This window comes from Ylistrum balloti, unplaced genomic scaffold (assembly GCF_031769215.1).
Source record: "Ylistrum balloti isolate Yb309-2 unplaced genomic scaffold, AGI_CSIRO_Ybal_v1 Utg370568, whole genome shotgun sequence".
Classification (NCBI taxonomy): domain Eukaryota; kingdom Metazoa; phylum Mollusca; class Bivalvia; order Pectinida; family Pectinidae; genus Ylistrum; species Ylistrum balloti.
The window spans coordinates 1,532,589-1,588,850 of NW_026782356.1; the positions used below are offsets into that span (position 1 = coordinate 1,532,589).

At 34.3% G+C, this 56,262-nt stretch overlaps 3 protein-coding genes across 3 annotated transcripts; 1 reads left to right on the plus strand and 2 right to left on the minus strand.

The window, feature by feature from the left end:
• Positions 1-207: 207 nt before the first annotated feature.
• On the minus strand, positions 208-4,206 carry LOC132556409 (uncharacterized). The gene has a single exon (XM_060220821.1). It carries the CDS (start codon positions 4,105-4,107, stop codon positions 1,861-1,863), a length of 2,247 nt encoding a protein of 748 aa, XP_060076804.1. The 5' UTR covers positions 4,108-4,206; the 3' UTR covers positions 208-1,860.
• A 1,316-nt stretch (positions 4,207-5,522) lies between these two features.
• Positions 5,523-30,110, plus strand: LOC132556402 (DNA-directed RNA polymerase I subunit RPA2-like). The gene is made up of 31 exons (XM_060220814.1): positions 5,523-5,640; positions 6,034-6,111; positions 6,756-6,815; positions 7,429-7,503; positions 8,015-8,134; positions 9,960-10,025; positions 10,590-10,664; positions 11,257-11,355; positions 11,992-12,087; positions 12,565-12,641; positions 12,964-13,110; positions 14,805-14,858; positions 16,255-16,372; positions 16,853-16,949; positions 17,597-17,703; positions 18,789-18,924; positions 19,807-19,880; positions 20,620-20,826; positions 21,289-21,492; positions 21,693-21,800; positions 22,264-22,440; positions 23,742-23,825; positions 24,044-24,104; positions 24,314-24,410; positions 25,547-25,688; positions 26,451-26,509; positions 27,126-27,223; positions 28,050-28,175; positions 28,351-28,478; positions 28,736-28,900; positions 29,331-30,110. Exons 1-31 carry the CDS (start codon positions 5,557-5,559, stop codon positions 29,547-29,549), a joined length of 3,438 nt encoding a protein of 1,145 aa, XP_060076797.1. The 5' UTR covers positions 5,523-5,556; the 3' UTR covers positions 29,550-30,110.
• A 1,971-nt stretch (positions 30,111-32,081) lies between these two features.
• Positions 32,082-41,605, minus strand: LOC132556424 (deleted in malignant brain tumors 1 protein-like). The gene is made up of 9 exons (XM_060220836.1): positions 41,500-41,605; positions 40,204-40,380; positions 39,673-39,760; positions 37,889-38,016; positions 35,821-35,979; positions 34,414-34,482; positions 34,116-34,226; positions 32,573-32,691; positions 32,082-32,114 (listed from the first exon to the last, which is right to left on the minus strand). The coding sequence occupies exons 1-9, from the start codon at positions 41,603-41,605 to the stop codon at positions 32,082-32,084; spliced, it is 990 nt and encodes a 329-aa protein (XP_060076819.1).
• Positions 41,606-56,262: the final 14,657 nt, after the last annotated feature.

Below are 56,262 nucleotides of genomic sequence, written 5' to 3' on the forward strand. Positions count from 1 at the left end.
AATATGTCAGCATTTTAAAAGACCAAAAGAAAATTCAAAATGGGTCCAACGTTAAATGTAAATGCTTAAGAAAAACTGAAGATATCAAATTCATTAGAATGACATTTGTCATCTTTCTGTTGAAGAATTTAAAAAAATAAAACAATTTTTTTTTAAAAAATGAATAAAAAAAAAAAGGAAAAAATGAAAAAATTAAAATTTGTGACCTTTTACCCAACAGTAAGCTTTCTTTAAATGACTTATTCTGTATTAACATATAATGTAAAAAAGTTAGATATGGGAATTATCTACAAATAATATATATGATTGAATTCTGTATAATCAACAATTTTCGTGATATGGCTACTTTAAAATTCTTACCATATGACGTCGATGGTGGTCATATTGGATTTATGACCAACTTAAAAATACTACATCTACAGATATGTACCCATAAAGAACTAAAGAGGCTGTAAACCTATCTCTTACTGATCATAAATTTGGACTCCACAAATTTCAGAATGATAATAATAAAAAGAAACATAAATTTCAGAATAATATTAATAAAAAGAAACATAACAATAACAATGTCTTTTCACCAGATAGTGAAAAGCCCTGATAACAATGTAAATTTATCTTGTGAACAACTAACAAAGTGACAAGATATTGTATAAGGCAATATAAAGGCGATAGTTTACATATAATCTTCATATGTTGTGTACGTTATGTTTATACAATTGTATTGTTATAGAAGGAATGAACATTGGGAACAACAGGCAAAACTAAATCAGTCGCTTCTATGGAATGAGTATGAAACAGTGAACGCATTCAATGATAACAATCTTGAAATGACTTTGTATCAATTTAAATGACACAGGTTCTCGCAAGGATTGAGATGGAAGGGGCCAGGTACATAGAATATAGGAAGACAGACCAATGGAAGTAAAAGATTGGAAGACAAAACGAGGAACATAGGTATGACCTATACAGTGCTCCAGATAACTTTTTGACATGTGGGGTTTTCACTCCTACCTTTATAAATTGAGGGGTTTTTTCACCCCTGCCTTCATCAAGTGTATGGGTTTTTCCATATTAGGGTAACACTGAATTTGTAAACATTTTTGAGAGCGCCATATTTGCTATGCGACTGGTTTATAATCACGATCAAGTAAGCGCTTGTTACGAGTTTCGTTTACTTGATAAGTGTCTGTTTTCTAACTACGTAATATTGGAGCCGGACATTGACGCAGAGTCCGGATTTCGCACTGGTTTTCCTAGCGTGAAATTAGAAATATTGTGCGTGAAAACGCATTCACGTAGGCTATCTGGAGCACTGCTATATCTATGCAACATCCGAAGCATATATACAGCATTGATGAAGTTAATACATCATTATAAAATATGTGTTCTATTCCATTAAGTAGTAAGTGGTCTGCTATTATCAGTATTAAGAAATATAAAAAATAAATATATGTCTGGCTGTTGTTTTAATCCTCACCCATTCTCTTACTTCATTATGATCATTGGGTGCGATCGATGACAACTTCATCTACTATCTACAAGTAACTTTTGAATTTCTAATCTTGTACATTTATAATGGTGATCTTGTTGGACTTCAATGGTGATGTTTTCGACTTTCATTTATAACGAGCTTCTGAATTTGTATAAAGACGAGCCTTCCATTGTAAATTAACATTTTAGAATGTCAACAGAATTAATTACAATATTGATAACATCTACCTGTAACTTAAGTGTATTCAGAATTCATATCACAGATACCTGAAAATAATCCATTACATTCAAAATACTTTCCAAAAATTTCCAATGAACTAAATCTGGTTTAAATCTGGATCTGCAGCCTTACAAACTCTTGTAAATTTTCTAGACCTGGGTAACAGATGGGAGATAGGAATACTCTATATCATAGAGTGACACAAATCCATCAGCACTGGTTACTGCTAGAGTCGTCCCGTCCATACTCGTGCACATTTGAGTGTCTATTTCAGCCGATCCTTCCACCGAAATCTGATTAGGAAGGACCTTTACAAGTTGTCCTGAAAATGATGCTACTGTAAGATCTCCATTTCTGCTGTCTAAAATTAGAAGCAAATCCATTTCATCAACTATGGCAATGCCTTGTTGTTTTGAAAAACTCAATGCAGCATGCCCAACAAAAGTCTTCTTATTAATATGGTTTGTATCACTGGATTTGAAGAATATTACCTTTGATTTATCAAGGTCACTAAGTATTAGATCAAAAGGTTTTGTCACAACAATGTTACGTGGGCTTTGGCAATAATCTACAGGAATCTTTCTCCTAACGCGTCCTTGTAAGTCAATCACATCAATTCTTGTGGAACAAAATGGTGGACATAAGCAACCAATTAAAAGCTCTGTCTCTTTATGAAAGGCTATGTAAGCATACTGACCCGTTGTTAGAGCCTTGCGAACACTGATTTCCTCACCTTGTTTCAAAGCTGGATCACGGAGGAAAAGCAACTGTTTTTGTTTTGGAGCAGTGACAACGCATTCGACATCAGATACAGCAGCAACATCCCAAGGTTCCACATATCCAAAATCATGGACATTCAACAACCCTCCATGTTGACTGAGAACTTTCATGCAATAGTTCGACCGGTCGAGTACAACAAATGTGTCACCAACAGTTGCTATAGCTACTAGAGAAGGGATATTAATGTCCCCAGAAAGCTGGATATCAATGTAGTCCTTGTACTGTAACCTTGCGATCCCATCTTTGACATGTGGATCAACTGCGGACTCTGCATTGTTAGCCAATGATCTGTCGGATACAATATTGCTGTGGTCAATAGTAGATTCAGAAGATCCTGTAGAGTGATAATAATGGCTGCCAGGACCACTCCTTAGTTCAGATTCTGGAAGTGGTGGAGCTGATGGCTGTGTGAGAGTAGTGGAAGGGAGATTCATGTTTTGTGGTAATGTCATAGGTGGAGCTGTAGGAAGAGGGCGCTGGCCAGAAGATGGACAATTTATTTCCAGGGAGGGCTGTTGTAATACACATTCATATGTAGGTAGGCCTTCTTCATCTTCACCTAGTAAACCTGACTCTGATATGCCATCTTCTCCAGGAGAATCAGGATTTTCATTGTCTTCAAAGGTCACAATATAGGGTCCTGAGTGGCAGCTGTCAATCACTTCAATATTAACAATGTCTACGTTTGTCATTTTGTCCTCAAGTTCTGTATTAATCATAAATCTCAAGTCAAATGACTTCATCAAATCGGACTCTAAATCAGGTAAAATATCTGTAAATGATCCCATAATCTTGGACAAATCTCCTGCAAGAATCATGTTCTGTGATGGTTTTATTGACGTCTGAAGCAGCAAAGCTATGATTAGTTTCTGATGAGCATCTAAAGAAGTAAGCAGTGAAGAACATACAGAGATGTCATCATCTAGGTACATTTTCTCTTTTTCTTCTAATTCTTTTGCCTTTTTCAATATTTTATCTTCTTGTTGTTCCAGATAGTGAATAACATTTTCCTTCAAATCTGCATAATATGCCTTCACTGTTGATTCCGTATTTTCTCGGTCAGGGATGGCATGTTCTAGTTTTGATACCAATTTTCCATGAAGCAACTGAGTACGTGACTTAACCGTCTCTATGTCTGTCGAAATTTGCCGCATCCTGTTGTAGCAACTGGTTTCCATGGTTTTTGTGATGGTCTCGAGATGACATCCTCGATGCATGTTTACTCTACACCGAGGACATACGAGTACGTTGCATGCCTCACAATAATACGAGCAACGGTTCCTTGGATGAATGGAACACAATGGAGACAATACACCATTTGACGATTGGATAGCAGGTCGTTCATTTTCGTCACTGTAAAATTGGCGTAAGTTTCTTGTCAGGGAATCCTCTTCTAAGGCTGACAGCATAGTGTCACTCACTTCTGTTTCTGGTTCCTGTGGTGTATGCTTATACTTGCAAACAGGACAGTGGAATAATGTCTGACCGAAGTATTCACTGATATAGCCAATCAAACATTCATGGCAGAAGATATGCTGGCACTTTAGCTTTTTGGGATAACTTACAGACTCGTGGCATATACCACACTGGCATAAAGATTGAAGTATCACATCCATATTGGTTCTATTATATCCTTTTTTCCTTATTCTGTTGTTTTGAATCAATGAAACTTTTTATAGCTTGGTTCCGATCCATGCAGCGTGTTGTTGTCTTCATTCATTCTGAAATGCAAAAATAATTTAGTAAACATTTACAGTGGTGAATGATTGTGGTTTAATTGGTACATATTTAATTATTACAATGTAGATGTTGCGATGTATGTATATATATATTTCAATTCATTTATAGAAGGACTGAAAATGTTAGCAATTACTAGATTACGTGCTGTTGATTTTTATGTCTACACATTAAGACATGCCTAACTATACCGTAAGTGTAGAGCATGCTGTAAATGAGACTATTTCTTGTACATGTTCATGTAACCAGTTTTGAACATCCAAATACTTTAATACAAAAGAGCAATTTTGTATAAGGCTTTATACCAGAACTACAATACAACAATGCAGACTAAAATATGGTAGACCTATCACCAAACAATCATAATTTAATCTTAACATTATGCCTTTATCAACAAAACATAACTCCTACTTTTATTATTTTCTTTATTCACGATGAGAAAAAACATATTTTTTTCCATGTCATACACGTACATGCTATGTATAATTTCTCGTTGGATTTCTATTCTGTTCCTTTTCTGTTCAAAATACATCAAATGATTATTTTAGAAACAGAAATTTTCGGTCTATGTAATATGTCTATGTAATGCATATAGTTTTTAATTTAAATAATGAAATGTTAACATAATGACAACAAATGTTGATTTTTTTTCTCGCGAGTGTAGTTTACAACATTTGGAAGAAAAAAAATCAAATATTTATAAAAATGAGAACACAAAATGACCAATTCACAATAACTGATGAAGACATGTGTAAATTATAACACGTCTTCATCAGTTCTTGTGAATTGGTCATTTTGAGCTCTTAATCTTTTAAAAGCATTTAATGACTTACCTGTCAGGTACACAAGTTCTGAGGGGAAATCATTCTCGGAGAGCAGAGGCGTAGCAATAATGTATGCTTGTATGCTTAAACATATACTCGAATTCCCATTGAGATATATTTGCCCTACTTTTTTAACGTTACTGCGCCCCTAGACCCCCTTAACCGGGGCTTCGCCCTTGGATCCTCTCTTGAAAGCATACACTCTTAAAAATGTTTTGCTACGCCACTGGAGAGGACGAGATGCTGATGGCGTTCCACGTACATAATCAAAATTCAAGGATCTTCCAACCTGACAAGTAGTCTGTTTAAGTGTTTATGGAGACAGTCATTTTATTCCGTATACAAACCTGCAAATACGCCCACAGTTCATCATTAAATTTCATACCTGTTGCAAGAGCTTTTTTACATCTGCAGAAAAAGCGGTGGCTTTTCGGAACTCCTCGCCACATGAAAGCGTCTGTGCGACCGTGATCCTGTTGAAAGCACGTGGAAGATTTTCTCAAAATGTCAACAGAAGGGAGTAAGCAACCGTCTTTTAAGAATCTAACGACGGTTAATTATGCCATTCCAAAAGAATATCAGCATTTGGTATGATACTTATTTGTATTTTTACTGTTACTCTACTTGTTTCCCAAATACTGGTAATGTTACAGAGAGCAGAGTGTGTTCTTTTAAAGTGTTTGTCTACTCATCGTTTCTACCACATAACCAGGTTGGCTTATATTAGAGTCATACAATGCAGGTTCCAATTCTTAAGATCCGTTTTGTTCAGTAATAGATACCTAACTGTGGAGACGTGAAGGTCTATTAGGCAAAATCAAGGAAAAAGACCAATCTTGCATAGAACTAATACTGATACTACAAAGATGGGTGAAAAAGGAAGCTTTCTGTGATCTCGTGCATTTTTGTTTTGTTTCACAAATATCTGTTACATATATGCCATGAAGATGTTTGTATGTTTTTCATTTTGTGTCATTACAGCCTTTGCAGGAACTGACGAAACCTCATGTAGAATCATTTAACTTTTTCTTGAAGGAAGGCTTATCTACAGCAGTCAAGGTAGGTTTATAGATTAAAGATCAACCAGTAGTGTGTAATCACTTAATATTAATCCTGAGAGACGTTTATGAAGTTGTAAATATTCTCAGTAGCCAAATCAATAGTGGTAAATTTCATACCATGGAACATTAGGCCAACAAAAAATATTAATCTTTTCCTGCAGCCCTACCTACCCAATCTATTTTGCACACACACATATATATATATATACCTATACAATTGTTTTGAGACAATTTTCTAAAGTCAAGATCTTTCAGCTTAAAAAAATTCAAATATATATTACAGAAAACACATTTTTGGCTGGCCTAAAATAGATATGAATATAGCTCCATCTGAACGAAATAACACTTAAGTTCATGCTTTACTGACTACCATGCTGTCAACAATACATACAAGATTTAATTATGATCCCTTCACAGAAATTACGGAGATGATATAGCATCACAGTTATTGGTCTGTATATTGTATATGTGTCTGTTTGTCTCACCAGTGTGTAAACCTTGAATCTTTGAACAAAAATTTGGTTACTTATTGCTTAACTAAATTTTACCTAAACTAAATCAGATAATAGGTAAATTATAGTTTACTGTATATTAATATACAATTTTGTATATCTATGTACATCAAAACTGTTTTTTCTTCAGAATATTCCATCTACAGAGTTTGCTTTACCAAATGGAGACCGTGTCAGGTTTAAAGTGTTGGTAAGATTTCTACATCTTTGCTTTTTACAATTCTTCATGATTTGATGATGTCATCATAATCTCTGAAATGGATATATTTTCTTTTGTTATAAACGTATCATTCTGACTCTAACATTATACTTACTCAAAATTTCAGTATTGTTACACAATTCAAACATTGGTAATAATGAATGAAGTCTGTTTATCCTAGTCAGTGTTTTTATTGCTACAAGAGATTTAAAGAAATTTTCTGAGAATCCTGGAAGTGAATACTTCTTTGTTTTAGTTTAGATTGGAATACACTGAAGGATACTATGAGGTTATTTTTTTATGAAGGAAAGTTGGTCAGTTTTTTTTATTTATGTATACTTACCATTGTACATTCAATGTCTTACAGAACTGAATTTAACAGATGGAAAGATTACTTATTATCAATGTTATTTGCCTTGAACATAGAGTGTATTACCTCTAACATTAATTCTAGCTTTTGTTTCTTTTATATTTGTTAAGTCAAAATACTAGTGAAGAAGGAATGACAGTCTGATTATAAAATCAATGTCAATGCTAAAGTTAAAGTTGAAAGAAATATTTAAAAAAAAAAGTGAAATCTTTCTATTTGTTTGCATTTGATCAGGATGCCACCTTATATCAGCCCAGGGTTGCTCAGGGCAACAATTACGCTGTTACACAAAGAGTGTACCCAGCTGAGGTAATGTAAAGTGCATATTTTAAAAGCAGTATATACCATTTTTAAAAGGAATCAGAAATTTTCAATATATATTTTAATATATTCATATTCAGCTTTTGTCATGTCAGTTATTCTCTTCAATATTCATTTAAAATTGTTAGATGATTTAAGGTACATGTAAAGCATTCTGAAATCAATACATTTTTGTATAATTACACGCTTGCATGTATGTTTTGTGAAATACTTTTTATGATAAGGGTATTCAATTTTTTTAAAAATTCAGTTAAACACTGTTCGTGACATGCACATTCCTGTAATTAAGTAAGAAGACCTTTAGGTTTCATTGCTTGTTACAGTACATACATTGTACTAGGTCAGTTCTAAATTACTGATAGTTTATACATAATGTTTTATTTTCTCATTGCTGACAGAAAAGTGAAGAAATAAGCATACCAGGTTGCTGATATTTGAATAAGAATTACATGATGGTCAATAAAATGCTGCATATTTAATAAATGAGGTTGTGTTTTAGTGTCGGGAGAGAGGTGTTACGTACAAAGGGTCTCTGAAAATACAGCTTATGTGGTCAGTCAATGACAACATCAGTGGGACTCTAGATAAAGAAATTGGAACCATCCCTATCATGGTCAAGGTAACTCACAGAAAATGTCAAGATCATTTCATCTTGTATGGACAATAACAACCTCCTTGTCTACCAGCTGTCATTTTGGATTTTATCACACTTCTCAATAATTACTGAAACGATCTTATCAAACCTAAGTGTGTTTGGGTCTAAGTTGTGCCACACATTTCAGATTTTGACTTTTGAAGGTATTATCATTATTTACCAAAGGGATTATCTAGAATGTTTTATATGAAAAAATTAAATCAGACCAATGAAAGGGACATCATGGTAAAAATTTTGTTATGATTGGACATGCTTTATACATTTCTTGTTACATGCGTTTCTATGCTATCTCAATATTCACAGTCCATTTCCATCAGCCATCTTGACCACTTCTTTGGTTTAGGAAACCTCTCTCACATTTAGCAATGATAATATCACACCATAATTTTGAAATCAAGGCAGTTCATTTGTAAACACAAAAAAATAATGGCAGGCAGAAATGACAGTAGTAACACAGTCAATAAAATTCTGTTTGTCAGCGCCAGATTTTGTAATGGTTTTGGAAAATATTATTTGAAAACTCTTAAGTCAATTCAGAATTATGAGATAAGTAACATTAATCGCCTACATATTTGGCAGGAAAGCTATTTCTGTTTACAGGTGACAGTGTTTTGTGCGTATGTGTTATTATGTATGAGGCAAAAATGTACATATCCAGAGTGTTCGTGAACATTTAAGGATTTCATTTTTGTTATTGTTAATTAACATTTTCATGTGCATACTTCAGCAATAACCAACTATCATTCTTCATAAGGTGATACACTTGATATTCATATATATGCAATGATAAAAAAATCTGTAAAGAAAATTGCTTTACTGTGATATCGTTGTAAGAATGACTTGCTTTATAAAGGATTCATGGTTTAATGTGCTTGTCAGTCCTTTGTAATCTTAAGATGATCATTTTTACAGACCATTGTTAAGCTAGTAATGAAGATTTCTGCCATATTAATCTAAAAAAAAACCTGACAATTATACATAGTTTATATTACTTCAGATAATATATATCAAAGTTGATAATTGGTATAAAATTAATTACAGGTGATAATGTATATTTGTGAATACAATGTACATATATATTATATATTATCATTTGGAATTGCGTAGTTGATGTACTCAATCACTTGATTGTTTGCAGGGCTCTCACACCCCATTTTGGGACTGGGGCCTGGGCCCGGGGCCCTTAGAATTTGGAAAATTAATGGTGTTTTCCTTAGAATTGGGAAAATTTGGGGGCCGAATATCGGCCCCAAATCTTGCAGATCGAGAGCCCTGGTTTATATGTACAAACACTGTCATGGTGTCCATGTGTCGATGTCCTATTGATGTTCATATGGTTGGACATGTTAGGTATTGCATCAACTTTTATTTGCCTTTGTAAATGGCGTTGACTATAATTGGTCGGGCGGATGTTAGTTTACCTGCTTGTCATACTATCTATTTCATGTGAGTGAGGGAAAGCATGGAAGTAAGATTTTAAAACAACCTTGCTGGTGGTGTTCAGGGCTTTTTGGGTGATACCTCATCGCTGTCCTGGACGTATCCATTGTCGTCCTTGATGACACTGTACAGACAACCTCACAAAGCTATGTACAGCTTTGGAAGGGCTAATCTCTGTCGTATTTTGAAATAAATATACAATAAACAAGGGAAACATGAGTTGTGTTTCATCCCTATGACATGTATGTATATGTATATTTCAGTGTACATTGTAAATGAAATCTTATGTAGAGTATATATTCATGCCACATGTATGTTGTGTTGATGTTTTTACTTTTTCTCCTTTTAGTCTGATGGCTGTAACTTGAGTAAGCTGAGTCCAGCTGATCTGATAAAGAGAGGCGAGGAAGCAGAGGTACATAGTAATGTTATAATACTGTGTGATTAACTTCTACCAGATATTCTAATCAACATTATAATACTCACTGCACAGGTGAAGAGATATTCTAACCCTGTCAATGTTGATTTTCCACTGCTACTACAATGACTTTTCTAGGTCACAGCTTTATGAATAAATGTGCTAATGAGGAAGAAATCTTGTATCATCTTCACATTTTTATACAGCAGGCCATTAAGCTCAGCCATCGTGACAAGAATTGCATTTTTTTCCCCCTGAACAGCTGTTTTATTCAACTGTATTTGGAAGAGTTATTTCCACTTGTTTCATATTTATTATTGTCTGAAATCTCTTGTTATAGCACGTTTTGAAAGTTTTTGCTTTTTGCAGCATCTTAACTCTTGTCCAGAGATTTTTTATTGTTCCGTATGGTTTTCGATGTTAATTCTATCATTTTTGTGTAAATTTGAAAAATAACTGCAGCATTCAAATATGCAGATTTTTCATATAATATTATTGAGATCAGAGAGTTTTTCTTGTTTTTGTTTTCCTTGTTTTTTCATGTTTTATTTTTGATTACAGGAGATGGGAGGTTATTTTGTAGTAAATGGACTGGAAAAAGTGGTCAGAATGCTTGTAATGCCCAGACGTAATTATGTAGGTATATAGATTGTACATATATTGGTAAATTGTTACCACTTATCAATATCCATGGTTGGATTTTATTAGATTTTTCAGGAATTTACTATTAGACAACAAATGAAATTCTATTTCTAATAAACCTTTGTTTATCAATTTCACTTATGCAAATATTTGAAATAACATTCACTTCTGAAAGACCCCAGTATGACATCTCAGATAATGCACATATCCTTTCTACTCCAAAAGCTTATACATATCTACTACCTGTATATGATAATATCCTTCATTGCTATTTAAATAACCCATCTGCATGACACACAAGCACAATGTCAAGCACTAGTTACTGTAATTGATATTTTGTAGAACTTTTTTTCGGCAGGTCAGGAACACCATTTCTGAAATATCGATGAATCCATTGCAAAGAAATTTAATGGGTTAGATCTGAGTGAATTTCACAGGAAAATTGCAATGAGTCAAAGACTCAAATATTTAATTTCCAAAGATTACTGTAGTAAGCTATCTGCATTATATTTGCTGTCCACCTGTTATAACTTATGAATTAAATGTATGTAGAGCATTGTTATCTTGATACCTTTCTGTTTGACAGCCAACCTGCATGACACGCCCATCCTGGAAGAACCGGGGCAAACAATATACAGAGTATGGTGTATCAATCCGATGTGTTCTTGATGATCAAAGTGGCATTGTAAGTGATTTTGCTGACACAGTGTCACACAACAACATGACACATGGTATTTGATTTTCTCCCTCCAAGTTTAATTTACTTGGAGTTGTTACATAGTCTGTCCTTCACTCTGCTCCCTATTCACTTCCTCTGCTTATGTGCGGAACTTATCATTCTCAGACTCCAATGATCTACCATGGTAGTTTTTTTCATCCAGTTTACTTCACACATGCTGGACTGACAGAGAGTGAGTACCTGTCTGCTTTATTCAATCACACCACCGGTATATAGCCATGATGTATCACACTGGAGTACACATCCCTCCCGTTATCAGACTTGCAACAGTGCCTGTCCCTCATGGGTTTTTTTTACCTTGATCCAGTGTTACATGACTTTTGACCTAAATGCCACTCTCTATGATAACCACCATTTGAAATTTACAGTTATTTACTTATTGTCACTCATATTTGTTGACATAGATGTTTGATTCGCTGTAGAACACTATGTAGGGCAAGAAAGCATAATGTCAGAGGTTTGGTGAAAAAGAATGATTGTTAAGACTTCTCTGTCTGTGTAATGTTAAATTAGTGGGTACTGCGAGTAGTGAATTACAGTATTGGGTATGTGTATCTACCATAATAAGTGTTTTTGTTACAGACTAACATTCTACACTACCTGTCGAACGGGATGGCAACACTCAGCTTCACTTACAACAAGGAAATGTTCTTTGTACCTGTCATGTTTATTCTCAAGGTGAGCAACGCTCTCATTCATAAAGTAAAAATGTGATGCTTACGTACAGAAAATTCAAACTGGGAAGGAATAAAGAATCTTATTTGTTGATAGATTTATCATTATCAGCTTCTGATATTCATCATTTACATGTCTATATAAACACGTCCCCTTTATTAGTAACTTTTCTATGGTGCACTTTGTACTTTTATTATTGTTGTACACGTTGTAGAAGTAAGTTTATTTTTGGCACATTTCAAGTTGACAGTATTGTTAAGATATGATTACTCTTCTTACAATTTTTTTATGTCATATATATAAAAGAACAGTGGTGCTAATTTCCCAAAAAATGATATTGCGTTTAAATTTGATGGCATCAAATGAAAGTATGTTTACAGGTTCTGTACAAGATTTGAAGTTCATGTACACATCCACAGACTATGTTCTTGAAATGATTTGAGGCAGATTTGCATAGATATTTGTGTATGTGTTTGGCAGGCTCTGTTAACAGTCACGGACAAATACATCTATGATGAGCTGATCCAGGGGAAAGAAGATGACACTTATTATAAGGGGTAATTCTCTACTAAGTATCACTGTAAACAGAATAACTCATCGTTAGTATTACTGAATGATTATTATATGTGAATATTATTGAAATCTTGAAAATACTACTACTGCTTATCAAATATGTTTGATGAGAAATTGGAGACGGAACTGTTACCTATATGAGAATTGTACATGGCATCAGTAAAATGAATCTGCGGCTCCTGTATAGGGTAAGTAGGTTTAATACTAAATTTGATTTCATGTAGTCTACTGATATTTATTACAAGATATATGCATTTCTACCTCTATCACTAAACATAATTATCTTTGTTACCACTTTATCACTAGTTGTATGGTAGCAATGCTACGGCAGGCACAGGATGAAGGCCTTCTGACTCAGTCCAGCATCTTGAAGCTAATCGGGGAACGCTTCCGCATCAAACTTGATCTCCCAGTGTGGTATTCTGATACAGACGTAGCCAGATACCTGTTAAAGTAAGTGTTTGTGTATAAAGACTTGTGCTGAATGCTTTGTGTTTGAAATTACCAAGAAATGTGTCTGGCTGTTGTGGGAAGGTGTAACTTTGAACGTCAAGAACCTTGAAGTTTTATTAGGCAGATGTCAGAGAGTGGATGTGAATAGAAGGACTGTAGGTTGACAGATTGTACAGAGCATTGAGGTGGATATTAGGATTTTGGGTTGATGGATTGTCCAGAGAGTGGAAGCGGATGTCAGGATGTTTAGTGGAGGGATTGTACAGATAGTGGAAGTGGATGTCAGGTTGTTTAGTGGAGGGATTGTACAGATAGTGGAAGTGGATGTCAGGTTGTTTAGTGGAGGGATTGTACAGAGAGTAGAAGTGGATGTCAGGATGTTTAGTGGAGGGATTGTACAGAGAGTGGAATTGGATGTCAGATGTTTGGTTGAGAAATTATACCGAGAGTGGAAGTGGATGTCAGGGTGTTTGGTAGAGGGATTGTACAGAGAGAAGAAGTGGATGTCAGTATGTTTAGTTGAGAGATTGTACAGAGAGTGGAAGTGGATGTCAGGATGTTTGGTTGAGAGATTGTACAGAGAGTGGAAGTGGATGTCAGGATGTTTGGTTGAGAGATTGTACAGAGAGTGGAATTGGATGTCTGAACTTTTGGTTGAGAGATTGTACAAAAGTGGATGTGGATGTTAGGAGACTAGGGTGACAGATTGTAGAGCGAGTCGATGTAAGGACTTTGGGTGGACAGATTGTACAGAAAGTGTGTGTGGATGTCAGGACATGTGTTGACAATTGTAAAGAGAGTAGAGGTGAATGCAGGACTTTGGGTTGATGGATTGTGCAGAGAATGGCAGTGGGTGTCAAGACATTGGGTTGAAAATTGTATAGAGTGAGTGGAAGTGGGTGTCAGGACTTTGGGTTATGATATTGTTTAGAGAGTGGAGTTGGATGTCAGGACTTTAGGTTGTGATATTGTATAGAGAGTGGAGGTGGATGTCAGGACTTTGGGTTGAATTATTATGGTGAGAGTGGAGGTGGATGTCAGGATTTTGGGTTGAAATGTTATAGTGAGAGTGGAGGTGGATGTCAGGACTTTGGGTTGTGATATTGTATAGAGAGTGGATGTGGATGTCAGGACTTTGAGTTATGATATTGTATAGAGAGTGGATGTGGATGTCAGGACTTTGGGTTGTGATATTGTATAGAGAGTGGAGGTGGATGTCAGGACTTTAGGTTGTGATATTGTATAGAGAGTGGATGTGGATGTCAGGACTTTGGGTTATGATATTGTATAGAGAGTGGAGGTGGATGTCAGGACTTTGGGTTATGATATTGTATAGAGAGTGGAGGTGGATGTCAGGACTTTAGGTTGTGATATTGTATAGAGAGTGGATGTGGATGTCAGGACTTTGGGTTGTGATATTGTATAGAGAGTGGATGTGGATGTCAGGACTTTGAGTTATGATATTGTATAGAGAGTGGATGTGGATGTCAGGACTTTGGGTTGTGATATTGTATAGAGAGTGGAGGTGGATGTCGGGATTTTCGGTTGTGATATTGTATAGAGAGTGGAGGTGGATGTCAGGACTTTGGGTTGAAATATTATGGTGAGAGTAGAGGTGGATGTCAGGATTTTGGGTTGAAACCAAACTGAAAACATTTTGATTCATTAAATTCAGAAATATCTTTCTTCTTCAGGCATTGCATTGCAATTCACTTGGATTCCAATACTGATAAGTTCAACCTTTTATTGTAAGTATAAGCTGTTGAAAAATCCAATGTTTAGAGCAAGGATTATTGTGTTCTTAAAAGGTCCATACAGATATGTTAGTATGGTCACTATAGACTTTGTGCAGGTTTTGTAATACTCATGTAAACATACAATCATCTTATGATTACTTGGTAGTACTTAAACAATTGATTTCAATATATGCTGATACAGGCTTTATAATTTTCAATTATCGATTGCTGTTATTACTAATTATTTAAACAACTTTTAATGTACTGCTGATATTTAAACAACTTATCATGTACTACTGATATTTAGTCTGATATAATTATTTCAGTATGTAGTAACCACATTCAAAGGTGTACATTTTTAGCCCACCATCATCAGATGCTGGGCTATTCAAATTGCCTAAGTCTGTGGTCATTGGTCCATCCATACGTCCTGTCCATCGTGCGTCTGCTGTCCGCCCATAAACCAATATTGTTATTGCTATTTCTTGAGAAGCACTGGATGGATCTTTCATATTTCATATTTCATATGTAGGTACCCCTTGGTCCCTAGTTGTGCCCATTTGATTTTGGGTCTGATCAGAAAAACAAAATGACTGACAGGCAGCCATTCTGGATTTTGACTTTGCGAGATTCTTATCGCTATTTCTGAAGAACTACGACATAGATCTTTCTCCAATTTTGTGTGTTTGTTTCCTTTGATATCTAGGTGTGCATCTTTGATTTTGGCACTGATCAGAAAAATAATAACCAACAGGTGGCCTTCTTGGATTCAAAAGTTTGTTATTGATATTTCTCTCAAATTTCTTTTATAGGTTAATCTTGGTCCCATTTTGTGCCTGTTTGATTTTGGGACTGGTCATAAAAAAAGAAATTGCTTTCAGGTGACCAGGTTTGATCTGGCAGGTAAAGATTATCATTGCAATTTTTGCAAAGGAATGTTCAAATTTCTTATCATTAAGAGCAAAAACAGAGAAGAGAAGAGAAAAAAGTGAAAAGATCTAACTTTCAAAGAGCAAATAAAGATCAAACGACAGTGGGCGACAATATCTCTCTGGGATCTCTTGTTATGGATGATCAGGTGGTGCAGTGGTAATGCTTTTCACTTAGCTATTCAGGGATGCACTTCCCAGAATGGACATGAATAGGTATGGGGTCACCTGCTGGATTGTGTGGGTTTTCCCCGGGTACTTTGGTTTCCTCCCACAGTAAGACCTCTGTGCACACTTCCATAAAGGCCAACAAGAGTGATTAATATAAGCTGATAGCTTGTATCACAATTGTTGTAAAATAAGTAAAGTTTATATATATTTATCTATATATACATTTAAAAGTCATTCATACAAGTATAATAACTGAATAGATACTACATTAGGGATAGTTCTATAACTGATCTATGTATTGTTGTCAGATACATGACAAGAAAGCTGTTTGCATTTGCTCGAGGAGAATGTGCAGAGGAAAGTGCTGACAATACTATGTATCAGGAGGTGCTACTCAGTGGTCATCTCTTCTGTATGTTTGTCAAGGTTAGTAAGAGGTTTCCAATAGATTTACTATTTTCATATCTTTTGTCATGTACATACTTTCATTCTATTCTAGGAAAGTTCTTTAATTTATAGAGATAATTTTAGATAAGGAGTGGGACAGAACCAACCTTCTGGTTGTCCTTAGTTGTAGATTTGTATTTGTTGTAGGAATCATAGATGGAAAGCTAAAAGTATTCACTAGAGTCCCTTGGGAAAGTAAATACAAAGTATACAGGAGAGAGAGTTTCAACATCCAGATTTCATACATTTGTAGTTTTTATGCCCAGTTTACATGTTCCATCCACCTAGGCTAGATGTCTGACTTCTAGCTTTGTGACCTGAAACGTGAAAACCAAGAATTAAATTATGAAATCCAGGTATTGATGCTCCACCTTCAGTAACTTTTGTACAGACATACTTTGAATTAAAATGATGACAAAAATATTAATAAAATTGACTGATAAAAGTTTTATTTTGCAGGAGAAAATTCATGACTGGGTGAGAAGTCTAAGAATGCAGGTAGAGAAAGAAGCAAAGCTGAAGGACAAAGCAGGCAACAGCTATAGTGTAAATGATTGTAAATATTGTTTTCTTTTTTCTGAAAATGTCACTATATTCCTTGGTATATTTCTGAATTCTTTGATAAATAATGTGAAAAACAGATGACTGAAAAGGATGCTAGTTTAGTATTGTTTTCAAAATGTAATTTTTTTTCTCAAACTGAATGAAAAAGAACACTGAATATTTCCTATTTCTGCATGCATAAACACACTAGATATAGATGTTTCAAAACAGAAAAAAAACCACACATTTCAAACTTGGAAAGTTGTGAATTTTCAATCCATTAGCTACCATACGTATACTGGACGTTTTCAAGGCAGGCAGTGGATAGAAGAACTCCTTATATGCCATTTTTACTTCATTTATTTCACATGTTGTCATTATTTTGTAGTCATAACAAATCTTGGCAATAACGAAACTTGCTTGTGGCTAGTCCGCTACAGTAAATTGATGCAAACTACCCACAAAAACCAATTTATCTGCCCCTCCTACTCACACATTTAATTTTGGAACTTCCCTAAATTTATCATATGGAATATCCTTAATTCTTTATTTGACAAACATTTTGATACAAATGGGCTTTTGAATTCATTCACTGTATATTGACTAGGTTAGTAGAAAGAGGTTTATTTCAAAACAAAAATGCTTTTGTTCTTTTTGTAGCTTCTTTACAAAATACCAGTCGCCGTGTCGATGCAATTACAAGGTCTGTGGAGTATTTGATGACCACAGGAAACCTGATATCTCGAACGGGACTGGGACTGATGCAGGTATTAGAACAGTTCTGATTGTATGACCAGCCTATTGGTTTTACATGGTTGAACATAGTCCAGGGATCAACTTCATATCATATCACATAGTATTGTCTCCTACCATTACTGGATAATTCTGTAGAGAATGATACATAAATCCCAATCTCCATTTGAAAGAAACATGTTGACAACTTTGGAGGAGTCTCCAGTCACGATCACTTGTCAATGCCTCTCCAAAATATCACTTGTTTTATCTGTCTACTTTTGTGAATAAATACCTTTACAGATCTAAAGTCGACATAAATTTTTTAGGGTACATACACCAAGAATCAATGTAAACAACAATTTAGACAGATAATCCAGGCAGAGATACAAACCTTTTCATATGTCTCAGCTTCCTGATTCTCTTTAACAACTAGACTGGAATGTGGGTGGGGCTTTTACGTCATCAATGGTTGAAAGGGACATTTTGATTGGCTAAAAACAAATTAGGGACCTTTTAAAACAAAATTGCACAGTTCTCAGTTTTTATTTAATTTTGTTCATACTGTGTTAATTACATTGTTTTTAGGCACAGATTATTTTAGAATAGACATGGTGTGTTTGTATGATGCATATACTGCAGATTAGATCTTGATTTTGTCATTTTAACACTTGACTTTTTTTGTGTCGAAACAAATTCATGATCTTATCTCCAGTATCTGCTTAAAAACAAGCATTCTATCCCCTAAAATGCAATGTATATTTGTTATATTTTACACAAAAGGTGCATATTTTCTAGTTATTTGCACATTCTATTAATCCTTTACAGTAACTGTCGTAAATTGAATAAGTTCCTCAAGTTCATTGTTAAAAGTATTTAAATATTTTGAAAAATGTTTTCCAAGGATGGAGAAGTTGATCATTGATGGAATGTTGAAATAGGAACCATCAACATATTAAACTAATTTGTAAACATTCCTTGGTAATTCATGGGTTACATGAAGAAGTTGTCCTACATATATTATCTGTGATGTTGTGCCTCCTACTACTAGGTTACTTCTATTGTCGACAGACTGTTGTTAGAGCAATCATGTAATGTTCATCTTTGCTTATTCCTTCAGGCGTCAGGTCTAACCATTGTTGCAGACAAGTTGAACTTTCTGCGGTATATCTCTCATTTCCGCTGTATACACAGAGGTTCCTTCTTCGCAGAGATGAGAACCACTGCTGTCAGGAAAATGTTACCAGAATCCTGGGGTAAGAAGATATCTTGTAACTTGTGTGTTTAAAACAAATTGATCTGAAAGGGAAAAAAATCAATCTGTTAAATAAATTTGTTGATTAATGATATATTTTTATTTTTACATTTGCATGACAATGAAAGAAAAGTATACTGGAATAATCTGTAATCCCTGTTAAATAAATTTGTTGATTAATGATATATTTTTATTTTTACATTTGCATGACAATGTCATTATTTAAGTTAAGAGAGATTTGTGTACATAGGGTTAAGATGCCAAACATTATAAAATAGGTTTCGTTGCCATGACAAACATCAGTGTTTAGGCAAGCTGTGGCCCTTGTGATTCAATTGTATTGACTCTCTTGATCATGAACAACATGTATTCCACCCATTCTGATTTCCAGAAATGCAGGCACATGCAGAATATGTCAATTACTCTCAGAATAACACTTTAACTTATCCATTGACTCGTTGCAGTGTGCGAGGGGTATTGGTCAGCTACTAGGCGACAGTTCTAGTTAAGTTAAGAGAGATCTGTGATTTAGGAGACTGTAAATGCCAAGGCAAGCTCATTGTGATTATTGTGGGGATAGAGATGATGCCAGTTCAGTATTAAAATGGCTATTCCAACTGACATACAATATCACCTGTACAACAAAGTCATTTATATCAACTGTAAATACCATAACATGATGATTCAATGCTTAAGTAAATATAGAAATCTATATATAATCACATACCAAAAAGATTGATTAATGAATAGAATTTGACAGATTTGACAATATCATTGTAAAAAATTCATGATTTCATGAAATATATTGATAGTTCCTTAGATTGCCTTTGATTTATCAGATGTATTTATATTCCATTTATGCAAGTGCAATATTATATTTCAGGATTTATCTGTCCTGTGCACACCCCTGATGGAACTCCTTGTGGCCTAATGAATCACATGACTGCCCTCTGCCAGGTATACTGAGAAGTGACCACTTATTACACAATTTTATCACTGTTTCAAACTAAAACCTGAGTTTGTTGTGTTATGGTTAAATCACATAACAATAACTTGTATAGAGAAAGACACAATAACTATATATCTACCGCATGTACACCAAAGATAGGCAATCCAAGACGGGTACGTCTTAATGACTTTCACACAGAAGATAGATGGTGGCATATCAAATGTAACCATGAAAGGTTTTATGTATCACTGTTTCAAAGTAAAACTGGAGATTTTGTAAAATAGCATAACAATAATTAATTTTGATTTTTATATTATCTTTATTAAAGATCAGGTATATACATGGAGATACAATTACCTTTATTAAAGATCAGGTATATACATGGAGATACAATTATCTTTATTAAAGATAAGGTATATACATGGAGATACAATTATCTTTATTAAAGATAAGGTATATACTTGTATCTCCAAGATGTATGTAATCAGTATGTGATGTAATGTAATAATTCTAAATCAGAATACAGGCACATCAAAACATAACCACACAATAAAGTGTGTTTTGCAATAAATTTTTATGTTTCCTTTCACAAACTGATCAGATAAACATGTGCCACAAATGTGGAATTTAAGGATTAAAAATAAGATATTATTTATAGTTTTAAGTAGATCACAACTGGTTAGTGAAATAAAAATTTAAGATCAAGTGTGTTATGTATAAAACTGTCATATTATCACTTGTTCACAGATAATTAACAAATTGTACAGTAGCATCCACCTGCCTAAGTTACTGTGTTCCCTGGGAGTGACCCCATTAGATGCACCTCCCGTGGGACAGTACAGTGACAATTATCGTGTTATGGTGGATGGGAAAGTCATCGGCAACATACACAACAGCTTAGCAGAAGGAGTAGCACAAAAAATCCGTGTCATGAAAGTGGAAGGTCTGAACAAGGTAGGAGTACATCTGATGGAGGAGTAAAGGTCATGGAGATGTTAGAATGTGTACAATATATACAATGTAACAGAGGGTTTATATTTAACAAGTGAAAGATGGAAGGGAGACAACTCCTACATCTTGTAAAATCTCATATGCTTTGAATACAAATCATCCAATCATTCACTGTCAAATGACCCTAAACTCTTAAATGCATGTCGACCTCAAAAACAAGCTTATCCTGAAAATGAGCCTGTAGTTTATTATGTAAATAAGCCTGCATTTTTACTTACACTGAAAGAAAATAAGCAGCATCTTTCTTTTTCAAGTTTTTACGGTAAATTGCTGTATCAACAGACATTTTTTTCCTAGCATTTATTCACCATATCGACAACTTTTAAAATTAGTTAGAAGGCAAACAATGCATGTTGATAGAATTTAATTTTGATGACTATACTAATCCAAATTGACACAATGTAGGTGCCTCCAGTAACAGAGGTTGGGTTTGTACCAAAAACTGAATTCGCCAGTCAGTACCCTGGTCTTTATATCTTTACAACTCCGGCAAGGATGATGCGACCTGTTCGAAACCTGAGCCTGCAGAAAAATGAGATGGTTGGCACATTTGAACAAGTTTATATGGACATCAGTTTAAATGATGAGGAAACTCACCAGAATCAAAAGGTTGGTATATGTTTGTTGTGTAATATTTCTGATGATTTAGATAAAAAATTGGTAACCTGACAGAATCCTTTTCACCTCACTATGAATATTTTCTTCGACATTGATTGAAGGCAAGATTAATATAGATATATTACGATATTTCCAATGATTAAGAGTTAGGATATTCTCCACTGACGACATGTATTGTCACTGTTCTATAGATCGTGACCCATCAGGAACTCACAGAAATGGCAATGTTGTCTACGGTAGCCTGTCTGACACCATTCTCAGACTTCAACCAAAGTCCCAGGAATATCTACCAATGCCAGGTAAGTATAACATTTACAAACAACCTGATAGTATTATTTTTAATCTTCTGGATGAACATACTGATTTCAGGAGGTTTTTTTTGCCACAAATTACAACATTTGCATCCAAAATGGTGTTGTCTAATATTGGCCACTAAGTCATGATGTTTGGTACTCAAGCTATGAAAAAAAAATGATTTTATTTTATATTAGTTTTAAGCACTTGTACCATTTGCCAAATTATTTGGATCTAACTAGCTAGATTTTAATTACATCATTGGAATTCTTATCACAAATCTTGAATTGAATGAAACAGAGCTTTTTTTTTAATCACCAAAATATTAGGTCAGAAGAAGTTATGTATGAAACAGCTGTTTTGGAATAAAAGAAATGTTTCAGAAAGATCCATTTGACAAATTATCATGTGAATTTCTGAATGATGACATTGTACTTCAGTTATTTGGACGTATTTTGTTGTTTATAGATGGGTAAACAGACAATGGGTACACCTTGTCATGCTCTTGGACATAGATCCGACAACAAACTCTACAGAATACAGACGCCCCAGACGCCCATGGTTCGTCCCTACATGTATGACTATTATAACATAGATGAATACCCAGTAGGAACCAATGCTGTAGTAGCTGTTATCTCTTACACAGTAAGTATATAAACTCACAATCCTTAAATCTACAGACCTCCCCTTACACAGTATATAAACCCACAATCCTTAAATCTACAGACCTCCCCTTACATAGTAAGTATATAAACCAACAATCCTTAAATCTACAGACCTCCCCTTACACAGTAAGGATATAAACTCACACTGTCTTTATATCTGTAGACCCCATGTTACACAGTAAGTATATAAACTTATACAATCCATCAGTCAATAGGTTTTCTTCTTACTTAGCAAGTATTAAACTCATCTGTCCTTAGGTCCCTAGATGTCCAGGGATGTACATGTACTGTTTTGTAGTCTATTTACCATCAGTAGGATATGAATCATTTTGAATTCTATCTACTAATGATCGTTATTTCCTCTTTTGTATTCTACTTACCAGGGGTATGATATGAACTTTTTTGTATTCTGTTTACCAGGGGTATGATATGAACTTTTTTGCATTCTGTTTACCAGGGGTATGATATGAAATTTTTTTGTATTTTGTTTACCAGGGGTATGATATGAACTTTTTTGCATTCTGTTTACCAGGGGTATGATATGAACTTTTTTGCATTCTGTTTACCAGGGGTATGATATGAACTTTTTTGCATTCTGTTTACCAGGGGTATGATATGAAATTTTTTTGTATTCTGTTTACCAGGGGTATGATATGAAATTTTTTTGTATTTTGTTTACCAGGGGTATGATATGAAATTTTTTTGTATTTTGTTTACCAGGGGTATGATATGAAATTTTTTTGTATTTTGTTTACCAGGGGTATGATATGAAATTTTTTTGTATTTTGTTTACCAGGGGTATGATATGAAATTTTTTTGTATTTTGTTTACCAGGGGTATGATATGAAATTTTTTTGTATTTTGTTTACCAGGGGTATATGAACTTTTTTGCATTCTGTTTACCAGGGGTATGATATGAAATTTTTTTGTATTTTGTTTACCAGGGGTATGATATGAACTTTTTTGCATTCTGTTTACCAGGGGTATGATATGAAATTTGTTTGTATTTTGTTTACCAGGGGTATGATATGAACTTTTTTGCATTCTGTTTACCAGGGGTATGATATGAAATTTTTTTGTATTTTGTTTACCAGGGGTATGATATGAACTTTTTTGTATTTTGTTTACCAGGGGTATGATATGAACTTTTTTGCATTCTGTTTACCAGGGATATGATATGAAATTTTTTTGTATTTTGTTTACCAGGGGTATGATATGAACTTTTTTGCATTCTGTTTACCAGGGGTATGTTATGAAATTTTTTTGTATTTTGTTTACCAGGGGTATGATATGGAGGATGCCATGATCCTGAACAAATCATCATTTGAAAGAGGCTTTGGACATGCAACTGTTCACAAAGCAGAGGTATTATATATTAAATATCATTTCCCTCTTTATACTCTTTTGTCATTAAGTAGTTACATAATTCTAACATTAAACCTTGACTTATAGAAATAGCCTTAACTATATGCTAATTAAGTTTTGATTGGACCAAATGTTCTTATGAGTTAGGAGTTCTTTATAATTTCAATATTTCAGTCTGAGATTCTGATTTCATTTAATGTTTTATTTTCCTCTGTCAGATAATAAATTTAGCAGCAAAAGACCGTTCAAGTCGCGGCCAGAATTCAAGTCTTGTCTTTGGTGAGTTAACTTATCATCTCATATTATCTGAGTATGTAGCCCATGAAGTATATTTTGAACAGCTATATTGTCAGAGTAATTACAATTTTACATGTTCAGGCTGGAAATGAGTTTATCTTTATACAATAAAATTGAAGAAAGTAAACTCTAACATGACTAGATGTTAAAAACAGATTTTGCACATCAACTATAAAAGGCATCTTTTTTAGGCTGTAAGGGAGATAGAAAGGTTACTGAAGGCAAACTTGATGTGGATGGATTACCATATATTGGAGCATATCTACAGGATGGGGATCCCTACTACAGGTATGGGGGAGCTGTTTTAAAAATAGAACACTGATCCAAATACTGTCAGATACTAGTGTTACTATTATTGGTTCTATTTTTAGCTCCTTAGAGTTAATGGCACATAATGAAAACATACCAGTATCAGCACTGTTGTGCTATTCTAGTGACAAAAACAAGTGTAATTTCTCAACAATATCCCAGTACATATGGTTATACAGGTAACAGCTTATTTATTTACATAAAGACACATTGGCTTAGGTAAAGTGGAAATCAGTTATTTAATAATGAACACTTGTATATCACACAGTCAGGTGATACAAGAAAAACAAATGAAAACACTCTCAGAGTGTGATGTACATATATGGTAATATCATAATATATAGAAGAAGTAAGCTGTAGCTGTTATCATAAAACAGATGGTTTTAAAGCAATCATACCAGCCATGTTCCTATATATTACACTTATTTGGCAAGATTATTCCAAAGGGGAACAACTCCCACTGTACGAGGTGTGCAGATAATACACAAGCACATGGTTTGTAGGGTCAGATAAGTTGATCTCGTGGTGTGATATGCATCATATTCTGTGTCGGTCTTCAGATATCAACATTCCCCTTTAAATCTTTTCTCCTGATTAATGATAATGTGTTTGTGAAAAGCATTGTATACAAGGTGAGCGATGCAGGCCCATTGGTTCTCTTGTTACACTTCTTTACAGGGTGTAGTGTTGGGATAAAACTGCAAAACAAAATTGTTCCTTTAACAAAAACAACATCATTAGTTATTTACATAGATACAAGACCTGCAGTTCAATAAACTCTTCACAAACAAGTAGAGGTATTCAGTGATGATCAATGAAATATTTATTATGTCTATGAATTGAAAACTTCTAACATATCGCTAGATTATTAGAATTGTGTTGATATGCTTCTTGATTTAATTTATTCATTTGGTGTTAATGAATATAGAGATAGATAAAAGTTTTATTATCAGACACGATTTTAAATGTGACAGAAGAAACATCAAAGAAAAATTTTCATAGTTGATGAAGTTGGTAATCATTTTACAATTTAATCACTTCTAATTACCCCTGATATTACTGTGTGACCCTTGTAATAATCTGTATCGCATCTCCTTTGATGTCTGTTGTCACAGCTATTACAACCTCCAGACTGGTGAGAGCAGAGTAGAGATGTACAAAAGTGCTGAGCCTGCCCATGTGGATTACATAAAGATCCTTGGTAATGACCTTGGTACCAGTGAACTCAACAAAATCTGCATTGGACTTCGCATCAAGGTCTGTAACTGACTTTAGTTTCATTTAGATTTCAAAATACAATCAAATCAATATGGTACAGAAGATATAAGCCTGTCCTTGTGAGATCTTTGAAGCTGGAAAAAGACATTGTTTATTATTAATACATTCTGTATAAAACACAACACTTTCATTGAAAATAGACAAACAAGGTAAGGTATGTTAATATGTTAGATAATGTTAACTGTTATATTTGATGGGTCATTAACTTTTGCCCTGTACTCATATCCTGATGTAACATAAGTATTGTGACACAAGTAACAAAAATTTCACAATTTTGATATGAAATAGAAATGCAATGTCATTGTTTATTTAGGTTACGTAGATAATTCATTTTGAGCAACATCCACTTTATATATCATTGGTAAAAGTGTTGCAGTTGTTCAGAGAACTCGTTTGGAGAAATATCTTTATTTTTCCACATCATTTACCACATTTTTGGGGTTAAAAATTTTGGACAATAAATCTGCTTGTAGAGAAGTATGGATCTGTAGGATTTTCAAATCATCAGTTACTTTCTGATTTAAGAAATAATATTTCTGTTTTGTAAATATGTTTTAAAAAATGATGATAACATAAAGATAATCCCTATTACTATGTAAATATTCTATTTGAAAATATCGTAAATTTTACGATATTTGACAAATAACCAAACCTGAATGATGATTTTATGTGAAAAGGGTTTGATGATAAGGCTTGACAATTGTGTGGTACATGTTTAACAAGCCATGTTTGATTTAACAGAGAAATCCTATCATAGGAGATAAATTTGCAAGTCGACATGGACAAAAAGGAATTTGTAGGTAAGTTTTACCAGGATGCATAAATTTACTGCATTATGGCTTAACATATATATCACCAGTTGATGTGGACAGGAAGGATTTTGTGAGTTTTAGATATATATTGAAGTTGATAACGTCTGTAAACAGCACATTTGAAAGGTCTTCCTATGGTTAGAATCACCAGCAAAACCACTTTGCACCTCATTCAAAAATTTGAAATGCACTACGACAATAGCATGTATGGTTTGTTCTTTTGAGCCTTTTGGGTTTAGGGGTTTTAGAAATCCTCATATATCAATGTCTACATCCATATCAGAGATCCATGATGATGCCAGCTGTTGTCAAGTTTCATTTGGTTAGAAATGGGTTGTGACTTTATTGTAGCAGTTAAGGCTATTGAACCACATTGTCATTTATCTTCATACAAATCAAAACAACATTTCAATTCATATTTTCACTGGAATGGACAAGCCAAATGTTCTCACAGGTAAAAAGTTTTTCAGCAATGTGAAGATATTAATTGCAGTTTAATCGCCAAATAGGTAATGTGGTTTAAATAAATTGAACTCAAATTAATGGTTATTTGATATGTCATGTGGTTGTGTTAAATTAAAATCTACTTAATGATTACTTTTAGTATGTTGTGGCCAGTGGAAAACATGCCATTTACAGAAAGTGGGATGACGCCTGACATTCTGTTCAACCCGCACGGCTTCCCATCAAGAATGACCATAGGTAAGTTGTCAGAATAATGACAAACATGGTCTTACAGACTATGATGGCAGGACAGTGTCTTACAGACAATTATGGCAGGACAGTGTCTTACAGACAATGATGGCAGGACAGAGTCTTACAGACAATGATGGCAGGACAGTGTCTTACAGACAATGATGGCAGAACAGTGTCTTACAGACGATGATGGCAGGACACTGTCTTACAGACGATGATGGCAGGACAGTGTCTTACAGATAATGATGACAGGACACTGTCTTACAGACGATGATGGCAGGACAGTGTCTTACAGACAATGATGACAGGACAGTGTCTTACAGACTATGATTACAAGACAGTGTCTTACAGACTATGACGGCAGGACAGTGTCTTACAGACAATGATGGCAGGACAGTGCCTTACCACAATGATGACAGGACAGTGTCTTACAGACAATGATGGCAGGACAGTGCCTTACCACAATGATGGCAGGACAGTGCCTTACAGACAATGATGGCAGGACAGTGCCTTACAGACGATGATGGCAGGACAGTGCCTTACAGACAATGATGGCAGGACAGTGTCTTACAGACAATGATGGCGGGACAGTTTCTCACAGTTAGATAATGATATTGTTTAGTTTTTAAAACTGATATGAAGAATGGCAAAAATGTAACAGTTTAGATGGCTTAACATTTAATTTGTCTTTTCCTGAAGCTTTTATACTCAATTATAAACAGAATAAAGCTTAATAAATAGGTTATTTCAACATAGCAAAATCAATAATTAGAGACTAGAAAGAAACAAGCAAATATTAATACATCTTTAAATTATTCCTATTTTCACACAGGTATGATGATCGAGAGTATGGCGGGTAAGTCTGCCGCTAGCCATGGTCTTTGTCATGACGCAACACCATTCAAGTTCTCTGAAGACCAGCCAGCTATTGATTACTTTGGAGATATTCTAACAAAAGGTATGAACGCTAAAATTTTAAAAAAATGATATCATTTAAAAATATTATAAAATTGCAGTTTTATTCATAGGAATTAGTGATCAGCTGAAATTGACTTGTCACTAGAATTAATTATGAGTAGTAGATTATAGATGCACATAACTAATTTAATTTCTGGATTTACTGATGATTTCAGCGGGCTATAACTACTATGGGACTGAGCGAATGTACAGCGGATCTAGTGGACTGGAGTTGGAGGCGGACATCTTCATAGGTGTTGTTTACTACCAACGTCTACGTCACATGGTTTCTGACAAATTCCAGGTACAGTAACCGCAGAGACACTGGTGGAAATTAAACAGGTTTTTTGTGATGTGGTTTTGTGTTGACATAACTGTAACTTTGGCAGGGTTGAAAGAAAAACTTGAATAAAATAACACTAATATCTCATAATTATTTGATGGTATTGTTTTTTTTTAATGAACTTATTTTTTTGCAATAAACATATCCCAAAAGTTGGGAAAGTAAACTTACATGTATGGTGTCTCATTTAGCTCACTTGTATAAGTATTTCACAACAGGTGAGATCTACTGGTCCTGTTGATCAGCTGACCCACCAACCTGTTAAGGGAAGGAAGCGTGGCGGAGGAATCAGATTCGGGGAGATGGAGAGAGACGGCATGATTGCTCATGGTACAGCCTTCCTCTTACAAGATCGCCTCCTTAACTGCTCTGACAAATCCATGGTAAGTGACAATATGATGTTGTAAAATAAATTTTTGGTAAACAAGTCTTTAAATTGTGAAGAATGTTGTAAGTATTATCAACAAGACAGCATAAGTGAATATATCTGCAAATCAGGAAGTTCCAGATAAGGACGCTGATTCCTGTATTTCTGACATCTTCTATCTGATCAGCATCTCAACAACATCTGAACAAATAGGTAAGTAAGTGAATAATCAGTTACCCTTGTATGGAGTTTCCAAAATTTCCATGTATTTAATAGAGAAAGATTGATCAAATACATGGAAATTTTTGAGTCCATACGAGGGAAGCTGATTATTTGTTTATTTATTTGTTGAGCATGAGATGCTAGTCAGTTAGTGACTGGATTTTGTTTATTTTTTCATTTGTTGCTTTCAAACTTTTAATAAAGTCATTTTGATGACATTGCAGGTGCATGTTTGCACAGAGTGTGGAAGCTTGTTATCTCCCCTTTTGGAGCGCCCAGCGGCAGCTGTTGCTGCAGTAACGTCAGAAATGAGACGTAAATGGACCTGTATGTTATGTAAACGTTCAGACACTATTAATGTTATAACTGTGCCGTTTGTGTTCAGATACCTTGTGGCAGAGTTAGCAGCCATTAATATCAAAGTACAGCTTGAGGTTAAATGATACGGTAAATGTCAACTCAAGGACATTTGCAAAGGTCAAAATTACATTTCTAGCTTCTCTGTTCTGGTAATTAACATGTTCTGTGATTTAAAATCATCATGCCAGGAGTGGAGAACATGCATTAAGGCTTGATATCAGCTGATCCAAGAGATGACTGTCCAACGTCCTAAACCTGTCAGATAGATTGTCCAAGAAAACTGCATCAGGTTCCTCAGTGATGACTACATGGTGTGTTTTATTAGATAATTCTCTCTCAGTGGTCAGAGTGCAGGTCAGTTGTTCCCAGAGAGTGTTCCTGATATCATCTTGGTTACTGTTGCACTGATCATACTACTTCATGTAGACTTTGTCTCACTAGGTACATAATAAAGCTGTACCTGTTTATTTTGATTGTGATTTTGCTCAACATTACAAATGTTCTTGGCCATGTATAAAATTGTGCTGATACACAGAGGAAGGATACTGGAGATGTCCTTTGCATATACATAATTATGTTTGTGGTGTTAATGTACAGATTACTTCTCAGTATGTAAATTCTATTCAAATGGAAATGTTGTTATCTTTATAAGAAATTGTTATCATTAAAATCAATTACAAAAATAAAGCTAAATCTTCCTTTTATTTCTTAAATTAACTGTTGAATTCACATTAGAATTACTTCCCTTACTATGTGTGTGACTTGCTGTGCTTGCACTTTGACCTTACTGATGTTAGCATTGACAGCAGGTCATGTTATAGATAAACTGCTGTATTTATCAATGTCCATGCTTATGTATATATGTCTTGTTAAAAAGATGAATTGTCACATTGTAAAATAGTTTTTTTTAGATATATTGACAATGTCATGTCCAGTAAAAACAATGAATTCAGTTACTATGACCATCATATATGTATACACACCAGAACTGGAAATCATGGACACAACACAGATAATTTCTACATCATCCACTACATGTACCTAAATCATTTCCTACAATGAAACCATTAGGAACAGCCTTCAATCAAACTGGTAGTTGTGAATTTTCCATTTCTATAAAGTAAAATCTATGCTTCCTCAATTTCTGATGTTCAGGAGTCACAATTTCCAAGTAAGATATTTCTTTACATTTATTCAAGATTTGAAAATTTCAAAATCAATTTTTGAATCTAATATTTTGAAATACTGTTCATACCAAACAACAGACATTATCTAAATACATACTTGTGTGGTAACTATACAATAGAAATGATTATAGTATCTTCTTCCTTTTCAACCACCCTATCGCTCTTTATTTAGAAGAACTAGAACCAGATACTAGAAGCCTAGAGTTTCGAAAAATGCATGGTGACGGTCAGATGTGTTCCATATGGTTATCTTGCCTGGTGGTTTTGTTATAAACTTCGTTCTCTTTATGGAACATGACACTACTTGCATTGATGTATTTGAACTGACCAAGATTTACATGGTGAATGTCGTCGTTGAAGACATTACTGATCATATTCTCCTTGTATTTTTAAAAATTCCATCAGTTATCAGTATTAATATTTTATTTATGTTTTGTTCTTATTTCTCCGATTTTACATTTAGAAAATATCCTGTTGGTATGTCTGTACATCTTATTTTCTCATGTTTTGATTTAGTCATTTTGAAATTAATGTTTTGTTGGCTACACTTATACAATCAGTGTGCAGCATGCAATCAATCAATGCTTTCAGTTTACAGTAAATTATATTGAAACTTGAAAAACTGGATAATTAGGTTTGATATAATATACATCAGTTACATTGTATAGTGTTTGTTGAAAACATCACTTTACGAGATATTTCGATGATAGAAAATAACGATCAGATATTTCAAACTACTATTTTTCAGAATTTAGCGAGGCACATAACAACTTATCCATACATGTAATTTTTGTTTTAAATTAGATGATTCATGTGTATGGAATCAATTTCTGATCAATGGGTTGTGATTCACCAGTTACAAAACTGTGACATTTGTAGTTTTCAATCAATGACAAAAGTGATTTGTTTTGAACATAGCACATTTCGATTTCTTACGACGGAGATTGATATGGTAGACACCATATATAAATGGTTGATATTAATTATAGGTGAAGAACCTGTAAAATACATTTATGATTTAATAGTTTTGACACCTGATTAATTCACCTTCCTTATACTTGATAAAAATTGATGTAATTTATATAGAAATCTGGAATAGAAAATAACAAATTTACTTTTATTGAATCAGAAACATAAAAGATTCTGGTTAGATGTCCCTTGATATATCAAGCTTATACTTTTCTGTTTTTATCGTAAGATTCCATCAGCTGGTGTTAAGTATAATTGAAAATCTGTATTATACGTCCCTGGTTAATGTGATAATTAATATTTATTAAAATCTCTTTTTCCTTCAATGAAATGGTTAACTGCACCGAAATATTCGTAGAATGACAACAAGACCAATCTGTGGTCTATGATGATTGTAATATGTTAATATTCACTGTGTTGTACATTCACCACTTGATCTCCTCATGGAATGTTAGCTCCCTACCACAGGTTCAAATTGAAGTTGTTTATGACCTGAAATGAGATAGAAATTTCTTACAAGAATAATTTATCATAGGTGTTTATGAGTTTATTGAACAAAAAAAAAGTAGACAAGTTGATATGAAATTATGCATTATATATTACTTTGTTGATATTTACACTGTATATACATATACAATATATGTTTATATCATTTACCTATACTCTAACTGACATAAGTAAATTATGTAAAACATTTTCTTGATAATCTAAAAATCTTGCTCAATTCACAAAGAAGGTTATGTAGCAAAATGGAAATATACGACAGGAATTCATCCAAGCTCTGAGTTTAAATGATAAAAAATGTCAATTATCTACACCAGTTTTGTTTCTTATCCTGCATTCAACCAATAGCTATGATTTTCCCCTTACAATATTTTAGCATATACATGAATTCACTAAGATTAGGTTTTGTATATATTTGTATGGTATGAAATCTTATATTTACGTACATCCGGATACATTAAGATATCCCAGGATTGCCTATCGCATAAGAAACAGTCCTGGAAACAGTCCACGCCTGAGTAGGTACAACACATACCACATGGTGCTAGAAAATAATCAATAGCAGCTACATACAAACAAAATAAAAACATGTTTTGGATTCATCAATTTTATAATGATAGTGATGTATAATGATATTTGCATACGTATATAACATTATAGTGTGTTTGATTATTGACTTTGACATATGTTGTGTGTAAAAATTAGTCAATTAAAGTCTTGCAGCTGACTTGCACAAGACTGGGTAATGGAGTCTCAGCTTATACTAATGCTGTGGTAGAGGGTGGCAAGGGTTTTGGGATGGGATGTAATCGCATGGTTTACTTCTGCAGTGGTACAGTTATATAGAGGGTAATGGAGTCTGGTAACTGAATTGCACAGTGGTTGCTAAAGTAAAGCATTTTTGTGACTGATTGATAGAGAAGTGTGTGATGGAGCCCTGTTGCTTACTTCAGCAGTGTTAGGGGGTGATGAAGTCTCAGTGCTTACTGAAGCAACGGTAAACAGATAATGGAGCCTTATTAAATACATAGACTATGGTAGACATGTGATGGATTCTCACTGAATACTTAGGCAGTGTTACATGGGAAATGGTATGTCTTTGTTCACTAAGGCAAAAGTAAACATATAATAGTCTTGTTGAATACTTAGACTGTGGTAGACAGATAGTGGGTTCTCACTGAACACTTAGGCAGTGGTAGTCGGGTAATGGAGTCCCTTGCCTTACTACGGTGGAAGACAGGATATGGAGTATCAGAGTGTCGGATGAGTAATAGAATCTTGTAGCTGGCTTAGCCAGTGGTAGAGGGAGCAACAAAGTCTCATTGTCATTATCCTGTCAATTGTTAGGGAGATAATGATGTCTCTTAATCTTGCAGTTCTAGATAGTGTAATAGAGTCTGGTAGCTTACTATGTAACTGAATCGCACGGCTTTCATACAGTGGTAGATGGGTAATTGAGGTGTCTTACTCACATGGTGTTAGAGGGGGTAATTGAATCATATAACACACTCAGTGGTAGATGGGTAATTGAGGTGTCTCATATCTTACTCACACAGCGATAAAGAGGAAAATGACATCTCGTGTCTTACTCACATGGTGTTAGAGGTGATAATTGAATGGTATAACTTATACAGTGATAGAAGGGGTAACAGTGTCTTGTAGCTTACTGCAGCAGTTGAGGAGGTTATGGAGTCTCATACATAAAGATGATTATGGAGTCGTGGAGCTCTCTTACCCTGTGGTAGAGATGGTAATGGTGTGTATTACTTTACTTACACAGTGGTAGATATAGTAATGGCAGTTAATGAAATTTTATAGATTTCCTAAGCAGTGGTAGAGTGGTGATGGAATCTTATAGATTTCCTAAGCAGTGGTAGAGATAGTAATGGAATCTTATAGATTTCCTAAGCAGTGGTAGAGTGGTAATAGAGTCTCGTATCTGATTTATACAGTAGTGTAGGGTGTATTGGTTTATCGTAGCTTACTTACGCAGTGACAGGGGAGGTAAGGGAATCACATCTATCCGTGATACTGGAGGAGACACAAGTGGATCAATTTTGGATTCTTCCGGTTCAAGAGTAGATACTGTAACCTGTTTTGCTATGAAATGAAATATTATAGTTATCAATCAATAGATGTATAGGATTAACATTTCATTGGTGAAAACAATAGACATTTATCAGTTTATCATGAACGACAAATCTTTGGATTTAATGACTACCGGAGGAAAAATGGTCTAAACTGAAATGTAGTGAAGTGCATGTAAAATGCTGTTACAGTGACTTACGTTTTTCTGTTACAACCTCCTTCGTTTTCGTACGAGATTTTGGTTTGGTGACTGTCCCAGGTTTTCGTACTAGACGGAAAAATAAATTTGAGAGCTGTTATCTTTATACAAGAAAAAGTACATTTTACGCAAGTAATAAATGAAGATAAACGAAGTGATGTTTGTGGACTAAACTCATTCGTTCTATCATTTTTGCAATAATTAGCGGCTTTAAATCTAAAATGCAAACAACACAAGTCTGTATTCAGAGAACCCGATGTTGAATCCACACTTAAATGGAAGCATGTGCATGACAGGTATGTTCTTGTATATGCAGATGAGCGCTTGTTTCTCAAAACATCGCGATAACCAATGGTTTATGAAAAATTTTAATTGTTTCCACTGAACAAACACGAGTGTTGAATGCAAAATTAACACTCCAAACATATCATTCCGATTCGTCTCCGTAAAATAGTAGCCGTGAAATAAACAAATTCTGTTTCCGATTTTCTTAAATTCATTTTTGAAAATTTTCACCAACTACTGGTTACATTGTATCTCTAAGCAGCCTTTGAACAACTGATAATCTCTGCAGACATATTTCCTTATAACAAATTAAAGAACTAGGCTTGTTCGATTGCGAAAGAAAATCTGCCTACATATTATCCGATCTTTCCGAAGTCTGAATACTGGTTAATCTTTCTTTAGTATTATAGTAAGTAAGTTTGCGTATCACTGATAAGGTTAAGGACCTCCTTGTCTTGGATACTTAAACTTCACAATAATCCATACAATCATGTTTTTATTGCTGGCTTGTCTAGCTGTTTAAGCAAACCTTTGTCCAAACTACTTACTACTATTCTTAGTACTATCAAATCTAGGTTGCAGTCTTATTGTGATACTGTCTGCTCAAGAAGTGGAAACAAGGGCACAGAATGGGAACGCTTATAAAAAATAACATTTGCATTTTGAAAGCATTTTATATAATTCTAGTGTATCAATAACAAAGACGAGAATATTTATGAGGAATGAAATAGATCTATTTCCTCTACATTAGATTTTGCATTGACAAAGTGGCGGGAAGTCATTTGACATAAAAAAAACCCAAAAGTTGGAAAACAAATAACAGATACTGAGAATGATTGGGAATGATTTCTAACAGGCGAAATGGTATGAAGTGCAGCCGTTAATTTGGATTTGAGTATACAGGATGTGAAACTCCACTTAACATATAATTTTTAGAACTGAAGCATGGTGACATTGCTCCAGAAGATTAACAAAATGTACATAAATGTTAATCAGAATGCTACACTAGACGTGTTTGACTTGTATTCTGACCATTGTTACTCCAACATACCTGTTCTGACCTCGACTGTCATTATATGTTACGCGATTCAGTTACCTCATTATACGTAATTGATACGATACCCGACGAGTATTGAAGAAGGAATCCTGTCCGGGTCTCGGAAACATCACTGAAGAACTCCAGGAATACCTCCTTCCCGGTCACGTTGAAAGACAAGTTGTCCCAGACGTTACTTTTACACTTTGTAAAAACAGTTGTTGTTGTTGAATTTTCTTTATTTTCTACGAAAGCACAAAATAAAGCAAAAAACAAACAAAAAACAAAAACAAAACATTTGCATCAAAAACTCTCGTCTTCATAAATGACGACGTGAGATATTATACTTCAAACAACTCAGGAGGTAACACTGATATATCGACCAAGGAAATATTGTTGGGAATAAAGCTTTACATTCTATAACAGATGTCTGAGCTTTTTACTTTGTCACTGTTCATGTTTACATACTGGTGTAGACTTTGTCACTGTTCATGTTTACATACTGGTGTAGACTTTTACTTTGTCACTGTTCATGTTTACATACTGGTGTAGACTTTGTCACTGTTCATGTTTACATACTGGTGTAGACTTTGTCACTGTTCATGTTTACATACTGGTGTAGACTTTTACTTTGTCACTGTTCATGTTTACATACCGGTGTAGACTTTGTCACTGTTCATGTTTACATACTGGTGTAGACTTTTACTTTGTCACTGTTCATGTTTACATACTGGTGTAGACTTTGTCACTGTTCATGTTTACATACTGGTGTAGACTTTTACTTTGTCACTGTTCATGTTTACATACTGTCACTGTTCATGTTTACTTTGTGTTCATGTTTACATACTGGTGTACTTTGTCACTGTTCATGTTTACATACTGGTGTAGACTTTGTCACTTCATGTTTACATACTGGTGTGACTTTGTCACTGTTCATGTTTACATACTGGTGTAGTCACTGTTTTACATACTTTGTCACTGTTCATGTTTACATACTAGACTTTGTCACTGTTCATGTTTACATACTGGTGTAGACTTTTACTTTGTCACTGTTCATGTTTACATACTGGTGTAGACTTTTACTTTGTCACTGTTCATGTTTACATACTGGTGTAGACTTTTACTTTGTCACTGTTCATGTTAACATACTGGTGTAGACTTTTACTTTGTCACTGTTCATGTTTACATACTGGTGTAAACTTTTACTTTGTCACTGTTCATGTTTACATACTTTGTCACTGTTCATGTTTACATACTGGTGTAGACTTTGTCACTGTTCATGTTTACATACTGGTGTAGACTTTTACTTTGTCACTGTTCATGTTTACATACTGGTGTAGACTTTTACTTTGTCACTGTTCATGTTTACATACTGGTGTAGACTTTGTCACTGTTCATGTTTACATACTGGTGTAGACTTTGTCAGTGTTCATGTTTACATACTGGTGTAGACTTTGTCAGTGTTCATGTTTACATACTGGTGTAGACTTTTACTTTGTCACTGTTCATGTTTACATACATACATAGTGGTGTAGACTTTGGTGTTCATGTTTACATACTGGTGTAGAACTTTGTCAGTGTTCATGTTCATAGTTGTACATGTTTACATACTGGTGTAGACTTTGTCACTGTTCATGTTTACATACACTTTGTCACTGTTCATGTTTACATACTGTTCATGTTTACATACTGGTGTAGACTTTTACTTTGTCACTGTAGACTTTGTCACTGTTCATGTTTACATACTGGTGTAGACTTTGTCACTGTTCATGTTTACATACTGGTGTAGACTTTGTCAGTGTTCATGTTTACATACTGGTGTAGACTTTGTCAGTGTTCATGTTTACATACTGGTGTAGACTTTGTCACTGTTCATATTTACATACTGGTGTAGACTTTTACTTTGTCACTGTTCATGTTTACATACCGGTGTAGACTTTGTCACTGTTCATGTTTACATACTGGTGTAGACTTTGTCACTGTTCACGTTTCACTGTTCATGTTCACGTTTACATACTGTAGTGTCACTGTTCATGTTTACTTTTACTTTGTCACTGTTCATGTTTACATACTGGTGTAGACTTTTACTTTGTCACTGTTCATGTTAACATACTGGTGTAGGCTTTTACTTTGTCACTGTTCATGTTTACATACTGGTGTAGGCTTTCACGTAGTCATAGTTGCAGTCCTCGTCTCCCTCCTCAATATCATGAAATAGTAACTCTATATAAAGGTTGTGCCTTTTCGACAGAGCCTGGATTGTCCAAAAGCAGGTCTTGTTTCTGGATATAAGGAAGTAACTCATTAAGTTTTAGCATTAAAAGACAAATGAATAAAACACATGAAATTTCCAAACCCAACTCCAAATGTCGTATAGAATCACCTAATAAATATCACAACGTTACCAGGATGCGAATACAATGGCGTTGTTGCAAGTGGTACAGCTGTTAAATTGTTTAAATCAAACAGGGTCAACATACGATCGTTCACGAAGCCGCCGACCCCGTAAAACGACCAATAGGATTGACCGTCGTATACGATTGCCGCAGTAGACAAAAGATAGTTCCCAAACATTCCGCAACATGTTGAAAACCGACCAATTGAAAGCGTCCATAGATTTGACCTATTCATTGCGACGTAGCCATAACAATTGGACCATAGATAACGTTGTTGGGCCTACAAGAAAACAATGTTCTGTATTCAGTTGAGTCTTGATTATTTTTCTGCGATATGATGCGTCGCAAAACGGAATGTCTTACTGGGGGAACTTCAATTATTTCGGGCGAATTTTGTGGAGGAGGAATCGTACCAAATTGTGATGAAAATGTAATGATGAATGACTCCACGTCCGGTATCGTAGAGAATGTACAAAAGACACGCAAGTGAATAGCACCTTTTAATACAAATCTATAGTTAGATACTGTAGAGCCAAATAATGAATATATTACGGCTGTTTCGTCGTTTTATGGCTGGCCATTGATGCTAAGGGAATCAATTTTGTAGCTCAGGAGAAGACCGAGGAAAATCCAAAGTGATCAAAAGAAAAGTTAAAAACTAGACAGAGAGGTGCACTAGCCCCCTTGATTAGATAAAGTTCGGAATTTTTATCTATCAAATGATTTTAGAACAACGTCAAGTGCATATTCTAGACCGTGCCGTAATTTTATTGAATTAGAAATGTGACGTGCAGGTTACGGCAAACCTCGGAGATTTAAAGCCCACCAATGGTTTCTGCCACCTGCTATATGTGTCTCAAAGATTGTGCAAAGGACACACAAGCGGATAAGATATTTTAATACAAATTTAGAGTTAGATACAGTAGAACCAAACAATGAACTAAACTGCACCATACAGCTGTTTCGGCCTTCTAAGAGTCGTCAGTGATACCTAGAACTATCTTGCAGCAGAATAAGGTGCCAATGATAGAATGAGGATCAAAATTTCCTGTGCAACACACCAGAGAATGTCACAATTAGCCGTCAGTCTTGCAGGAGAATGCCCAAGCATTACAAAAATAAATGCAGAAACGTATCCGCTGTTTATCGAATTCCATGCGCCAATGCTGTTTACCTCGCAATAAGTAGCCATAGTCGTTACTACCGGTATCACATTTGAAATTGACCCCACCATTCCTTAACGTCTAATAAAGCCAACTGAAAGCAACGTTTTTCATATAACCACGCCGGCGGTTGTATCTTAATCGATCTCTTTATTCGTGTATGATTAATAAGGATTTATAAAGAGACTGTGTAATTAGTCTCAACTTAACGGCTCACCTCTCGTTATTGATCTAATATATATGGCACGCGCATTTATAAATAACACAAAAGGATACAAAGGAAGATACAGAAAACCAATTATCAATTTAACAGGTGAGAATGAAATAAAGGAGTAATTACATATTAGTTAAATAAGTGTGTTAGACAGAATTAACATACGGCGGGTATCCATCTGGAAATCCTGGTGACGTCAGAAACTTTGGACTCGTAGTAGCCAGCAATGTTTCGTTCTGACAATCCAATGTAGCTGTGAGATTCAACAGGAAACGATTAATGATAAATAGTATACAGTCAAAGCCTTGTTTCAAAAGTGTATGAAGATTTTTTCATCGTCGCGTTTGAATCTAGCTCGTCAAATGTGATCAACAGTATTTTGTACATTGTTGTATGTACTAATTCTATTGTCTAATTCATAGATATATTATACGCATATGTTGTTATGCAGTTATCTATTTCACTAGCTTCAAACAACTTAACGCGTAATGTATATATATGTAGATACAAAATGTATTTATGTAAAGAAAACATCACCTATATGGTAACATTTAATATATACATAAGGCAAATCCGATAAGTACATTTCTGTAGACCACTTATGGCAATAGCAAAGACACACACATATATGTCACGTTTCAATACTAAAGTGTAACTATAATTACTTAATATTTCTTTCTGACGATTTTAACTCACGCTTTGCGGTAGTGATAGCCAACAGAAAGATGGTAAAACCTCTCTCTCCCTTCTGTTTTTTATTCCCTGATGTAAAGACCACCAACGCTTTTCCACTCCTCGCGTCCTTTACATCAGTACTGCCGGATTGGTCGGTGAAGTTGTATACAAGGGCAGCGGACAGGTTCTGGAGAGGGCCTTAACGTATATCAATACATTCAATGAATGCTCTTGATAAGGCCTTAACACATGTCAACGTATTCTATAACTGCTCTGGGTAGGGCCTCAACATATGTCCGCACATTGTATGACTTTTCTGGGTAACGCCTTAACACATGTCAACACATTGTATGACTGCTCTGGGTAGGGCCTCAGCATATGTCAACACATTCTATGACTGCTCTGGGTAGGGCCTCAGCATATGTCAACACATTGTATGACTTTTCTGGGTAAGGCCTTAACACATGTCAACACATTGTATGACTGCTCTGGTAAGACTTTAACACATGTCAACACATTGTATGATTGCTCTGGGTAGGACCTTAACACATGTCAACACATTGTATGACTGCTCTGGTAAGGCCTTAACGCATGTCAACACATTGTATGACTGCTCGGGTAAGGCCTTAACACATGTCAACACATTGTATGACTGCTCTGGTAAGGCCTTAACACATGTCAACACATTGTATGACTGCTCTGGTAAGGCCTTAACACATGTCAACACATTGTATGAGTTTTTAAGGTAGGGCCTTAACACATGTCAACACATTGTATGACTGCTCTGGTAAGGCCTTAACGCATGTCAACACATTGTATGACTGCTCGGGTAAGGCCTTAACACATGTCAACACATTGTATGACTGCTCTGGTAAGGCCTTAACACATGTCAACACATTGTATGACTGCTCTGGTAAGGCCTTAACACATGTCAACACATTGTATGACTGCTCTGGTAAGGCCTTAACACATGTCAACACATTGTATGAGTTTTTAAGGTAGGGCCTTAACACATGTCAACACATTGTATGACGAGTATTGATATTGACGTTATCCTTAGAATTAGAACAACACGATTTCATTATGATAATATGTATTGTTCAACTGGAAAATTTTAGATTCATAGAAACATATTTACAAGTGGAATTTTAACTTCATTTACGAAATAAAATCACAGGAAGCATTCACAACCTATTTTTCCAAATTATGTGGTTTCATAAATTTCGTATGGAATTTTACTTTGCTTCTGTTGGACAACAATTACGTTAATACACTGTGGTATTATACAACAGAAAGAAGTTTATATAGGGAACATACCGTCATATATGCTTATGAAGTCGTCATCCCCTATCCAAACTCCCTTTAACTGTACCAGGATATGAGCTGACGGGTGTGGTGAAAATATTTTCCAAGAGCAGGTCATGTTGCTGGAGTAAATAAATGTATCTTTTCTTAATTTGAAGCAATGACATAAGATAGCAATTTGTGTTTACAGCATTATATTATGTTCAATTGAGGGATATTAATTTACAGATTTCATCCGACGATTTGGACTAAATACAAAATACAAACTCTATAATTCTAAATGTTTATTTTTGTAATATCGCTGTTAACATGTTGACTTTATGAAATAAATAAAAATGAAAGTCCTTTATTAGGGACAAAAACCATTCCAAGTTGTTGCATGGAAGATGGTGATTAAAGTATCAAAAACGTAACAATAAGAGGAGCAAGCTTTGTCCGTATACTAGCAGCACCAATTCATTCAAATATGAGGTCAACGGCCAGAACTACCATATCCTCCAGTCGGTATCCATCACATCGGCCAATGTAATGTACTTAATTACGTGTACCAAGTGCTATTTTTATGTTCGGGAGACCAAAACACAACTTAATCTCAGGATCAACAATAACTGATGTTCTATCAAACAGAAACGGCCGGACATTTCAACATGCAAGTTTAAATAGCCGTTTTTTCTGCCCTCCATATGACGCCCTTTGAAACTGGTGATCCTTGCTTTTTTGAGGTAGATATAGGTACCAGCTAAGATAAGAGTGACCTGATCACAATAAAATACTTTGGTAAATACAGTATTGTGTGTGATATATGGGTTGTACCAAGGTATTTCGGGACAAATAAAGTGTTCAATATAACAGCATTTTGTGAAAATATCTTTACAGTGTAGCCATTGAAGAGATCATTAAACTTAGGAATATTCATACATGTGTCGTTATACTTTAAACATTGAGAACATTTCCTATGTGAAGTGGCATTTAAATTATCCTCAATATCCTCAGATGAATAAAACGTAACCTCAGAATCATTATTACACTGAGTGTCGCCGGTTACGTCAGGTCGTGGTCTTTTTCTAAGATACCTAATATAACACTTAAGACAACTCTACAGCGCTCGAAATACAGGTAATGGTATTCTGTATCTTAGGTAGATAAATGAAGCAGGTATAGAAACAACAAAACAAACTTATGAATAGGTTAACTAAGGTGTAGTACTAAATGTACTAAATGCAATTGTAGTGCAAAGTAGCAATAGAAAGTTCCCGTTTGCTAAAGATCAATTCTATATCATTCAATGGTGAATTGATTCTAGGGAAATGTGTTGCCTGAACAACAAGTCTTCACTAAATAACAGCATCAGCTACAACAGATTAATAACGTTTATATGATTTTTTGTCTTAGTGGCATTGCTCATGTTTTGCTCATTAGCAAGCAAGTACACATTTCAATAAAATGTGTATTTAGTGGCTAATGGGCAAAGTTCGCCAGTTCATGGCCTCAGATGGTTGCCTCAGCTTCAGCTTGAATTTTGTAGGAGAGATATTACCACCTTACTGATTCATTAATGATGCACAGAACGCCGCTCTGATATACATTTCATATTTCATAAAAAGAAAAAAAACAAGAGCAAGTACAGGTCATGTGAGCCTTTCCTGTTTATAATCCAATGAGGAAAAGTGTGGTTTAATATTGTTTTCAATCAAAGGCACATCGAAATAATGAATGAAATTGAAATAAATCAATTTTTGGTTGAAAAAATAACACTCTGGATAAGATGTTAGAAATAAGAGTAATTTCTTGACTCTGCATTCACAAGAAAATTATTTGTAATATTTAGCTCAGAGAATGCAACATACATTAATGAAGAGGATTTGACTCAATTTGATAATTCAGTATATGTTTTTGAACAAGATTTGGGGTAAGATGTGCATTCTGCTTCACACCCAAGGGCAAAGATTAAAAAATAGGTCATATTACAGGCTATATGTGACTTTTGGATTTTTAAGCATCCATTCTTTGTTTATTGGGGTACTACAAATAACACCCAATAAAGATTAAATTGGGATGAATGCAAAAATTACATGACCGCGAAACAAGTCCTCTGAACTATCGAAAAAAATCGTATTGAAAAATTGTAAATATGAATCGTTGCCGTTTTCTGTAAGCTCATTCTTTTTCATGGGAACTTTAATCTAGCTGAATTAGTGGTAGCTTTTAATTAAATGTCGACGAAAAGATTAAGAGGTAAAGATTTCAACGTAATGAAGCCCCATAAGAATATATGATTTCACAGTATTATGTTATATGGTTATGTAAGCAAAGACAAGATGACACAGATACCAGTACCTGTTGAATCCCCCTGTACTGATGATATCAATTTCTTTTCTTTTATAGGCAGACAGCTCCACGGATTGTTGTGTCGGTTCGCATTGTGAGTTTACTGGAATGCAATTTGTCAAGGAAACTTAATAAAGTTACAAATGTAAATCAAGAGTAATAATGATGGAATTTGTCATATTATATGAAAAAATCTTAAGTTCACGATACAGGTAAGCATAGCGAAGTCTGACAATAAATTAAACGTTTATTCATGATAAAAGAATTCTAAACTTAAATATTATACAAAATAAGGTAGTGAGCGCATCTCAGTCATGTCTAGTTTTCTGAATATCCTTCCAGGCCTTCAGGTCTTCTGATTACAATAATCCTTATTTGATAGAATATTTTTTTCATCACATCATGAAATCGTTTTGTACATATGTCACTGATAATTATGCAATAAAACACTTGGAATAATGAATGAAATTTATAAATGAAAAAACTGCATCAAAGGTTTAATCATATCAAAGGCAAAAAGTGTGAAAACCTGGTAGGGACGTATTTCCTCTATCCTCTCTGATCTAAAATTATTAATTACCACAACATTTAACTTGATATATTGAATTTATTAAGGTATAAGGTACGATTATAATTTTGACTACACGTCATATTTCGTAAGTATCTAAATGTTATTACCAGGTGGCAGCAAACCTAAAAATATTCGCAAGCAAAGCTTTCATGCCGGCAATATTAAACGATTATAGAAAATACCACATACATAAGGAAAACATCTTAATTAACGCGTTTCATGCCAATTATTGTCTATAAATGTAGCTAAACTTGAACTTCATGTAGTAAGATTAATGTGTTGATATTTCTGTGAAATTCAGCTTCTATCAGAACGTTTGACTTCTCCACTCTATACACAATTAAACCTCATTCTAGATTGAAAGACCGTATTGTTTTCTGGTTATGAGGTTTTCCTAAGAAAGGTAAACAGAGGTACAAATACTATGGTTGTGAACTATAATGAAGCGTATATCGTGAAAAAGACGTCAAACTCGAAGAAGGAATATACGCAGGACGAAATCATCATAAAAATTATTGAGAATATCAATGTCGAGTTTGGTGGTAAGATCTTCTAACAGACTATTGGTGTAACTTTGGAAGCTGTGTCCCTCTTATCAAAACAGGTCACTAAGACCTTGCAATTCGGTTAGTTTCACTTTAAGATACATTGATGACGTCTTGTCTTTAAATAACAAGATATTTATTGATCAAGTCCATCGTATGTATTCACCAGAATTGGTGACAAGAGATGCTCTGCTACATCAGCCGCTTATCTCGTTCTTTCCCTACAGCGAAACCAACATGAACAGCTCTTCACCAAGCTGTACGATTAGAGTGATGATTTCAATTCAATTCAGAGATGCAGGGTTATGAAAATTAGGTTTGAATTTTGTCAATTGTCAAAAAGATCTCATTGAGAACTATACTACTTTTTTGTGCGATATAAAGACAGATGTGTTTGATGCTCGTTAGTTTGCCTGTTTGTTTGTGGTATACCTTGGGCTCATTTGAGATCGTGATATTACTTATATGGTTTGTTGAAGACTTACATGGCCCGTATCATTGTGGATGCAGAAGTCGCTTACTCTTCCAGAGTGCTTCATATGGAGTCTTCGTGAAAAGAATTCTTTTGTTCATATTTTGCCCTAGTTTAATTGAAATTGGATTTCGATTATGATTTTGCTCACGTGTCGGTATTTTCTGGAAGGTGTTGGTACTATTTAAGATATATAATAATGTGCGAAAGACACGCCAGCGAACAACACACTCTACAACAAACTCAGAGTCAGATAGTAGAGCCAAACAATGGGCTAAATTGCATCACACAGTTGTATCGACCTTCCAGGATTCGTCAGTGATATCAAGTGCCCAAATATTGAAGCCTAGATGGCGCATGAGTAAAATAAAAAAAATAAAAACATCATGATCTACAAGCAACTGTTCAGTCAAACGGTTGGTATATTTTGTTATCCATCGAGAACATTTTTTGGTTTTATATAGCCCCCAAAATAAAAACAAGATATCTCTTCAAAATTTAGTACACTATGTGTACACGTACACAGCTAATGTGAATATATCCTGGTGTAGGTAACCTGTTAAGTTATCCTAATAATTATCATCTATCTTCAAGAGAAATGTGAGGTAAAATACATTAACACTCATATATAGGATTCTTAGTCAGCACATGTTACTTTTATTTATAACAGCTTAGCACACGTCTCATGATTATGACAAACTTATTAATTTTACTTTCTATACGTTCCACGTCAGCAATTAAGCTTTTGTTCAGTTTTCAGAAAAGTATGATAGTGTTTTCAAAGTATAAAATATTCTTAAAGACGAACGTTAAAATTCTAGTTCGGACACACACAAATATAATAATGAGGTATAGCTTCTATATAAATATCAGTATCATCTACTTGAAGTATGATGCATATACATTATATATATAAAGACATTACAGACGTGGTAGACGACAACCTAATCTTAATTGAAATACAAATTGTTTAGTAACCGTTTATAATACACTAAAGACTCACAAATGGACAGCACCTAATTTGAAAATGAATACCCACAAGTCATCATATTCATAATTCAAATTCGATAATACCAGGGCAAAATATGATCAGATGAATATGAATCGTATTTCAAACAGTATCAAATACTATTTCACAACCTACCTTCTGATGCTAATACCACAAATAAAAGTGTAGTCGAAGGGATCAGCATTGTTCAGGGGCCCGTTTTCTGGGAGGATGTCTTCTGATTGTGTGTAGAGGACAAACTGCAAAATCAGGAATTAAGATCACTTTTTTAAGTAAATGGAGATCACAAACGCATAGTCTTATATCTCTATATGTAATAAACACAATAAGAACACTGTTTCCACTCACTGCACGAGATATATGTATAGATTAGTCCAAACTTGAAACATGGTACCTACTAGAACAGCTATCAACAAATAACCAAATGTCGCTCTAGCTACCCCAATACTGACAACACAACAATGCCAAACGTATGAAAGTGCAAAATATACCAGAATTCTGTAATTATATGCTACTTGCATACCTATCCGCACGGAAGACGTGAATGGATAAAGTCTTAGTTGTAATGATAAATGCTTATCATATAATGAGTACTGTAAGCTAATGTGCACCACAAGGTTAATGTTGAATGTGTCGTCATATCACATTACAATGGTCGTCATTTACTTGTTTTAGGAATTCATTGGGAAAAGGAAATAAGCAAATGATACCAACGGTTTTGTCAAGAGAAACGCCAAGAGTAGAAAATAAAGCACGAAAAGAAGAAGTCAGGGAAGAATTGGTATCGGCATTTCGTAATAGGGACAACAGTCATCTTTTCTCTCTCTAATATCCTCTTACTCTCTGCTTCTTCCTCATACATTTACGGAAGGCGCCTATATCAGCAACGGTGTCGACGTTCAGGCAACAACGTTGACATTGAAGATAGATTCAAATTACAGAAAAATAAGAATAGGTTCATTTGTTGAACTTCTGTATATTTTTATCTTAATATGATTTAGTTCGAATAACGTTCGATAGTTATTAATCTTATTTAGATATGGAATACACATATATAAGGTTACCATGTAAACACATATTGTTGTTATAGACAGAAACTTAAAATAATTAGGAGCTTGAAGGTATTCATTTCAGTCATTGAATGTCTAAGATTGAACCAAACACATAATGACAGTACCTTGTGATACCAATTTAGAATTAGATATAGTAGCGCAAAATAATGAATGAAACTGTCTCGTCCTTCTAGGGCTTATCAGTGATGATAAGGGCCTCAATATTAAAACACGCACGGAAAATGACTGCGGTAAACACAATGTGATCAACAGAAATGCGAGAATCTAGTAATGACGGTCACTAGCACCTTAATTCAATATATTTCGTAATTCCCATATATCAAAATGGAAATTAACATATCTAATTAAGATATCATTTTGAAAAAGAATTGTGAAGAAAATAAAAAGAACAAAAACTATTAAAAATGAGTGACATTTGTTGAAATACCAGCATGCAAATTATTACAAACTTATTGTAATTAATGCATTTGGATACGAGGCATTAATTGATTTCTGTACCTAACCATGCTATTTTGATATATTACTACGATAAGATTGTCAACTTTATGACCATACAATAATTGTAGATGTCATATTACATTACCTTATAACTTTACTGCTAGGTGGCAATACGACTAATTGGTAATACAATTAGTTATAACATGCACTTTTCGGTTGATGTATGGGGCATGTGACAAATATACTTTTCATGGTAGCCCTATGTAGTTCAATATATTTATTTTGGTATATGACAACACTAATAGAAACTGTCAAATTAGTACACACATATAGTGGAAGTATAAGGAATCGGTCTGAGACATTACTTGGTTTCTATTTACATAACCTCTTGAGAAGTGTTTTATCAATAAATGGATTGACGTGTAGCGTTGCCTGCATTATCTATTACTTGTAATTGATGTTCTAACTTTGATGTGACGTGTCATGACAGATGATATACGTGAATTGGGAAGCTTTCCTTACATGGTAGAGAAAGTATAGGATTACTTACGTGCAATTAAAAGCATGAAAATCTATTTCCCATTGAAAAATAAAACAATAACGCAGTTTCATAATGATATATAATTTTTTCCATAGTGACATAATTTTATATGCTTCCAATGTGATATATAAACTTTTTCAATTGTTATATACATTATGCATAAATGTAGATAGTAATTTGATGTATTGCACGATGTTTACTGTTACAGTAATTCTGTCTTTATCAGGTAAACAGTGTTGTATATTTAACCCGTATGATACAGTAGGCTAAATTGTAGTGATAGAAAAAAACCTGATCCACTTTTAGCATTGTTCTCAGAGTGAAGTATTAATTATAAGCCATGGAGAAACAAAGAGAAACATCTGTTGTTCTAGCCAGACGTCAAATCATACTGATTATTCAGATTATAATTTGAGTGTTGTCTCCAGAGTGACACTGTTAGGGGATTGATAATGGTGTCAGGAGGGATGACATTGGCGGAGAAATAAGTATAGAGATTACATACGCTAGGAATAATGTTACGCCAATGAAAATTAGTGTAATTATTTTACAAATATACAGAGATTAACGACGAGCACATTAAGGTATTCTAAAACTACAAAACCATTTTGTTCATATATATGTTTTGACCAAATTCCATTTAATCTGAGTGTGGATTAAGATTCTTTACATGTCGGTAGTTTCTGCATCTATTGGATAACATAGATCGTGACTTCGTCTCGGGTCCAAACCAAAATTCACGATAGAGAAACATTGTATACATTTATGCATTCCGATAACGTCACAGCACAACGTTTTCTTTTGATAAAGATTGTAATTGATTGGACAATGTTAGGCAAAACAAAAAAATAAAACACATGAAGTTGAATTTTATGAAGTGAGTTTTGTTTTGTGGAAGTTGAAAACTTACACTTGCACCTGTTATCGGCTGTAATGACAACATTGAGGAAGATGTATTTCTACGGCACCAAGATATCTCGAAGTCTAGAAAGAAAATCTACAATCGGAAACGTAGAACACGATATCTTGCGTCTTTGTTGTGTTCCGGAAGAGTAAGCGCCTTCTGCTTGCTTCATCGGCGACACCCGACATGGCAATCTTGGTCAAAGTAAGTAATGTCGCGTTCTTAAATGAGAAGAAGGTATAATACAACGGAACCAACAGAGAAACTAAAGAATATCAAACACTTCCAGCATCATATCACATAAAGAAAAAGAATATTTTTCAATGAGAGCAATATAAAAACGTAATACTTCGCCATAAATTTCATCAACCTGCATATTTTGAACCCCTGTGTGATGAGTTTGTCTGAGAGTTGGCGATTTCCCACCCCAAAAAAAAAAAAAAAACGTGACCATGGGAACAGGGCTTTGTATATCAAATCAAATGCGACCATATGTTGTGGATGCAGGGATGTTGCTATCTAGAAATGAAAATTTCACAAAAGGGAAATTAGAATCATCACTCAAATCATACAGCTTGGTGATAAAATGTTTGTCTTTGATTTCCAATGATGATATGTATATGCGATGGACATGGTCAATAAATTTCTTGCTATTTAAAGCAATTAATATATTTGAAAGTCACATTAAACGACTTTGCAAAGTTTTTGTGACCGGTTTAGATAGGCACTTCGATAAATGCAGCCTCGCCGGAAAACCAAAACAGGTCAGCCATAGTGGGACGCCGTTAGTTCCCGTAGAGCCAAATAACGATTTTAATGATTTTCAAACACTGAGGAGCTACAATGTCGCCTTAGGAGCATTAGCACTTGCTTCATAAATCGTCCAATCAAAACCCAATATAAAACATACCGTTGGAATCGTATCGAATAAGAGAAAATGACAAAAAGTTATATATTTTTTTCAAAAATAATTACTTTTTAAGATGGAAATATTGAGTCAAAATATAGCCATATTGGACATATACCGCGTCATATATGCTTGCTTTGTTTACAAATTAATTTTGTAATAGTAAACGTGGACATCGGATATAGTGTTAAAAACAAACCCATACCCAGAAAAAATACCAGGAAAACTTGTGTTAACTCACTACATTTTATCCTATAGGAGACTGACTGATACTGAGAGACCTTCAATTGAATTTGTTTAACTTATTCAGCAACTGTATAATTCTATGACAATATATCAGAACAAATTATATTCCTTCGTGTATAATTGGACAGGGAATGTTATATCAAACAAACCACAATATGTCCACAGCGCGTGTTTCGGCTATGAATATCTCCATTAACCAAACGGAAATTGAAATATGGGGTCACTTGCTAATTACATCTGTCAATATTATGTTAATTTTGATTTGGTATCAATGTACCGAGCGTTGATCTCCCTAATGTCTGACAGGATATATTATATCATACAGCTGTACGCATATACCCTGACAAAACTTATCTTTGATGTAAATTCAGTAATTTTATTCAAAGGCATGAATAAGTCATGTCTCACAACAAATCAAATCTGGGATTTATAGTATTTATTTATGTATATGAAATAGAGTTAGTCAATCGTGTTTTTAATGGGAAGTTCGAAATGTTACTACATAGAAATATGGTAGATTACTTCCAAGTTCGATTGGTTATTACTGGGAATTCATTCGTGTAACGACATGATATCTTTATTGGGGAGTCAGGTGTGTTATTTCTTTGAAATGTGTTACGTTGCTCCTAAATCTGGTGTGTTATTATATGAAAGTTTGGTGTTGAAATGTAGGTTATTATTATTGAGAAGTATTGTATGTAATTAATAAGTCTGGTATGATTTTGCTTCAATGTCTGGTATATAACGTGTGACTTGTTATGTTCCTGTTTTGAAATTGGTCTCGTGGCTACCAAAAAGCTTGTTTGTTATCGATGATCATGTATCAATCAACTTTGTTTGGAAACAACATGTATCCGAACGTTTTCTCTCGTGTTGGCTCGGTTGGTCAAATAATGTTTTATGTTCGCGTGCAGAGGGTAACTGTAGGTGTTTTCTTCATCATAGAATTGAAGTCTCATTTGAATCAGAAGACGCTTACCACACAGGTACATTTGGTCTTACTTCGCTTTCAGCCTTTTTCTGTGTATAATTGGTTTAACATGACTCTGGATGTCATAGGGTCGTTAAACGCAAATCGAATAAAACATGTTTTGCACTTGAACCAAATTCTCATCTGAACTTTGTTTATTTCTTGTTGTTTGTATTTATGTATGATTGTGTTTGGTACAGATACAACAAAGAAACTATTAACTTCTTAACAGAACATTAATCTGATATAACACACTATAAACATTATTTTTTTTTAATTTTCATGCGGGTATTGAAGAGATGTTCAAGTTTTGCATACGTTTCTTGTACAGATTTTGATGAAATATGCATTGCTTTCTATCATTAGCGAATGGTTCTAACATCTTGCTTCTCAATACCTCTTTTTGGCCATAATGGTCTAATGTTTGATTTTGAGCATGTATATGCGTTTGCTAAAAGTCTTGTTTGCCTAAAGTCAATACATTTGAAAGGGGTATACGTGGTTTGTAATGATTCCATGTCATTTCAATCTCGTTTACAATTTCCTGAGCCCATAATTAACATGCTTGGATGTGTTTTTTTCATATGTATTTCACTGCAGAAACAAAGTGCCATGAAAAAACACTAAAAATGTAAACAATTTCATTTGTGTCACTCAATAGCCATTAACGAATTACAGATAATATATCTTCTATGTTAAAATTTCAGCTATATGTATTTTAAAAGAATCAACGCTAAGCCTTGGCGCGTAATATTATGAGAGTCATATCAGCGAGAGGTTATAGTTTATACACATAGACACGAAAGCAGCCGAAGTCTGCAGTCTATCCTTACCTGTTCTTGTATTGTGACGTAAGGAAGTGTTATCATGAAATAATCCCGAAACATTCCACAGGTGAGTATAAATTTAACATTATTATTATTTCATCCTCTGAAAAGTGCGTAATACAAATCTGTATAAATGTCATTATCTATAGCTTTCCTTTTCAAATATTTTGTCTACTTTTGTCAAGGGTGTATAATTGATGTGGACTATAGGAGACGGGGCTTATTGCTTGTAAAGATGATTTTTTTTTTCAATATCTTAGCGTAAATTGTGATTCCTGATTTAGTCAGTCCAACCGTATTGAAGTAATTTGTAAATAAACAAGATGTGTAACTTCATTTTAATATTCACAACACGATGATGAACGCATAACCTGTTCACGACCTGCATGTCACGCTAACGACCGTCGTCATATTAGCATCTACTTAGCCAGATTTTCTTGACATTTATAGCTTAGTGAATGCAATTGTTAATACAATTAGAAGTATTTACGTGCTTGCTGTGTAAAATCAAACGTCCATATCCGAACTATCATCCTTTTTTTTTGTTTAAGATTAACATACAACAACAGTTAAATATAAAATCGTAAATAATTTTTGCTGTTGCAGTATTAACCTTATTTCAGTCAAACATAAATCTAGATAACAGCCTAAGTTACAATGGTCATGCTCAATGGAAATACAATATACATCGTACAAATTCTTGGAAAAGATACAATATAAATCATCTAATCAATTTGACGTATTTGTTTTTATTCAATTTTGTTGTACGTTGTGTTCTTTTTCCCCTATATACAGGGATCATTCATGAACAGACATGTAGTAATTAATCATGATTCCATAGGTATGATATTTAAATTGCGAGTTCAGAAAAAATAAAATTTATTTATTTATTAACATTCGACATTTTTAAAATTAACATCACATGTTTTACTGATTTACGCGATTGAAAATAATGTATTAAAAATATCTGTTTTCTTCTGTCAAAGTTTGGTTTTCGTAAAGAATATCAAATGTTCACCTTATGTACAATGTATCTGTCAAATGTTCTAACTTGTAAAAAAAGAACCACACGTTTTGGTAAACAAGTAGGTATTTAGTCTTTGTCTATGATGATATTTTGCATAATTATAACATACATGATAAATAGTTATGTTAACTTTGTACATAGCTTGTGTTGTTATTGTAGTAGACTGTATAATAAGATTTTAATATGCATGATTCGGCACACACTCACTACGTTTACAGTGAAGCGTTTCAAAAATGAGATTTATATCAAAATTAAAATCAAATTGAATTACAAACAATTGCGAGGACAACATATATACACCTACATTAATCAGTGTGATGGTGTTATTAAGGAATTACTATGAGGGAAAATGCATATAGTCTGGTAGGTGACTTTTTACATACGATCGACAAATCTAACACTGATCATCTAGATTCAATCTAAGTGTGTTACTACTGCGGTGCCATGAATTCTTTACGTGAGGTATTACCGTTCTCTCCTTTTTATCTTTTTTTCTCAATGATACTTTAAATAGATATAATTTATTTCGCTTTAGTCACACATAAATGTCAATTTTGAAAACGTTTACTCAATGCCAGGTTTAATGTTGTGGATTACAAACTCTCGAAAAGCTATTCTACATATAACATAAAGCACGTCTTAGGTTTTCATTTTTATTTTCAACAATAGAATTAATGAAAGTTAGAGTTATAAAATTTTCATAGACTCAATTAAACTGTTAATACATACGTAATGCTTATAAACTTAGGAGAGACATTTTATTTATAAAGTAATATACCTGTAAAACTGTCTTATTGATGAAACGATACAAGCTAAATACTGATTCCAAATTGATTTGTCAATGTATACTGATACACAATCAAACCACACTGTGGCTTTCATAAATTACTAGCACACGTTTTTAAAGACATATTATAGACACAATAAATCTTTCCGTCCATTATACATTCAAAAGAAACAATCTTCTCATGACGAATCGCTTTTTAATGAGACATACATGCAAACGTTTCAAATTAATCCTAGTCTCAGTTGCTAGCATCTTCATATCATACCAACCTTTTGTGAGAAAGAAAAAAAATACGACAATGTATCTACCCTTTTGGTTATCGTTATTTTATTCAGTATTTATATAATGACACTAAACATTAGTAAACACGGCACAGTCTGTTAATGTAAGACAATGCACACTTACACGGCACAAATTGCCACCCAATTAGAACAGTTACATTGGACATGACCACACTACATGGATACGATAACGTTTATTGCAGAATCGCCGTTTATGTATTTCCTAAACCTGAGGGTGTCGGTGAAATGTAAAGCTTGCGGTTGACCTTTTATTTGTTTGTGCTTTTCCCGTGCTGAATGCGTATGTTTTCGGGAGACTATGGTGTGTTCATGTCTCCTTTTGATAGTGCGAAACTGAAGCCGACTTTATAGTACCACCATACTGAAGTGTACTACCGGAGACCTCCAGCAGGACACCCTACTCGGTTACGTTATACTGACGACGGGCAATTCGTAAGTTGCAACCTTTCATACCGAGCATTAAAGGGGTATACATACGAACTTCTGGCTTTAATTTACGTTTGAAAACAACTTTGCGCAATATCTTCTTTTTCCTGTATCCCGGGATTCATGACTTTCCGAAATTACCAAAATTTACAAGTCACGCTATCAATTTGTTTACTTTGATTTAAGAATAAACGCCAGGACGCGATATATTCTATAAAGTTGTGGGTGGCAAAGAAGCAACCAAATCTCGGGCATGCGCATATCGCGCACGTGCTAAAAAAAGAGAGAAGAAAACATAGATGATCCCGCGGCAAAACGAAAGAGAGAAGGCCATCTATAACCGCATCAGCGAAGAAACGACGGAAACTGGAGACGGATCGTCAGCAGAATCTTAGTAGGATACCCATAGGGCAATGGTGACGGCAAAACGCAAATAATAATAATAATAAAAAAAAAACGCAGGTGGCGCTGCAATTGTAATGACTGCGCATGTCCCTCGTGCCAAATCCCGCGATCGGTTTTGATTGACAGCTCATCAGCAGATTTTTAAATCGTGTAAATAAATGTGTTAGAGTTTCCTTGATTGTTTAAAATATTAATGAATATTCTCTTTTAATAATTTTCTAATCGTAGTTTCATTCATTATTCGTTTGAGAGACCTTTCAGTTGGAATGTATACCCCTTTAGGCAAGGGGAAGTTACTGAACAGAGCCTACTACCTGCATCACATGATCGAACAATAAATTAGACCAAAACTGTGGCAGTTTCAATGGAAAGATTAGGAAGATAACGTGTACAAATATTGAATAGTGCCAGCAGGGCAATTACAGTACAAAAATTCATATATTGAAATTCTCATAACGAACTAATTCGAGAATAATGATAACGCCGTGTTAATCAAGAAAACATAGTTGCCAACTAACTGCTTAGGTCGTTGGCAATATGATACCTTTGTGAACTGACATCTTTACCAGCTTCTATAGATACAAATTATGTGATCTCGCTGTAACAAAAAAGATTCTAAGCTTCTACTTATAGTTAAACTAAATTATCTCATTATCTTTTTTTTTTTTTTTTTTTTCGTTCACCGAATTTAACAACCGTACTTATATAAAGCAATACTTTCAGTCATTAACGTACCGATATAACTTTAATATAAAATACATGTAAATGTCGTAATAACACCCTTGACAATATGCCCATTGTAAGGTTCAATGCAAATGTTCGGGATTAATCTGTTGTTAATAGGTCTCTTATTGCATTAAATGTAAGTTTTAATATCGAAATGTAAGTATGACGAAAATCTGTTAAAACGATTTCGGTGTTAGCTAACACTTTCACCATTCATCAAGCAACGTGTATGTATAGGTTCGACTATCATATTTTATTTCCGGAATTAATT

Excerpts from the sequence above, each read along its gene's own strand:
- LOC132556409 (XM_060220821.1), bottom strand. The coding sequence starts at position 4,107 with ATGGATGTGATACTTCAATCTTTATGCCAGTGTGGTATATGCCACGAG.
- LOC132556402 (XM_060220814.1), top strand. The coding sequence starts at position 5,557 with ATGTCAACAGAAGGGAGTAAGCAACCGTCTTTTAAGAATCTAACGACG. Across the intron at positions 10,026-10,589 it reads AGAGAGGCGAGGAAGCAGAG|GAGATGGGAGGTTATTTTGT; the intron begins GTACATAGTAAT and ends TTTTGATTACAG. Across the intron at positions 11,356-11,991 it reads TTGATGATCAAAGTGGCATT|ACTAACATTCTACACTACCT; the intron begins GTAAGTGATTTT and ends TTTTTGTTACAG.
- LOC132556424 (XM_060220836.1), bottom strand. The coding sequence starts at position 41,605 with ATGACCTGCTCTTGGAAAATATTTTCACCACACCCGTCAGCTCATATC. Across the intron at positions 34,483-35,820 it reads CCTTCTTCAATACTCGTCGG|TACGAAAACCTGGGACAGTC; the intron begins GTATCGTATCAA and ends TTTTCCGTCTAG. Across the intron at positions 32,115-32,572 it reads ATATCTTAATGTATCCGGAT|GTCATAAACAACTTCAATTT; the intron begins GTACGTAAATAT and ends ATCTCATTTCAG.